Source organism: Ostrea edulis, chromosome 6, assembly GCF_947568905.1.
Source record: "Ostrea edulis chromosome 6, xbOstEdul1.1, whole genome shotgun sequence".
NCBI classification, from domain to species: Eukaryota; Metazoa; Mollusca; class Bivalvia; order Ostreida; family Ostreidae; genus Ostrea; species Ostrea edulis.
The window spans coordinates 81,709,220-81,781,308 of record NC_079169.1 but is presented as its reverse complement, the minus strand read 5'-3'; the positions used below and the strand labels follow the sequence as shown (position 1 = coordinate 81,781,308).

The 72,089-nt window shown below is 36.5% G+C and overlaps 1 protein-coding gene across 4 annotated transcripts; it reads left to right on the top strand.

Moving 5' to 3' along the window:
• The first annotated feature begins 47,923 nt into the window (after positions 1-47,923).
• On the top strand, positions 47,924-71,513 carry LOC125672534 (ETS-related transcription factor Elf-3-like). Of its 4 annotated transcripts, none has more exons than XM_048908728.2 (8): positions 48,068-48,685; positions 61,915-61,932; positions 65,512-65,557; positions 66,852-66,999; positions 68,647-68,847; positions 69,066-69,314; positions 69,708-69,906; positions 70,477-71,513. In XM_048908728.2, exons 1-8 carry the CDS (start codon positions 48,648-48,650, stop codon positions 70,583-70,585), a joined length of 1,008 nt encoding a protein of 335 aa, XP_048764685.1. In that variant the 5' UTR covers positions 48,068-48,647; the 3' UTR covers positions 70,586-71,513. The 4 variants fall into 4 exon arrangements, with proteins under 4 accessions (XP_048764686.1, XP_048764685.1, XP_055996928.1 ...); XM_056140953.1 differs by having other exon boundaries at positions 61,897-61,932; XM_048908729.2 differs by lacking the exon at positions 61,915-61,932 and having other exon boundaries at positions 47,924-48,685.
• The last annotated feature ends 576 nt before the right edge of the window (positions 71,514-72,089 follow it).

Here is a 72,089-nt window from a genome sequence, read left to right as displayed (position 1 = left end):
TATCTCAATCGTATCTCCAGATGGTCTGTAAATTCACCAAAGCAGACGGACGGCTCTCACGGGAGCGGGTTCTACTTCCACCCCGGTCAATAACATCTTACATTCCTTATTCAGTGAAATCGATGTGAGTCTCAATGGTAAAGTCATTACCCCCGGAACGGATACTTATCCGTACAAAGCCTACTTGTAAAAATTACTGTCTTATACCCCCAAAACTCTGAAAACTCAGATGAGAGCCTGTACCTTGTGGGAAAAAGATACCGCCGGTCAAATGGAAGATCGAGAGTATTCTGGTCTGGTTCAACCTCCAAAGGAATTTCCCGTAGCTAATGATAAAGTCACCATCAATGCAATGTTACCCACCCCAATATATCCCGAGGATTCTCAGAATGTGGGGTTGAGAAAACGTCACCACAAAATAAATAACAGTAAGGAAATTGTCTTGATTGATCGTTTACATCTGGATTTGTTTCAGCAAGAGAAATGTCTGCCGAACGGAGTAGACGTCCGTCTCCGATTCAATCGTGCCAGACCTCAATTCTACATGATGACCGATGCCGGAAGTAGTGGGAAAGTAGCCATTCAAAGTATGGTGTTGTGGGTGAGAAAAGTCAAACCGACTCCAACGATCATCAATCTGATCAATCAACAGCTGAGTACTCAAACAGCTAAATACCCATTGAGAAGAGTGGAAGTGAAAACGTTCACGATCCCCACTGGGACCCAATCGAAAATCACCGATCACCTATTCCAAGGCCAGATGCCCAAACTCATCCTCTTGGGGTTTGTGGAAAACGCCGCCTTTAACGGGGATGATGCTAAAAATCCGTTTAATTTCCAAAATCAGAAAATCAAAAAATTAGAAGTCAGTATCAATGGAGACATGATGGAAACTCGTCCCCTGGAACCGAATTTCACGGCCGATCAGTATCTGAGATCGTATTTAAGTCTGTATAAAGGATTGGGAAAATTAGGGCAAGATTGGGCTCCCGACATTACTCTGGAAGAGTATAAAAACGGTTACACCTTATGGTGTATGGATTTCACCAAAGATCAAGAAGCTCAGACGGATAAATTTCATCTCATACAGACGGGGAACCTGAGAGTAGAAGTACAATTTGCCGACAGCATAGCGACAACCTTAAACTGTGTGGTGTATGCCGTCTTTGACAATTTGCTAGAAATCAACAAACAACGAGAAGTCAGCATCGATTACTGATGGACACATATCAATTGAGAGACGTCTTATCTCGAGATTTAGGCCCTGCGTTTGGAGGTGTGTATCCTAGAGATGTATTACCGGAGATCTTACCCCACCAAAAAGCGATCGTGATCAATACAGACCCTCATCATCGCCCCGGAGCCCACTGGGTCTGTTTGTATTTGAACAGCCCATCATAGAATATTTTGATTCTTACGGATTACCCCCGATGCATCAAGAAATCAAAGCGTTTATGCGACGCCACGGCGACACTTGGATTCATAACACAAATTGTTATCAAGCGTTGAACACGGATGTCTGTGGACAATATTGTGTGTATTATCTACATCAACGCCATCGTAAAAGAAAAACGGTTCAAGATTGGTTACTTCCTTGGAAAGGCACGGCGTTACAACGAGATCGTTATGTAGCCCAATGGTTTAAAGAGACATTTCGTAAACCTAGAACCCATAAAGGACAAAGTTGTCAATGTCATGGTATTAATTTGTCACTGATGTAATTGTTCAAATGTTTAATTGTTTACAAAATAAAAATAAAAAAATTAAAAAAATCTGTGTTGTGTGTACCTATATAAGACAGGTTTACCACAATAAAAAAATCAGTCTGCCAAAAGATGGATTACGTGCCCGTTTATAGAAGAGTCAAAGGAGTGAGAGAAACTCCTCAAAGTATGGCATGGACTTTTATCTTAGACAATGCAGGACCGGAGGATATCGCTAAAATCGTACAGAGTGAATACCAGTATTTGATCATGACCCGTGATCAACAAACGTTAAAAGGATTGATTCAAATGAAACGCTGGAGAACGAAGCGTAACATGAGGTATTTCGTTCATCCCCTATGTTGTTGGAAAGCATATGAGAATAGTCTCGCATCCGAAAGACTACGTTACATGACGGGAGACTATGAAGAACACGGCAAGTTATTAACTATCAACACTGTGTAACTTTAGCGAGTTTCTTAATAAAAAATAAAAGTGCAACTGGTGTTAGTTTTTGTTTCTCTCAAGCATTGTCATATACACCTCTTTTCATAAGATGTGGGTGGCCCTGAAAAGGGCCGGGGGGACTATGAAAGCCCCCCACACTGTCTAGAGGTTGATTACCTCATTACTGTCTGGCCTTGTTTCGCTGGCGGCGGCGGCGTCTCTTGAGCGGCTTCTTGGGAGCATCTGGCACTCCTTCATAGAAGAAGTGCCACTCAAATGAGTCGTCGGGTTGGAACACAATGCGCCCCGGGGGCCACTGTACCAGTTCCAGCTCGGCATCCCAGTCCTCGCGCTGATCCTCCGGGACCACGTTGTGGTTCGTGATGGGTGGACTCGGTACTTGACTCATCTTCAATTCTTCTTCAAAAATCTTCTTTCTTCAAATTCTTCTTCAAAAATCTTCTTTCTTCAAATTCTTCTTAAAAGCAGTGCTGGATCACCAGTGAAGCGAACTGGCGAGCGCGCCGGTATATATCAGGAAAGCGCGGACCTCCTCGAAAACATCCCTCGCTTCGGAGACGAAGCCAAGATGGCGGCCGTCAAAATGGCGGATTTGTGCTTTCGAGCAGAGAGTTTTTTCTCATTTTCTTTTTCTAGACATTCGATATCTGTGCATGGTAGATTTAATCTGATAGATTCTAGGGCGCGGAATTCGTTAAACTTATTTTTATTTTGCTACGTCGCATAGTTTTCAAAGAAACAGAGGTCAAAGAGGTCGAGTCGAGGCTCGATGTTTCTTCTCTGCCTCTTTAAAACTTCATTTCTCACGTCTGTGAGGCAGTAGAAACCTCAATGATAGTTAGATCGATAGAGAAAAACCTATTTCATCCTATTTTAATGCCACTTTGAATGGGGTAGTGAACCTTTGACAAAGAAAGCCCATGATTGACACTCAACAAACACACCTCGTAAGTGTGACTTATAAAAACGAAAGCTGTAGCCTCGACACTCAACAAAAACACAGCATGAGTGTGACTTATGTGCAGGGAGATTTACTCACTATGAAAGTCGATGGTATTGTACAACAATGTAATTGTTTAACGGTGAAACCTCATGGATTAAGTCAAAGTATTGCCGACAAATATCCGTGGGGCAACTTGTATGCTACACGGAGACCCTTAGGCCGTAGAAATCTAGCTATAGAACCCGATCGAGGAATACCCGGCACGTTACGCATCTTATCAAATGCTACAGACCCTGATGTGATTTGTTTCTTAGCCCAGTGGGATTACGGAAAAGGAACTCAGCGTATTCCCCGCTATCGAGATACACCCGAACAGCGAGAACTATGGTTTCAACAATGTTTACGTGAATTGGCCACATTATCGTACAAGACTTTAGCCTTCCCTTATAAGATTGGGTGTGGGTTAGAGGGAGGAAATTGGACTCATTACAGACAATGTATTCATGATTTTGCTTATAGGTATGATCAACAAGTGTATATTGTCATTAAATCATGTATTTGTTAATAAAGTGCAACTGGTGTTAATTTGTTTCTCAATCATTGCCATAAAAGCATCTTTTCGTAACATGTGGGTGGCCCTAAAAAGGGCCGTTTGGTCCTAAGACCGACTTTTAATGCCTGGCTCCGGTAACCGGCATAACGGGCACCGTCCCCGGGTGTGTCGCCGCTCCTCTATCCGCTCCACGCACAGGCAGCAAGCTGGGCGCTGCCTACATCCCCTGCACGTAATACCGGAGTGTACCCTGTCTTGCCAGCAGACAGGGCACTTAAACCAGATAGGAACCGCCCTATCTGCCCAGCCAGGGACAGTCATAGGGTGGTTCCTCGGGGGATGACTTGCCACAGGTGCGTGGGCTGGCCTCGGTGGGGGAGTCCTCCCTGCAGACCGAATGGTAGGTGGTGGGGGTCTTGCCGGGGCTGCTGGTCTTGGTGGTGATGGTGGTGGCGTGTCTGCGACCAACAGCGACGGACTCTGGGCTGGGCTTGGAGGTGGTGCGGGGGACGGTGACCTCGGTGAATACTCCACCGGTGACGCTAGCGACTCGCTCATCGGCACCGGGCTGTATTCCTCCGGTGCCGATGGGATCGCTGGTGGTGGTGTAGGCGTCGCCGGGGAGTAAGGTGGTGGTGGTGGTGAGGGTGGCTGTGGGGCCCGTCGGCGCGGTCTCGTAGCCGTAGACATCCGAGCGGTGCGGCGGCGACTCCTCCCTTCATACTCTTGCCGCACCCGGTCGATGATCTCACGGGCCCCACTGCGGTCGAAAGGGGAGAAGGTACTCAGATCGTTCTGAGAACGGACGACCCAATTCTCCCTACCCGTTCCTCAGCCACCACTACCAGCCGGTACCGAAAGCCAGGCAAGGTCTGGAAGTTGTAAATAGGGTCTCTTCTTCCTTCAGCCATCTTAAATCTTCTATCTTCTTTCTTCTATAACTTCTTCAAAATCCTCAATTCGCTTGCTGGATTACCAGTGAAGCGAACTGGCGAGCGCGCCGGTATATAACGAGAAAGCGCGGACCTCCTCGAAAACATCCCTCGCTTCGGAGACGAAGCCAAGATGGCGGCCGTCAAAATGGCGGATTTGTGCTTTCGAGCAGAGTTTTTTCTCATTTTCTTTTTCTAGACATTCGATATCTGTGCATGGTAGATTTAATCTGATAGATTCTGAGACGGCGAATTCGTTAAACTTACTTTTATTTTGCTACGTCGCATAGTTTTCAAAGAAACAGAGGTCAAAGAGGTCGAGTCGAGGTTCAATGTTTCTTCACCGCCTCTTTAAAAATTTATTTCTCGACCATGTACATCCATAAAAACATCTCATAAGGTCTATTCGATAGAAAACAATTTATTTGATTCGATTTTCACTCTACCTTTAGGATTTTCTGGATTCCTCAACAAATAAACCCTTCTCTGAGAGACTCAACCAAACACAGCTTTCGTGTAAACAATTTTATTCATGTCACATATTTCAAATACATAACTCCCACACACGACACCAATACACATGTCTTTTTAAAATAGGGTCCAACATTTTTTCCATTTCTCGAATCCTGCGTTGAAATCGATATCGATCAGCGGCTACAGTCATCCAGATACTTTTCCGGTCTTCTTCGGGTAACAGATACACTTCATTATTGTCCAGATTAAAAGTTACACATTTTCTTGTATTTTGTTGTACATATGATGAAGATACCGCACTCGAAGGGTCTCGATCACGCCACTGATGTGCGCCTTTGTTCTCTTTAATTCCTCGGCGGCTACTAAATGAATCAACACCAATGACTCGGTGTTGATACGGTTCTCGAGCAAATGTCTGCATATCCACCAATATTCGTCTAAAGTGATTGGAAATAATACCGAACGAAGATAGGATTTCAATTTTTGAAAATCTGGCAAGTTTTCTATTTCCTCAATACACTGTAGGACAAATGTTTTTTCGATGTTATCCCTGGCAGTCATGATTTCATAAATGAAATGAATTAAGTTCTTCACACTTTATGTATACTTCTCGAAGCCAGTCCTTGGTGATACTTTCAATCTCGGCGGTTTTTTCTGGCATGCGTTTCTTGAATTCTTCCCCCACGACATAAATTAACATCAATCCCGCATCGTTATAGAGATTGATGTACACCTGGTTCCGTAGATCTGTATATTGGTCCAGAGTCAATGGAAACACTCCCGCTATCAGAATTTTTTTAGCAAATTGAAACACCACATCGTCTTGCATTTTCTCGACCCATTCTAATGCATGGTTATGCGCTTTTTCTGCGATGTTGTCACTTTCAGCCATGATTTGTAAATGACTAAAATGAATACAAGTATCCGCTTTTTCTACGATGTTGTCACTTTCACCCATGAATCGATGATGAAGGAAAACTAGTTAAAACGGATCATTTCCATGAATCCTTCTTGTAAACATTCCTGTAGAATGATCTCGGATTTGATCGGGGATGATTTTCTTCAGTTCCTCAGCATACAAATAGATCATGATCAATCGCCCGGGGTTTGTGTCTTTAACTAACGATCTACCAATCCTCTGAAAACTGTCAAGATTCCCCACCTCGTGTATCGCCGATTGTACATAGGCTTTAGCAGATTTATACCAAGACGAATTTTCAACAACCTTGACAAAATCTATAATACAAGTATGACCGTCTAACCTAGTGTTGGAAGTTCCACCCATAGTGAATAAATAAGTTAAGAAAACATTCGTATTTATAGGGAAAAGGTCGTGGAGTGCAGAGAATATTCTAGATTTGATACAATAGTTTTTCAAGTTCAATTAGTGCACTAGCACGCGCCGGTCGCGAGATGTTCTAGATGAAACCGGTTTTTCCGATGATGCAATAGCCTGTTGTACAGTAGCACGCGCTAACATTCTCGACCATTACACTGTTAGTCATGGACGACAACGTATGGGAAGAATTGAAAGAGATGCGTCGAATGAGAAATCGTAGGAGAAGATCTAAAAATTGGTGTTTCGAATATGTCTTACAAGAGAGGGAAACGGAACATGCCATTCTGATAGATTTGGAAGATTGCTACCGCGACAATACTGTAATACAGTTTATGATTGCCCAGTTTTACACGCTGTCTAACGGAACCAGAAAAGTGTCGGGATTCATGCGTTTGAAAAAACGTCGTAAAAGAGGCGGTGCATGGCGGCAGCTTTTTTGTGCAAACATTTATTGGCTGGAAACAATCAACGTGATGAATTTCCGAGGTAGCAGAGCTCAAAAAATAGAAAACGCCATTACCTCAGCAGATCACAGTTATAACTTTTATGATGTAGATTATCCCTACGAATTTGGCTTAAGAGATTATTAAAAACACACATACACAAAACAGCCCTTTTCAGGGCTATTTTAAACACCAATATAAGTTCCATTGCACTAAAGTCAATGTGTAGCAATGTGCACTAGCACGCGCTGGTCGCGAGATGTTCTAGATGAAACCGGTTTTTCAAGTTCAATTAGTGCACTAGCACGCGCTGGTCGCGAGATGTTCTAAATGAAACCGGTTTTTCCAGAAAAGATGCTGCAACCACGTGCTCCCCACGAGACAGAATAGTCTAGACATTTTGCTGGCTATAAAAGCGGAGCCCAAGTGTCAGTCCTCATTCGATCTTCAATCACCTTCCAGAAGACATGGCTCAGAAACAACTAGAATTTGTGGACAAAGCTCAGAAGAAAATAGATCAGCTGGTACAGAAGCAGATAGCGCCACAGAAAGACTACATTGAACTGAAGAAAGCTAAGACTGACGATCAGAAGACTGAAATGGGGAAGACCTCGAACTTCTATCTCACGTCTCCAGACTACGTTGGTCAACAAGTGAAGATGCCCCAGACCTCGAGCTTCAATCTCTCGCCGCCGAACCAGACCACGAGCTTCAATCTCACGCCTTCAGACTACATTGCTCAACAAGAGAAGATGGCCCAGACCTCGGATTACCTCCCTAGCCAGAATCCGACAGACCCGGGATTAGGCTTCTATTTTCCCGATTCACAGGATGCTACGGGACTGGAGATGGGCTTATACAATAAACCGCCCTTCGGTGGAGAAGATTCCCGCATGAGCAGGGCCGATTTCGCCATCATTACGACCACACTGGACGGTATTGTCAACCGGATCAACGTGATGGCTGATGAAATCAACAATCACACCGCGGTGCTGGTGAAAAAAATCGAGGAATTAGCAGCAACCCGTAAGGACATCACCAGTAGAAGAAGGAAGGACCCAGTCACTAACCCCTGTTTCACATGTGGAGAAACGGGACATTGGTCACCAGATTGCCCTCAGAAAGTCAAGAAAACTGTAGAAAAGGACCCTTGTTACAAGTGTGGGAAATTAGGCCACTGGATCAGCGACTGCCCGAGAGATGAAGACGAATTGATGACTATGATTGGCGAGGTACCCGGCACAAAACCTCCGGTCATAAGAGAGTACACCCCATCGGAGAAGTGGAACCCACCACCCCCTAAGAAAACGAGCAAAGAGATGAGTGAAGGAGAACCCCCTAAAAAGAAGAGAAAGCTGAGCCGAAAGAATAAAGAATGAACGTGTGATAAAACTGGTGTGAACTTTATTCTGACAATTTTAATGTTTAACTGTATAAAATTGTGTTCAATTGTTATTCAAATTGTTTATTTAATAAATGTGTAAACTTCACATCATGCGTTTATTATTCATAACACTGTGGATTTTAAAGGATTCACACACGGCTCAGACCTCGTCGTCATAGCGATCTCGACTTTAGTTAGTGTTATCGATTCTTCCCCATTGTTGCGTCATAGCGCTATCGACCCATTGTTGCGTCATAGCTCCGCACGCGCTCCTATCTCATACCGCTCTAGTTCATACCGGCCTAGCTCTGCACAGCACGCGCCGCCTTAGCAACGCGCTACCTCGCCCGCTCTCCAGTGCGTTCTAAAACTTGACCTTTTGACCTCAAAAGTGCACTCAGTTGAACCACCCATCGAGCCGCCTTATACTACTTTCAGCATTAATTTGGTATCATATACATGTACAAAAATGACATTGGTGTAATCGATGTTAAGTTTTTTCTATATCTTTTTCCTCTATGTTCAAGAGATGCCGTGGGAACCGGGTTATAGTAGGTCCCCAATACCCCTTGCTTGTCGTGGGAGGCGACTAAATGGGGCGGTCTTTCGGATGTAAGGGCCTAGGCCTAAATTTTGCAACCCTTCACTGGCAATGGTGACGTCTCCATATGAATGAAATATTCTCGATATTAAATGATATAGGAGAAATTCGGGTAATTCCGGACAGTCTTGATGTCATCACTATATACGTTGATCCGTGTACTAAATATAGATGACAACGTGACATACTGTTATGCAGGAGATCTCAGAAACTCTCCGGCAGAAAAATACAATGTTTTGGTTGAATTTAATGATGGGGTAAATCTGGACAAAGTGATGTAATTCCGGACAAAGGTCGGATAATTCCGGACAAGTCCCAGTCAGTTTATGTGACCTGCAAGTTTTAGGGTAAAGATTTTCAAACGGGTATATTTTTATTTGTTAACATTGTATAATCATACATTATAAATTTAGCCAAACATAGAGTACACCCCCCCCCCCCCCCCTCCTCCAGTACCGATGCCAAAGCTAGTCGCAAAAAATTTAAAGTGTCATACATCAAGAAACACTGTATCTGATTTGATGCCTCGACTGCACCCTAAGAAACATTTTCATGGTGGGTGGGGGTTACAATAAAGCATGGTTGTTGCTGTAAACATTGTAATTACAAGGGGTTTGAAAATAATTCAGTAGATGGGATAAGATCATACGTATTGATCTATACAAATCTTTTGAAATCTGATGCACTCAAGGTAATACAAATTGAAGTTTACGGTCAATTTTGAGATTTGAGAAAAGTGTAATATAAATCAATGTATTTGAATTAAAATGACACTTGTCAAAACCATGTTTGTTAAAAACAACAAAGTAACTAAGTTTTCTTTTTGTTACATTGTTCTTTCCTTGCTCTTATTTTCACTTCCGCCAATTCATTTTTCACTTGTATTTTCTGTTTCTCGATCATGATTTCCTGGGAAGTTAAGAGCCTTGATGGTCTCGACTTTGCTGAAACAGGTGTCTTGGAAGGTGGAGGGGGAGGTAAAATTTATCAGTTATCGCTGAATCCCATATGGAAGACGTGTGCTTCGGGTATGCTATCGGTGTCTTTTGTCTGACGGAAATACCTCAAGATTCCCAGTAGTGATAAGACCTAGAAGCAGTTCAGGATCATCGATGACTAGAGGAAGTTGGTGTAAAGGGAGCAAGGACAAACGATTCAGCCGACTGGGACCCAAAGGAAAATGATGGTGTTTCATTAAGATCTCCACTCTGAGTCGAAAATGGATTGTCAGCGTTGACAACAGATACGATACTGCAACAGATCTCGGGGGTGAATTATCGGCCACTGAAAGAAGCTCAGGACCAATAGCTGACACTAAGGGTTAGTTGGCAGATGTTTGAGATTCCAATGAAATAGGAACAGGTTCAATACGACGGTCAGTCGATCCAGACTCTGGAACCGAAACCATGCAAGTGTCAGACGGCTTTGATGGTTTTAGCAAATGTGGATCAACGGCATTTGGGTCAAAGGGATAAATGACCGGAAACCGTTGCAGACATTTTTTTCATTGACAGCATTATCCCAAGCAGTGGCAAAAAGGCCTGGGAAAGACCATTTGTTGAAAGAATGCAGAGTATTCTGGTTAAGAAAATCTGAACAAGTATTATTATATGCTTTGTTTAGAGGACCGATGACAGACCTATCGAGAGGTTGCAAGGCATGGGTGGTGCGTGGGGGAAGATTCAAAATGTGAATATTATTCTGAATGGCAAGTTCAAGAAAGGCTAAGCTTTTGTGAGAAGAATGGCCATCTAAAATGAGTAACTGTGGTCTTTGCTCACCGCACCCGTTTAAAAAAATGTCGGTAAACCACTTCTCCCCGATCTCGTCGTTCATCCATCCATTTGTCTGGAAATGCCATTTTGATCCAGCTGGTGCAGCACTAGTGTTGAAGTCATCACCTTGGCGTTTTCCCTTTGACAATTAATAAAGGTGACATACTTCTTCCTACGGCACTGACAGAGGCCATAATTGTAATATTCGACCTCCCCGGCGAGGTTCGACCAACCACAGATTTGGAACCCTTCTCCGCCAATACGCGGACAGGCTGGTGTTCAAACTGCTTTCCAGTTTCGTCGCAGTTCCATATGTTCCGTGTTTTGTCGTGCAGATGGAGGTGTGTCATAATTGTATTAAGGTCATCAAAATAACTCTTTAAAATTTGGGGGTTTAACATTCTAGCCCTATTGGTGGTACGTTTTTCCGCTTTTATAATTGTCAGATTGGGATGCCTCTTTTTAAAACCCTGAAAACAGTCTTTGCCGGGATTTTTTAGATGAAGTTTCATTTTCCTGCAAAGGGTACCCACCCTCCGCAAAAGCTGCCGCCTAGAGATGCCCATACCTTGGCGAGCTGTCTCTACCAGGGTCTGCAATTTTATTAATGGCTTTCTTGAATGGTTACTGATGCCAAGAGTTAGTGCAAGGTAACGAATCAATAACTCTTGACTTGTGAAGATGCCCTTCTTTCACCTGTGAAGATGGTGAAAAGGTTGGAGAGGGCAAAACTAAGTCTGGAGGAGATGAGGGCCCAGGGTCATTATTTGAATATTCTATTATCTACACTGTATAAAAATGCTTTTCATTCATGTTTTGTAAAATTTGGCTCTGTGGTTCTTTAGAAATTTTTCAAAATTACCTCGCCCTATAAACGCATATCTCCCTTTGCAAAGCCCGTCATCCAATAATGCTTTGAGCCAAGTGTGGTTGAAATTGGAACTGTGGTTCTTAAGAAAACGAGAATCTGCAAAATGCTTACAGATGGACCCCCAGACAAGAACTGATCAGATTTTTCAGGATGCGGACTACAAGTTAAGATTAGATTAGAGTTAGGATTAGATTTCTAAAACAAACACACCGCCACGGTAGCCGAGAGGTTAGAGCGTTCGCCCCACATGCGGAAGGCTGGGGTTCGAATCCCGGCCGCGACAGACCTAAATCGTTAAAGCAGGTAGAGACAATACCATCGCCAAACGCTCGGCATCAGGTTTGAATGTCACGGGTCCTCGGAGATTACCTTAAAAACGGATGCTCCGTGTCACAGTAGGTGTGGCACGCTAAAGAACCTTCACTGCTCAAATGCCGTAAGCGCCGAGCATAGGCCTTTACCGGTCTTGGTGGCGTTTCCATATGAGTTAAAAGTTCTCGAGCGAGACGTTAAGCAAGATACAATCAATCAATCAATCTAAAACAAATACATGTATACTTTTTGGCATGAATATATTCCCTAACAGTTCATTTATGTTATATAACCAAAATTACTTCCATTAAATACATTTTCAGTTTCTTATTGAATGAACTAGAGAATTGTTTCCTACATATACATAATTTTATATTTTCAGAATTTAAGGAAAAATTCATACATGTAATTCGTGACAACGGGCTAAACCCTTGTCTCGTTTAAGTTCAGTTCGTCAGAATGCATGCCATTACACGTACATATCATTAATAAATTAACATAGAATGTTGATTATAGTATTTGTCTCGCCTATATAGAACATAAGATACAAGGCAGCTCATATTAATAGAGATACAAGGTAGTTCTGGGGTGTTAATAAAAGTACTAGTAATCATGATTTCTTTTCTCCAGATTTCCAGGTACACAGTACATACATCAATACAAATATTGAGATACTCATGATATATACATTTATACTGTACATACAGTATGTAAGGGCTATACACGTTAGAGGGCAGGAATATTTCGGGGGACCTTCTTTCAAACCACATAATGGCGTGTTGGCAGTTTTTAAAACATAAATTCAAACTGAAAGGGTCATTATGTCTCTTCGTTTCTCTGCCCCTGAAACTATATCTCGCAATGCACACTCACATCTTCCATATCAACTTCACTTTCAACCAGACCTTCGTGCAGTAAAATGAAATTGTGCAGTGCACAGCAAGTGATTTTAGTGCTAAGGATATCCTCTACATTCCTCATGTCAAGAAACTTCAGCTTCCTGAACTTCCCCTAGAGAAGATCAAACGTTCTCTCAATGTCCACTCTTGTGGAGCTGTGAGCATTATTGAACCGTTTCTCCTCAAGGGTAAGGTGTCCTTTGTCCCTGTAAGGAGTCAGTAAGTTTGTTGACATAGGGTATGCCGTGTCTCCCAATAGATGAAAATTTGCTGGTAAATTCTGTATGACCTAAAAAAAAAAATTAAAAAAAAGCGGACTATTTCTGTATACCATGGAATCGTGAACCGATCCAGGATATGCACAAAATACATCGAGATTTTCTAATTCGGAGTCACAAACTCCTTGCAGCTGCATGAGAGAAAAGCCTTTCCTACATATATAGGAATCCCTATGTTCAGAGGGACCATTGATTGGTGCATCAATGGCACCCACTACATTAGGAAACCCAGCTCTCTGAGAAAATTTCTCTGCTATGTCCTTTAACTTTTCCTCTGTTGTTGGCCAACAAATAAGATTTTGCAAAAAAAAAAACATGCTGTTAACCTGCCTCAACAGAAAATGAAGAGTTCCTTTGCTGACAACGAAGCGGTCTGCAACACCTCAGAAGGTTTCTGTATTTCCAAAATACCAGATGCATTTAAGGGTACTTTTCTCCAAGGAAACACTTTTCATTGACCCAAATTTGGGCCCAATGAAATCAATAAGTTCCTGTAATTGCGAAAAATAACGTACATCATCTTTGATTTTGACAATAAAAAATGAACAGGAAATTTGCTCTTGCTTTTCAAGAAGAAGCTTTTTATAAAACGTATAACGATGAATTAAAGACTAGACTTTTTGACATCATAGGCACTTGCTTCAGTATAAATGGAATACGTAAATATCCATATCTAGTGATCAGTCATCCAAAAAATTACACAAGTACTCTGAAGTTGAAATTTTAAAAAAAATATGCTAGAGTTCCTCATTGATAGTATCTTCGTGGTCTTTGGTGATCAGTTCTTTCAACAGTCTGTTGGAATCCCCATGGGCACGAATTGTGCTCCTTTGTTAGCTGACCTGTTTTTATATTCATATGAATATTCTCGCAAATTCTATGGTCGTTATAACGATATAGTTTGCCAATACAACCTATCATTGAGTCAAATGCTGTCTGACGTGTTTCATACCGATTGTTAGACCGTTCTTGGCACACGAGTTTGACTACGGATAATTCCGTTTTCCTGATCAAGATATAGGGCTCACGGCGGGTGTGACCGGTCGACAAGGGGTGTTTACTCCTCCTAGGCACCTGATCACACCTCTGGTGTATCCAGGGGTCTGTGCTTGCCCAACTCTCTATTTAGTATTGCTTACAGGATTGATCACTGTTCGTTATCTTCACCTTTCATTGAAGCTGTGAGTTTTTAATGGATGACTGAAGGTATGTCTGAACACAAGTGTAGTTGGAAAATATGTTAGGAATTTTTTTTATACTAAACGTTTTATATATGGCAGGAAAAGATAAATGAATATACAATCATGTAGATATTAAGCAAAAGAAATACCATACGATGAAGGATGATTCCTGACCTAGATGATCTGGATTCAAATTCCGTGCATATACACGAGCCCAGTGAATAATTCATGAACCTAGTATCTAAATGGAATCTAAACATAAATTTGAAATAATAAGCAAGAATAAAATCAAAATATTTAATTCTCTCAGAAGCGCATATTCGAGCAGCAACTCAATAGAAACTTTTTTAAAATATTTTTTTGTAGCTGCTGACTGCCACCTTCACATTTCGTACATACGACCAGCGCTCAGCGCTTACGGTCTTTGAGTAGGAGCGGTCTTTATCGTACCACACCTGCTGTAACACCGGGTCTCGGTTTTTACAGTCTCGTCTGAAGGACCGCCCCATTTAGTCGCCTCTTACGACAAGCAAGGGATACATGTACTAAGGACCTACTATAACTCGGTAAGAACCTACTATAATCCGGATCCCCACGGTATTGTTAAAAAGGATTCCAAACAATCTCAAACGACTGAATCAAATGAACATATTGGAATGGCCTTGCAACTACGCTCTTTTGGCCCTGATATTTACAAATGTTGCATAATGGCAAAACAGTCTTATATTTCTTTTTGAGTTCCGGGTCATCTTCCGCATTGTCATTGGAACATAAACTACAGATGCCATTCCTTCCCAATCCACGACTATAATCAACTGGAAATGAGCATATAATAGCTCTGCACATTACAGTTTTACAAGGATTAAATTTTGATGGTATCAGAGGACAACCACATGTATATGCGTACTCAGAAGTGGCAAGAATCACAGACATTAATTGTCTATCTCTTCATTTATGTCGGCTATAAAAATCCCTTGTTTTACAGCATCCAATGCAAGTTAACAACAATTCAAACATCCTGTGTAGTACAGGGATCAGGTTTAGGCATATCGATCAACATAATCCCGTCTGAAGTTTCCACAGTGACTTCTACATGAGCTTCAGGGTTAACTATACGAACATTAGGGTCAACTTTACCAGTATTGGGGTCAACTCCTGAATATTGAGGTAGATCTGCTGAAGGAGAAAGACATAAAAATATTAATTCACCAAATGACAGCAACATTTCAATTCAATATTACAAACACATAGGCTATCCATATTAAATTAAAGGTTGTTTTTTTTTCAGTATAGATATTTATCTTACTGAACCTTATGATAAAATTTAAGACATTGGACCCCTAATATACATCTTAGTTTGTGTTTGAAGATTTCTACACATAACTAGACCCAAAAAATCATCCGAATTTTTCTGCTTGAGGAATTAAATATTCACCAAATATTTGAATAAAGGGAAGTGATAGGCTCACTCTGATACAATGAAACTATACCTTTAACTTCCTTCTTTTTCTTTTCTTTATTTCCTTTTTTGGACTATCTGTTTCATAAGTTTCATGCAATCTCATACCATTTAATTGAGCGTTTTAAAGGGGCATTAGCTATCATTATGTCACTAAAAATTTGATTCAATGAAAATTGTCTTATATATTCTATTAATAACACTAGTATTTAATTATTTAAAACACTTTTTACCCTCAAAACAGCCACTTGAATATGTGATTTTGGTGATTAAATAATTGTCTTGTAAGAATAATTCTTCCTTGTATATTTCTTTACATTGAAAGTGGATATCTAAAGTAGTTTTATTAAGTTTATCTTCTCTTTGTATATAATATATGTTTTTATTAGTCATTAATATACATCCCCATGCCATTGAGAGATTTTGAAGAAAAATGGTTGCCATCACTTTCACTTTAACTTCTGAGTATGGCAGAAAGAGATCACCGTTAGTACCTAGAATCGGATCAGGAAGCCATTTCAAATCCTGATAAGGCATCTGCTGAACAGCATGTCAAGTCTTCACATTTTCTTATCTGGAATATGTAACGACGCATCCTGCAATGTTTCTCAACCCAGTTAGTGTATGGTGGACCCTTGTATGTGCCTTTACTAGTTTATCTAAGTGAAGATCGGGGAAAAGTTCACGTAAATGACGCATGAAATTATCAATTTTCTCATCATTTAAGAGATCCATTACTGCAAATGATTCACCTTTGAGACCAAGTCTACGAAAACTATTTCTATGAGTGAATATACAGGTTTCACAGATTCTAACCATACTTGTTTCAATTCGGAGTGTTTTCGTACACTCTCTTAAGTTCAGCCATGCTTGCTGTTGCATCATCTGAAGTGAGCCTCATTTTAATCACTAGAAGCTTCTTTAGTAAGTGCCACATTTTGGAGACCAATATAGCTTATACTCATGATCCGCTCATCTGGATTTAAGAAACCATGCCAAGGGGCACATCTCCCCCAAATTACATATACTCATGATCCGCTCATCTGGATTTAAGAAACCATGCCAAGGGGCACATCTCCCCAAAATTACATATACTCATGATCCGCTCATCTGGATTTAAGAAACCATGCCAAGGGGCACATCTCCCCAAAATTACCATGTCAAAGTTCATTTCCCTAATGGGCGAGATCAAAAGCTCAATGTCTGACAAAAAACTAAAGTCACATGGTTTTCACCAAGACCCCACCCACCCCCTTCAAAACTAATTGTGATGAATGTTGAAATTAACCGATTAACAAGTAAAACATACGGTTATAAATAGTAATCTGTATACCTTAAAATTTCTACAAATGAAAGTGTACTTTAAAACTATGCATGAAAATGTAATACCATTATGTGGTTTTTAACGGTCGCATGTCTTCTTTTTTCCCTTTTCCATTATTAAACTGTAATCGATGTCTGATGACAGAAACTTACGAGATTTATCCCCCTCCCCTAACTATTTGAATTTAGATTTCTATCCGACATAGATCTTTTGATTTCGCCCCTAAATAGGCAAATTTTAGCGCATCTGACACTCTCAAAGGTGTTTCTATGATTTATCCCTTTATCTGTGAATTTCATTAAGATCGCTAGGACTGACTTTTGTGTGTCGGAAATCAATTTAGCTAGTGCTGCATTATGATGGAAAGGTTATGCCATCTGAAATACAGAGTCATTAATGATATTTGTGACCTTCCCACGAACAAAATATGTTTTATGTCTTTTGGAATTTCGCACTGCAGCAGTACAGATGAAGTAACGGAAGCACGAGTAATGTCATTGTCAAGAGCCTTTAAAGTTGGTGTTGTGGGCACAATTGACATCCTACCCCGAACACCAGTTGAAACAAAATGATCTGGATCGCCAATTGTCATCACAGAAATACAAGAGACAGTTGGTTTGTTATTCAGTTGTCATCAGGGTATTTCAGTTGAGCATTACAAAAGAGTTCATCTGGATGTGAAACGCGCAACTGTCTATGTATTTCATACTGAACGCTCAGTCAACTTCTACAATTGTGTGCTACTTTTATGTAGGGATGTCTTGGGGCAAACTGAATTGAAGACAAGAAGAGCGGAATAAACTACATCCGTAATGTGATTTGGTCGCGATCAGCAATGGGGAAACCGGGACTTTGGCCTACTTGAAGTTGAAAACGCAATTTTTTGAACATATATTTCGACAGAAATTCAGGGGATCTGCTAGAATTGATGGAGGATAGATGGATCAAGTTAACGTTAAGCTCTTGGTCAGGTTTTAGGAAGGGAACAACGACATGTTCATCGTTAGGCCTATAGGACTCGTGGTTGTAGCCATGTTGGACAGATTTAGACGAAGTGCAGGAAGGTTGCTTTTTTTTACCTCCAGGGTGTGTAAGAGAAAATAAATACGAATTGACAGTTTTTGTTCACTTGAGAAATTTCTGTTGTAGGATTTTAATGAAGACTCGCAGTGATGCCCTGTCATCGACAGAATTATTCGAGCCTTAAAACCAGCCTCGCTCATGTCGAGTCATGGCCGTTGTGGCTTTTGCCTAGAAACAACAGGTTATCATCATCAAGTCTTACAGATTTAATTGTCTCCAGTTCTTTGCTTACAATATCAAAGTCATCGCATGAATTCGCCATGTTGCAAGAGTTGCAGATTATGGCCTAGTTCTAGTAGTTGCAGACAGTATCTAAAATGAAACAACTGAACGGTTTGTTTAATGTTTCTGTTGTATCAATTGATGAAATTCTTGTCTGTTTACAAAATAAACAGAAAGATGAAGATAACGAACAGTGATCAATCTCTAAAGAAACCACGGTTGCATTTAGTGGTGCCTTCACCGTCCCCTTGGCATCAAAACACAGCCATTAACAGTGAGTTTTCCTTCAGCTCCAAAGAAAGCTTTGAAGTTCCTCATCACACCCTCCACCATTCCACGCATACTCCTCCTGCGAATGTTCGTCCCCTTTAGGTAAATGTTCCCGAATAGGCGTCATTGGAAACTCCACCCCAAATGGCAAATAGGGGCTATCAGTTTCGATCAGGAATTGCAATTGGTTGTCGTCCGTCGTTGTACGTTAACAATTGAACATTTTTAACTTCTTCATAACTGCCATTCCAATTCTTTTCAAATTTGGTATGGACTATATTTTGGATAAGGCGGACATAAATTGTAATTTTCAGGACCTTAGGGGCGGAGCAAAAACTGCTCAAAATTGACCATTTTTCAAAAATCTCTACAATCGCACACGTGCAAGAAAAACTAAATGCATAGTGACGTAGAGCAGGAAGGCCTCTACCAAAATTGTAAATATCATGATCCCTAGGGTAGGGGTTCTGACCCCAGGGCGGGGTCCAACTTAGTATATAGTGTTTATGTGTAAAACACTTTAATAACATCTTCTTTAGTGCTATTGATAGTAAATTGAAACTAAATGGATATTTAGAAAGAGCAGGTAGTCTTGTAGGGGTAGGGGTTTTGATATCAGGGGGGGGGGGGGTCGGCCCGGGTGCATAATTTGTCATCCCTCCCCCGGCATATGGACTCTTTGACTTTATGCGCGAAGCATACTTAAATTTCATTGGTAATAAATTAAGCGATGGCAATCAACTGAATCTTATTTAAAAAATTAATCATCTGCTCCGTTCGAATGTTGAAATGAAAAGGAATAATCTATATGACTAAGAATGAAAATACGACGAACCCGATGCATTTCTAACATAATAAGCACAAAATACGCTGCACGAAATAACCAGGTTTATCGATATTAGTTAAACCTCTGTATATTCAATATTTTTGCCCTTTGATATCTCTACTATTTGTAATGATAACCATTGTCTCATGAATGCGTTGCAGGTGTAAACTTTGCGCGTGTAAATACAGATTTTAATAGGCCTAGCACGTTTACATGTTAGCAGATGGTGTATCCAGCCTGCCTACCAGTGCCCTATTAGGAATGTAACGCGACTTTCTTTTCTTTAAACACCACCTTAATTATTCCTGCTCGTGTCTCTAAAAAAAAAAAAACATTTGTGCAAATAAAGATATCATTTCCAAAAAAGTTATGTGTGGGCGATATCTTTTTTATTTCGTGTATTTATCCTGTGTGGCAGTTAGCCTTCCTTTGACAAAAACTCGTAAATGTTTAGCAAAACTTCCATAATACTCACCTAAATTAATCGATGCATTTATGAAAGAAGGGACAATGGTTTCTCGCATAGAATTCTGAAATCAGTCGAAAATGCAATTATATGACAGTATGAATATTGAACTGGGTAGAATGTGGCTACTAACAGATGATTTTCATAATTTGTAATTAAGTGTTTGCAAAAAGTACCAAAGATTTATGAGATACTATCAGCATAATCTGACTTCCTACAACTTTGGTCATTAGAGGAGAAATATCATTTTATCATCAATGCAGTAGTTTGGGAGAAAACGTAGTAAACATAACTCGAAGTGCCACTAGAAAAAATGCCGCCGCTAACACTTCCGGTGACGTAGGTTGTACCCCTGATATAATCTCGATGAGAATTCTGGGAAGAATTCTTAAGTTGCTTACTCTTCAAGAAAGTTTTCGATAAAGTTATCGTCATATATTCCATTATCACCTGCATATGGTGTTTACATCTCTCAACTGATTCGATACACAAGAGCTTGTTCTGCGTATGGTCAGTTTTTAAATCGAGGCAGGCTACTGACGAACAAGTTGATGGTACAGGGGTTTCAACAGTCTCGTTTAAAGTCAGCAGTTCGCAAATTATATGGTCGTTATAACAATCTAGTTTGCCAATACAACCTTTCATTGGGTCAAATGCTGTCTGACGTGTTTCATACCGATTGTTAGGCCGTTCTTGGCACACTGATTTTGACTACGGACAACTCCGTTTACTTAATCAAGATACAGGTCTCACAGCGGGTATGACCGATCGACTGGGGATGCTTACTCCTCCTAGGCACCAGATCCCACCTCTGGTACATTTTGTATATCCAGGGATCTGTTTGTCCAACTCGCTACTTTGTGTTGCTTATAGGAGTTATGAGATTGATCACTGTTCGTAATCTTCACCTTTCATATAGAAGATAGTTAACTTTCCTTTCGATAATTCAATTAACAGGGCCTATGTGGCCGAGTGGTTAGAGCATCGCGCTCAAATTCACACGGCATCTCACCTCTGATCGGCGCTGGTTCGAATCCCGCTCGCGCCGGCCAGTTTTCTTTCGGAAGGTCGGTAGTCTTCCCAGGTACATTGTATCTGGGTTCTCTCTTCCACCAATAAAAACTAGGCGCCACCAAATAATTGAAAATTTGTTGAATATGGCGGAAAATAGCAAAACAATCAATCATAAACAATCAATATTTAATTAATAAAAAGTAAACAACAAATATAGGATATATATCGGGGTCATTTGATGTTGTATTGACCAATTTGAAGTAGGTCACGTCTGTATAGTTGATTTAAGTTATTTCAGTTGCATTATCTATTACGTAATGACATTGATTGTTCAAAGCGATGCTGTGCTGAGCCTGCTGTTACTTTTTAATTTTCAGCTTTAAAAAGAATATTAATAAAGAGTACCTTGGAAAAAATTATTGGCCCTCTAGGAAGTTTATTTTTTTAATGAAATAATGTTGTTGTTTTTTTTAATTTGAATGTCCTCTGGAGACAATGTAATGTTATTGTACACGTAGTTAGGCAAAAGAGTTGTGAAATGGTCGCGGTGTTTTTCTTTGATGTTTACTGTTCTGTATTAGCAATACAGTACAGGGCCACTGTGGGCGGAGCTACACGTATCTATGGTATCATTAGGGAGAGGGCTTAAATAGGCTATGCCTGCTGCCCGATCCCATTCACTTTGTGAATAAAATATAGTTTAAATTAGAGTCTATGGTACTGTGTTGGCTAAATATACCATGCTATATTAACCAACTGTTCTGTATCTAAAATAGAGAACGATTTGGAAAAAATGAGTCAAAACGGTAATCAATGCAAAGGATTTAATATTACTTGCACGATTTGGACAAATATGAAATAATATTCAAAACTACTGATTAAAATGCATGTAGTTTGCATTGAAAAAAAGGGGTTGTCCTACTTTGACAACTCAATGATAAAATGCCTTGAGAAATATAAAATTGTCACAATCTGAAAGACACTTCACAATCTGAAAAGATACTTCATTCTACAAACAATCAGTAAATACCCATACAACTACATACATGTAGATCGAAACTCAAATGAAAACTGACAGTTGTTAAAACCGATGCTGTATTGGATACCCCTCCTTTTTTTAAGGACCCCCCCCCCCCACCCTATACCTGATGCCCAGTCTCTATATGTTCACAGATCTGCGACAAGGTCACATCGTCCACCTCGTCTGTCAGAAAATCAAGGGAGCTCAAATATATGTCCATTCTTCCCCCAATCTAATTGAAATTAGATATTAGATCCGCTCACATACTCGCTACACAAACGGTTTTAATCGCTTCCATTTCTTCATCTGTCGCCATCTTTAATAAGTAACCAAATACAGTATATAATGAGGATTCTCATTGGATGCTGATGACACTTCCGCCTTTGTAGCGATTGGTTATTTTTTAAATGCAAATTTGACCTTTGACGTGACCCTTTATGGGATGTTGTTAGATGTTTGTGTAGCGAGATGTGAGCGGATCTAACATATAATTTTTATTAGATTTTTCTTCCCCCGTTGTCAAATCTAAACTGATTTTGAATCTCACGCTACAGTGGGAATGCACCTAGTTTTTCCGATTCAGGGAGAAGTGGAACTGACGTGACATTGCTGTTCACATGGAAGTGAAGATGCTTATTTTGATTGATTCGTGTCACAAATCATTTAGAGAACTCGACGGTTTCTCTATCATTGATTAACGATAGAGAACATGTCTCGTTCTCTAAATAATACTTAGATAGTAGAGCAGATATTGTAAAGATAAGAATTGTTCAGTTTATGGGGTATATACTTTGTATATAAAATTATACACTGTTTCAATTTGAGTCAAAATGTTAAGGTAAGGGAGTAATTATAATGCAATATCGTATTTCTAATTAATAATTATTAACGAACGGCCAGGGTCTTTTTTTTCTCCAGAATTAATATTTGAGAAAGTGTGAAATTTGGGTAACGAAAATATAGATTCTTAAAGTATATTTTTAATTATAAAGCAGTACACCTTCTTATATGGTATACGGCGAGACTGGGCGTTATCTTTTGTATATCAATATATAAAATTACTTACATGCCAGAAAATAATATTGAATTTGTTTTGTACAAGTGTTTATCCATGTACCACAACAGTGGTCCTATGTATTAAGAAAATATTAGACATGTGTGGGTTTTCTAATCCTTGGTCTGAACAAAATATTGTAAATGTAAAATGGATTTCAGCTGTTGTGAAACAAATGTTACAAGACCAATTTATTCAGAAATGGTTTAGTGATATTAACGACTCATCAAAAGGCCAGAGATGCAGAATATTTATGATCAGCTTTAGTTATGAAAATTACATTAACATATTGCCACAATTAGAAAGATTGTTATGAAATTCCGAACATCAAATCATCATCTCTCAGTGGATGATATGATAACAATATCCCTCTTAATGAAAGAGTTTGTAAATTATGTAACTCGGGACATACTGCTGATGAATTCCATTATATTCTTGAATGTTAAGAACTAACGGACGTCAGAAAGAATTATCTAAATGCTACATATTGCACATCGCCAAATGTCATCAAGTTTTAACTTATGTCGACTACTAATTTTACAACATTAAAAAATCTATGTATGTTTATTTTAAAGATATATGATATAGCCGGATAGTCTGTCCTCCGTGCCTTCCATGTCTCTTTCCATTGTAACATACTTTGTAATGATATGCATGTTCCCGATCGTTCCGCATGTACCATTATATGGTTTGAGTGAATAAACTGAACTTGAAGAGGTGTACACATACATTATCATGGAGAAAGTGGATTAAAAATATTAGTGAATTCAAGAGATGAAACGTCACGTCATTTACAAGAGGGGAAAAATTCAAGAGATAAAACATTAAAATGATTTGTGAGATGATTTGTGAGATGATTTGCATTTCTTGATAACTACCCTTCCAATTATTTTTGAAATTTAGTTTGAGGCATCTTTGGGACAAGGGTGACATAAATGATAAATGGCAGGACTCAAGGTCATAGGGTGGGCAAAAATTTACCAATTTCTTTTTCTTTTCTTTTTTTAAATCTCTACAAACTTACATCTTTAAGAAAAACTGACCGCATATTGATGTAGGGCAGGAAAGTCTCTACCAAAATTGTAAATTTCCTGATCCCCAGGTCAGATGTTCTAACCCCTGGACGGGACTAAAACTTGGCAAATTGTGTTTATGTGTAAAATATTTGAATAACATCTTCTTTGATACTAAATTGAAACTAATTGGATATTTTAAGGAAGGGGTGGTCATTTATGAAAATTGTGAATACCATTATTCCAGGGGTAAGGCCGGGATGTTGGTACCAGGATGGGGCCAGAATGATCATATTATTTAAAAGTATTTAGCATTTGAAGATTTCTTTAATTTTGCTGATACTTTAAAAACTGCAATATGTTTTTCACACCAATCTAATCTTAGAAACAAGCATGATAAACTTAAGTTCATGTAGGAGTTAGAACTACATCCGATTGTAAAAAACGTTTTGTTTCTTCAGTGGTGAATTCCCGCTTTTAAAATTTCCTCTAAAGAAGTATTTTGGTAGTAAAAGCAGTGTTGTATCGTCATGGAGAACGAGATTTGTTTTTTTACAGACCATATCATTATTACAGCAAATTGAAAATTCGGTAATGACTAACTTGTGAATACATATATGTATTATTTCCTTCTTGAACACTGTAAATATGTAAAATGTAGATATGAGGTTTCTAGAATATTCAAACTAGAACTCCTACATGTACATCAGTTGATGTTTTACTGTGTGGTAGTCTTGAACCGAAATGGAGTTGAATAGGGGGATTTTCAATATACCGTATATATGTTCATTAATCTACTATGATATTCGTATGCTACTAAATTTTTTTCTGTATGCTTAAATATAAGGTTGGTTGGTATAAATAATGTATTTTGTCATATAAAATGGTATTCACATGCATATCATTGGATATGAATTTTCATGCAATAACTAACATACTATATTCATTCGTACGTCGTCGTGCAGTATCACGATAGGCGTTAGCGTATAGAAAAGGCTAAAGATCACAAAATCACCCAGACTAACAATAAATCAGTGTCACCCAAAGAGACATGCAGGTAAATGTAACCAATCACATTTTATACTACTCACGTGAACTAATTGCTTTTTTTTTTTAAATATTCATCTTATATTAGAATGTGTTTATATATCTCTTCCTCTTTTAAGGGAAATACCCCCAAGAAATTTAAATGAGAGCTAAACAGCCTTCCTAGATGCCCAACTTCGAGATGAATATTTTACATGTGATGATTGATGATTATATCACTTTGTATCTGATATTGAATATTGGTTAAATGTAAATTTGAGGGTGGGGGAGGAGGTATTTTGATTAAATAAAGAAAATCAACAGGGCCTTTTCTTTTCCTTTTCCTTTGGCAAGTTTCTTAGGTGTCCGTCTTGTTTTATGCATAGAATGAAATCCTAAATAACGCCAAATAATACACACAACTCTTGACTCCAGAATCAAAATATGTGATAAAAAGATTGACGAATTTGCCAATATGTCTTATTATTTACAAAATTATATGAAATGTAATAAAAACGAAAACCAGATTGAATGGAAGGCAGAAGGCTGGATGGAATATGGACTTGACCAGCCCTATAAGCTTTTGTTCGTACTACATGGATATGCATAGGAGAATCCAAAAACATAGATTTCATTAATAACTACACAATGTTAATGCAAAACATCAATTTGGTTGCTAAAATGTTAAGCATTCTAAACTATTTCCGAAGAAACACGTAGACATCATATCTTTTGTTTAAAACTGGAAACAGAAGAAACAGTTTTAAAGCGTTAAAGGGACTGATTCACGATTTCCCCCCAAATTTTGTTTTTCACTTTTAATGATCAAAATCTATTGTCTAATGTGTTTAAAGGGTTTCACAAAAAATTAAGGTTTTAGATTATGACAGAAGCTCATTATAGAGAGTTTATTTTTATTGCGTAAACAAAGATTGAGGTAGTACATGTTATTGTTTACAAAGTTTTAAAAATGAGTGATTGCCGATCTAACTTTATGATATATAGTGTACATATATCGCATTTCAAGTATGATTTAGATAAAACATGCCATTTAAAAGTTAAATTGGTGTATGTTTAAAATAACATGTAGGATGTTCTGAATTACAAAATTAACATTTCACTAGTTTGTAAAGTAAAAAAAAAGACTCGAGTCTTATTTACACAACACCTAGATAGGGTATGATATTGTTCTTATCCTTGCATTACGAAGGTCCAAGCTTAAACAAGAGGTACTATGAGCAATGCTCACTAAGAATACCCGCTTACCCCAATCTCCCAAAGGGTGTTGTTAATAGGTATAAATTACCTCTTTCCTGAGTGTAAAAATATGGTATGCCTTTGTTGAAGAAAATGGAAGATATAGTTCGAACACAAATAGGTATAAACCTATAATTTTGACTTTGAGATCAAAGGTTAAGGTCATAAGAGGTCATGAATGTACATGACACATAGTCTCATGGTGATACACCCATGTCTTATGGTATGACTATGTCAAAACCCTATAATCAATTTTGACCTTGAGGTCAAAGTTCAAGGTCATATAGAGGTCATGAAGGTACCCGACACATCGACTCATGGTGATACACTCATGTGTCAAATATGGTATGCCTATGTCAAAGAACAAAGAAGTCATGGCCCTGACACAAATCCATTGTAAAAACCTTTAATTTTGACCTTGAGGTCAAGGTCATATGAAGGTACATGACACATCGTCACATGGTTATACACTCATGTGTCAAATATGGTATGCCTATGTCAACGAACAAAGAGGTTATGGCCCGGACACGAATCCATTGTAAAAAAAACTTTAATTTTGACCTTGAGGTCAAGATCATGAAGGTACCCGACACATCGTCTCATGGTGATCCACCTGTGTGCCAAATATGATATGCCTAAGTCAAAGAACAAAAAAGTTATGGCCTGGACACGAATCTGCACAGACAGACAGACAGAGTGATTCCTATATACCCCCCTGAACTTCCTTCGGGGGGTATAATGAGTTATATTTTTAATGGTATACATCAGATGGCTGAATATTGCCAAAACGGCGTAAAACCGTAATCAATTAATCAAAAATGAAAAATATTTTTCTAATTTAAAAAATGAGAACCAGTCCCTTTATTACTATCATAAAGAACAGTTGAAAGTGGTTTTCAAACTTATAAATGAAAGAAATATTCAAACATGTATATTCATTATATGCAAAGTGCGTTTTGATTATATAAACACACATTTCATGAAGAAATATTTCAAAAGGACACTTCTAAAGACAGTGCTTTCAAAATTTTGAAAAATTCAAGCGTGATAAATATATATGTTTGCACATTGACTGAAAGCGAAATTTTGTATGTGCTTTTGATAGGTTTTTATTCAAGTCTCGGATCAGTTTGGGGTGTATATTTGGTAATTTGCATTAAAAAGGCTGAATTGATTTATAAAATGTTAAGTGCAATGGTATGCAAATATATTGTTAGATTGAATTTCAGTGATTTGTAGAAATCAGGCGTGTTTTTGAAATGTTGCTAATGTTCCATATCAGGCATCATTTTTCAAAGTGAAGGGGGGGGGGGGGGGGCGGAGGAGAAAAATTGACTTCACAATAGTCTAGAATTCTTGTTGCAAGAAAAAAGCCTCTATTACATCTGCTTTTTTCGGTCCTCAAATCCTAATTCGGCGGGGGAAGGGGGTGGGGGAAGCACATAGAAGACCTAATTCAAATAAACACTTTTTTTTTAAATCGCCCAAACTTCGAATTCTTTTATCATGTGGGGAAAGCATTCGTCTATCAACATGGGTTGAATTCAAACGTTAGAGCAATACTACATGTACTATAAAAATATAGGGGGGATGGGGTCATCCAGTATATCTAACGTTGTCAAAAAGGGGACGTTCCTCCCCACATGACAGTTGTGTTGATACCCTGGATCTATGTCACGTGATGATGACGATCATTTGCTAAATTGGCTATACGGTGCATGTCCACAACTCCGACTTGCACGTCGTGGATTTTGAATATTACAATCACCATTATATACACTTAGGCCTATACTTGCAGCCGTTGTACATTCAAACCAAAATAACTTTTCTTTTTATAAATTTATTTATTCCATTAATACCCGGGAAGTCATAACGAGTTGCCTTTCTATCTTACATGCTGTCATTAAGGGGAGTACAAATATACTTCTTGCAAAAATCGTAAATAATATTATTTCATCAATAATAAAAAAAATTAAAGTATTGATAACCTTTATTTAAGTATATTTGAAAAATCTTTTATTCATAACTTTTATAATGTTATTAATAAGGAATTATTTTACGGAAACAATGAAAAATAATTTCTCATTTCCCCATACGCACTTTCTCACACAATAACACGTACGGTAGATCCGCCGCTCGTGCGGCCGGTCATTTTGGATATTTTATTACTCATTCCGTTTTACATGTAGAACAATTCACGATGAACGTTTTGCTGTAAAATAGGACTTTCAATTAGTAAATGAATCCTGAAAACTCGTCAGTCGGTCATTTCATTTTGCTTTCCGTAGTGCGCTTTCTAGTGAGAATGAAAGCTATAGTTATATAAAGGCAGAGAAAAGTTGATGAAAATGTAATACTAGTTAATCGTAGAAATGAGATAGATCTACAGACCAGATAGTCGGACTTCTTACCCAATTTAAAGTTTGAGTATAGGTGGAGGTCCAGTGGAGGATCCGGGGGTTGCCCCCCACCCACCCCCACCCCCCATCTTTCGTAAGCAAAGTTAGCTTACAAAGGGTAAAAATAACGCATTTTGAGGGTGAAACCCCCCTTTATAAAGCAAAATTAATGGTAGAACCTGCCCTTTTCAAAACTTCCTGGATCCGCCCCAGAGATCGTCTCTAATCAATCGCTGTACCTAATATTATTGAGTGACCTGAGTGCCAGCTATCCTAAGGGAAACTTATCTCATGAAGTAGTCTCTCCTTGTTTATTTATAACCTGAGTAACCAGCACACATAAACCCTTCGTTTTAATCAGCGTACAAGTCATGCAGACACAGGAATGAGGACAGGTAGTTACGATTTACCTATACATATAAACCACCTATCTGATTAAAAGGAAAGGTTCGTGGGATTTGGTTAGATCAGGTTTCATAAAGAAAAGGAAATTCCAACTATCACATGATTTACAAGATCACGTGAGAATTATCCTGCTTAATTACATTTCTATGGTAGAATTCTCGGGGGAAACTTTTAATTACAACCAAAATTTTCACATGTTAAAGTATAATATTTATTATGCAATTGTTGTTCATGGATCCATAGAGCACATAACTTAAGAGTGCATCTTACTGAACGCGTTTACCGCCATTACAATCACAATAGATAGTAACCACGACTGGAAGCGTAAAAATAATTTATTTTCCGTCTCTCAAATGTATAATTTTATAATCTTTTTTTTTCAGGCTGCAAATGTACAATGTATCAGGATAAATAAACCAAATTTTAAATCAATTTGAAAGATTTTCCATTCATACAGATTTGCGTAACGCCTCTAATTTTGACAAAGGTGTAGCTGTGTGGGATCATAAAAATTCGTGACTTACATGTAATTGTACATCCACGATTAATTTGCGATTCTCTTTGATGTTTATTATGTTCATGTATTTCGGTTTAGTTCGTTTTAGATTACAAAATTCAATGTATTCTTACGTTTTGTTCTAACTTTGATTGAAAAATAAATCCAGTAAAACAGGTTTGAGAGAGAGAAGGGGGAGTGAGAGAGGGGGAGGAGAGAGAAATTCAAATACTATGATCTTTGCGAAACGCTTTAATAGTATGTTAGATCTAGTAAATGAAGTACAGAATAACTTCCGAGGTGGAGGACTGTTTATAAAAATAAATTAAAGCATTTTGAGCATAAAAGTATACGAAAACAATATATAACTACCTATACAACCACGTGATGTCATGACCGCTTCCGAATCGGAATAGATACATGATATTGGTGAGATTTTAGGGGGTCTGTATTCCTGTAGTTTAATGTTGACGGATTGCATAGGCGTAGCTTGGGTTCGAATATTACCGAGGCAGGGGGTAACAAACGTAAAAGGTGTTTTTTTTTTTTTTTTTACCTCAATGGAAGCTACGCCACTGGATTGTATCCACGCCATGTAATTATCTGATCTGCTCTGAGTACACAGATCAGCAAAACTACACACACATGGAAATAGCAATTTGTTCGGACGAATTTGCAAATTGTTCGTACAAATTAGTAATTTGTTCGGACGAGTTAACAACCTTTAAGGGACATTTTCGTCGTATCTCTACATAGTTCTCTAGATACATGTAGGTATATAAATATAGGCCTATAGGGAGAGTTGTCAGCGGACAATCGCCAGGGACGTCGCAATAGATAGGGGTGCCAGGGAGAATCTGGTCTGATATGTATAAGAATGTGGACAACCCCGGTAATTCGCTGATGACTGTTGATATGTTGTTAAATTATAGCATGTTTAGTTTGAGTATGCATTTGCTCCCAATACTTTTCAGGTTAAGGATTTTTTTTCTGAGTATATCAATAAAAATTCAGCTGGTTACCCGCATGAACCTGAATTTTTGTTCACAAGTAGGGCCTCTTGCTGTTATTCAACTGACGTCACGGGAAATTACCATGAGGGGAATTTACGGTAGCTCAGTCATAGTCAACATATGGGTAGTATCGTTTCGGTGTTTAACCGTAACAAGTGTAATGATACCTGTGAATTTAAGGTGCAATTTCACCCCGTAATTATTGTGCATTTTACTATGGAAGGCCTTAACCTAGCTGCGTACATGTAGCTAAAAACAAATTCGTTCGAACGAATTTTTATTTCGTCCGAACAAATTGATAATTTGTCCGAACGAATTTCTATTTCGTCTGACCGAATTTGTTAATTCGTCCGAACGAATTTCTATTTCTTCCGAACAAATTGGTAATTCGTCCGAAAGAATTGCTAATTTGTCTAAATAAATTATTAATTCGCTCGAACAAATTGTGAATTTGTCCGAACGAATTACCTATTTGTCGGAACAAATTGCTTATTCGTCCGAATAAATTGCTAATTCGTCCGAACGAATTCCTAATTCATCCGAACGAGTTACTAATTTGTCCGAACAATTTGCTAATTCGTACGAACGAATGGTATGTTTTTTTATTTGACCTTTCTACGCCGCCGTACAAAATAAAGGTGCTATAATTAACATATTAAACATTGGATTTTATAGCGCGCTACGATTACGCCATACTTTTCTAACTTTGCACTAAATACAGTTGTAATTGTGTATAAATACAGACATGTAGATATAGCAACAATATGACAACAAAATTACAAAACAGGTCAATCCTTTATCAATATGAATTAAAAAAAACGTCATTTCCTTTTGCATTGAGTAGACTAGTATTTCTTAAATACAAATTGATACTAAAATCAGTGTGCCAAGAACGGTCTAACAATCGGTATGAAACGCCAGACAGCATTTGACCTAATGATAAGTTGTATTGGCAAACTAGAGAATTATAACGAACGTAGAGAGATATAAACACCATAAGCAGGTGATAATGGAATATTGTTACATAAATATGGGTAGTTGACGATGGAGAAGCTGAAATCATCATCCCGTTTATCATACAGTTGAGTTGTTAGTTTGCCGTTAATATCTACTTTCAATAAAATATCTAAGTATGAAGGAGAAGTGGATGCTTCTGTGATGTCTTTTATTTCGAGTTCACTGGGATATATCGAATCAACATATGAATGAAAATTGTTATTGTTAATAGATAATACGTCGTCGATATATCGAAATGTCGAATTGAAGGCCGCAGCAAGAGATTTTTTTCTTCTCACGTAGGAGATTTTGAATAAATTCTGCTTCGTGGCAATTTAAAAACAGGTCAGCTTACAAAGGAGCACAATTCGTGCCCATTGGAATTCCAACAGACTGTTGGAAGAACTGATCACCAAAGACTACGAATACGTTGTTAATGAGGAACTCCAGCATATTTCTATTTCAACTTTAGAGTATTTGTGCGTGGAATCAGAGTGGTGTTTAACAAAGTAATTTTTTGGATGACTGATCACGAGATATGAATATTTCCAATTTTGTTGGAGAAGCAGGTATCTATGATGTCAAGAAGTCTCTAGTCTTTAATTTATCGTGAGGAATGGTCGTATAAAGTGTTGAAATGTCATATGTTTTGATGTTGATTTAAGAAAAGTTTTGCGATTTCAAAACTAAAAGTTCTTTAGATTATATTTTTTGAATCCACATTTGATTTACACCACTTCTGGCATAAGTAGTCGCGCAGTACGTTTGAAGATTCCCTTTTACAGCTGTTAATATTTTCGTGAGAAGCAAAGATAGGGGCTTGGTAGAACACTTACTGGATTCAGTAATGTATCTTTGTTTGTAATGGTGTTTATGATGTTTAGGAATCCAGTATAGGTACGGTAACTCATATTCCCGACCCATGGACTGGGATATTAAATTCGTGTAAAACTGACGCATGGTTTCGAAGTATTTCAACCTTTGAAAGGGCAGTTTGAGTATAAGTACGATTACCAAACGTGGAATTAATGCCAAGTTCGTTTAAAATACAGTTGTAATAATGAGCCTTACAAACAAAGACAATGTTGTTACAAGCTTTGTTAGCTGGAACCAAAACATATTCCTCATGTAACCTATCTAAAAACATTTTATCACTTCTGGTTTACTAAACACATGTATAACGCATATAGAACATTGTTAAATGAAGTATGTCCACACTGACTCCAAAATCCTTTGTGTGTTATGTACTAAAGTCCACCACCCTAAATATATAATACGCTGCCAAGCAATTCTACCGCCACCAAGTATACATGCATACAGATGATATAATTAATGAATTTCAAACACGGCGCGTCAGAAACTTACGGTGAAGTCCCAACTTTACACCGAATTATAAAATTATCAAAATACAATGAAATAAAATATCCAACTAGATCTATCAATAAACAACTCCTATCTATCTGTCTGTCTGTCTGTCTATGATATGTATATCTACCTACCTATCTTACTACCTATCTATCCATTCCACCCTTACATCCCAAAAACATGTGCTATACAATTTTGTAAAACTAGTTGTAAATGCTTGAATTGGCTAAAAATCCATATTTACCACAACTATGAAACCAACCTTATTTTAGTGTTATTAAAAAGTCTTTACTTGACAATTCCATGGAAAACTATGAATCCTTCAAAAACGTCTTTTATTGGTGCATTTGATATGTTGATTACTGATTTTACATTGTTGTTTGATAAAATAATAGAAAATCCCACGTAAACACAGCCCAATCCTACTTCATTACTTGATTTGAACGCATTTTATTGTATATAGTATATACAAAAGGACCAGAAGTAAGTTCGTACAACTTACGAGTTCTTCTACTTATACCGGGTAATCTAATACATGTAACAACACACAATTGTCATTAAAAATGATATACAGAAAATGCATAAATGGTAAGTGTTCTATAGATGAACAATGGGATATGATATGATCATTAGCCAAATCTTTTAGTTTCATGAATATATGTTTGAACATAAGAGAAAATACATTGTACAATTGTTCAATTCAGCAGATAAGAAATTATCACCTCAAAGAAGATGTGTATCAAAGCAATCTATCCATTAATTTGTATCTAGCAATTGAATATTTCTTACAAATAAAGAAAAAGTGATATGCGTCTTGACGCATGCCACAGGAATAAACGAGAACCAACAATATTGCGTCTATAAAGATCATAATTCAAAGTACATATGCGTCTCATTTGGTATGAAGTATATTCAATAAACGAGAACCATATGAAAAGTATACAGGGGGTTTGGGATTGCTGATGTTAGAGCCAACACTTTTACGAAACTGTTTAATTGAAGAAGCCTGTCTTGATTCGATACTAAGAGAATTCCACTTTGATACAGCGTCTGGAACAAATGATTTTTTGTAAACTTCAAGTCTACATTTTAGTATTATATGTGGACATATTGTTAGCTCACCTGAGCAGAAGGCTCAAGTGAGCTTTTCTGATCGAAATTTGTCCGTTGTCCGTCGTCGTTGTCATTGTAAACTTTTCACATTTTCACCTTCTTCTCCAGAACCACTGCACCAATTTCAACCACACTTGGCACAAAGCATTCTTAAGTAAAGGGAATGCAGGTGTGTTCAAATGAAGGCCCATGCCCCCTCAAAGGGGAGATAATCACAAAAAATACGGTGGGGTCATTTAAAAATCTTCTCAAGAACCACTGGGCCTGAAGAGCTGAAATTCATATGAAAGCTTCCTGACATAGTGTACATTCAAGTTTATTAAAAACATGACCCCAGGGGGTATGATGGGGCCATAACTAGGGGATAAAAGATTTACATGCAATTATATAGGGAAAATCTTTAAAAATCTTCTTCTCAAGAACCTCTGGGTCAGGAAAGCACAAATTTACAAGAAAGCTTCCTGACATAGTGCAAATTCAAGTTTGTTAAAACCATGGCCCCTTGGGATAGAATGGGACCACGATAGGGGATAAAAGTTTTACATACAAATATATAAGGAAAATCTTCTTCTCAAGAAGCACTGAGCCAGAAAAGTGTACATGAAAGCTTCCAGATATAATGCCAATTCAATTTTGTTAAAACCATGGCTCCCGGGGGTAGGTTGGGGCCACTATAGGGGGTTCAAATGTTTACATACAAAAAGATAGTGGAATTATTTTAAAATCGTCTTCTCAAGAACTACTAGGCCAGAAAAGTTTATATTTACATGAAAACTTCCTGATATAGTACAGATTCAAGTTTGTAAAAATCATGGCCCGTGGGGTAGGGTGGGGCTACTATAAGGGTTCAAAGTTTTACATACAAATTTATAGGGAAAACCTTTAAAAATCGTCTTCTTAAGAACCACTGGGCCAGAGAAGTTTTCATGTACATAAAGTCCTCTTGACATAGTGCAGATTCAAGTTTGTTCACATCACGGCCCCCGGGGGTAGGGTGGGGCCATAACAGGAGATCAAAGTTTTACATACAAATATATATTGAAAATCTTTATTTACATGAAAGCTTTCTGACATAGTACAAATTCAAGTTTGTAAAAAGCATCCCCCCCCCAGGGTAGGTTGGGGCCACAATAGGGACCAAAGTTTTACATGCGAATGTGTAATGGAAATCTTTAGATATAGGCCAAGATGACTCAGGTGAGCGATATGGCCCATGGGCCTCTTGTTTATTTTACTAGGTATTGTTTCTTTTAGATATTGTGGAACCTCGTATTATGAATCTTGTACATGGTAACTAATTTAGCATTTATTCGTCCAGAAAATATAGATTCTAAACCAGTTTCTAAATATAGAGAATCTCTAGAGGCTAGTAAAGGAAGGCCAGTAATAATTCGTGCTGCACGTGCTTGGACCTTTTCTAACAGATCACTGTCATATGAGCTACATCCATCCCAAACAATAGAGGCATATTCTGAAGCTGGTCTTATGAAAGTAGTGTTCATTTTTGAAAGAGTGTTTCTTCCTAAAGTGAATTTTAATTTTTTAAGAAGACCTAGTTTATTGTAAGCCGTACTTGTTATTTTGTTTATATACTGGGACCAGCCCAAATCGCATGAAACAATCCTAAATGCCTGTGCACTGACAGTCTTGAAAAAATAATTTTGGAGGATCAATGTTCTTATTCAATGAAATAAGTACAGCTTTAGTTTTAGAGGGATTTAAACTTTAACAACCATTTTTTTTTTACCATTCATCTAGGACGCTAAGGTCATGATTCAAAGTAAATTCAATTTCATTTAAATGTTTAGATGCATGTTGAATTGAGCTATCATCAGCATATAATCAACAGAAAGACATCATATTTTCAGCAACATCATTAACATAGATTAAAAATAATAGGGGTCCAAGGACAGATCCTTGGGGTACCCCTGCATTTAAACTTGCACTTGGAGACAATTGGTCTTTGTACATAAGTCTTTGGACCCGAGAAGAAAGATAACTAGTAAACCACTGAAAAATACAGCCTTTGATCCCATAAGTATGCAGTTTAAATAAAAGACCCCTGTGCCAAACTCTATCAAATGCTTTAGATAAATCGCAGAAGACCATACAACAAGATTTCCCATCATCAATACTTTTTACAATGTTATGGTAAGTCTCTAATAATTGGAAAACTGTAGAATGACCAGGCAAAAATCCTGCTTGATATTTGTAAATAGATTATTTTTGTGAAAATAATTGTATACATGGTTAAAAATTATTCTTTCAATAATTTTGCTAACACAGCCTAAGAGGGACACTGGTCTATAATTGCATGACAAAGACTGGTCTTCCTTTTTAAAAAGAGGTAAAACATGATCCACTTTCCAGTATCTTGGAAAGGATTTTTCACGCAGAGATTTATTGAAAAGCATACAGAGTGGTATAGAAATAGTGTGCTTTGTTAACTTCAGCATTCTATGACCTATACTATGACTATATATACTTCACTACTTCAGTTGATGCGTCCAAAATCTTGGGTATCCTATGACTTTAAAGTACCCAACCATGAGCCAAGACACACGTAAAGGTAGAACGCTGTAGGAGCTATGGCGACACATGTTAATCTTTATTGCTTACGTTTATATATTGTAAAATGGGGATTATTATGAAGTAAAGTTTGTTTGAAACTAGGGCAACACAAAATGCATTACTCCCTCGCATGTCACAGAAACTTATTTTAAATTAATTAAATTTGCTTTCAAAACCTGTGCCGTACATCACGTCGAAAGCGCACCGATTTCTAAAAATAATTTTTGATCTCTGGTTTTTCCTGATCGGTCACGCTATTGTTCGTTGGGTCTTAATACGGTAAAGTTTGTGTATGCTATCATACATATGCATATTTTTAAAACTGTAATGTAGGATGCCTGCATCATTTACGTGTATTCATGTTTTTTGTCAACTCTTTAACGATCAAATGTTCAATAAACCTTCAGCTCCCTATAATCACGATTCATGGGATAAGCAGCAAAGTCATGATTCTTGTTGGTTAGTAGAATAAATAAAACTGTTGTTTATGGCATATCTCTCTCTCTCTCTCTCTCACATTTTCAGAATTAAAATGATCCAGAAAAATACACTTCATTCAAACATGCTTGTTAAATTTCAAATCAGGTAATTAATGTACTGTTTGCTTGGTTATTCCTCAAAGATCACAAGGTTTCAAGAAGACATATTTACTTTCGATTGTTGGGGGAAAACCCTCGAAGACAGACGTGAAAATTCATAAAACAATCACATGCACACATCCTATTTGTTCTAGTTTTGTGTAACGATGCGAGACCGTTGCTATATAAAGATAAACATAGCTAGCCACTGCTTATTCCACTGTCAAATAGATGTACCTGATTCCCCTGCAATTTTCAAAATGCTCTTCGATCTTGACGAGTTGCCAGACTGGCTGGAGTAAGTATTTCTTTATATACCTTATTTTCTAACTTATTAAGCATTGACACGGGAAGCATTGTACAAAAGCTGCCCTCTGGATTCTAGTAACATTTTTGCCGTACACTTCAGGTATAGAACAATGTTTGAAATATTTGAGCATTACATTTATGATGCATTATCACCCTTCGTCATGTATTTGCAATTCTTTTAATAATTTCTCGTAAAACGTGGACCAAATACTGAAATTAAAGGGTGGTTTTTTTTTCCAAAGCACTCGTATTGCAGAAAGGATGTACGGCAATTCATACATCAGTAGCCAGTTGTACTAAATTTAATTTCATATTCTCACAAACCATATAATTTACATCAAATTCTTTCCAAAATGAAAAAAAGAATGCGTAAAAGTTCGCTCAACAAGCTGAATATTGTTTTATTCCGTGCTTTTTATATAAATCTTCCAGTTGGCTACATTTTATTTTAGCCAAATATTTTACTTGAATACATGAATACGAAACAAATATTTTCTGGTACATGTACCGTTGCATGTACATGTACATAAAAAACGATGTGCTTTGAAACTTTTCTATTTTCACACGCAATGGAAGCGCTTCTGTTGTTATTTGTGTGGTAAATGATAAATACAATTCCGAAAAATAGGTACATATATGTACCATATCTTCTATAAAGCATTTCGTTATGATGAAAGGTGAAGTTAACGAACATTTAATTTTGCATTGTACCATGTACATATACGTTAAAGAATATTCTCGAGAAGCAGCTGCAGAGGATGTAATCCACATTCAGTGCCAATACAATATTCTAGTGGCATAATTTTGCAGTGTTGGATTGGTGTTACCAACCCACACCGTAAACTGCTGGGTCGGTAGGTAGGAATATTTTTCGATGGAGATGGAGGGACAATACAAAAAATCACCCTGAAATAAAACTCTGCCAAAGGCATGCTAAAACCCTAATTTAAAAAAAAGCAACAGTCGCGGTATTTCAGTGGTAGAGCGTTCGGGAGGTTAATGCATGTAGCCTACCAGAAAATACAATAATTTGCAGTCTAGATCTTTAATTTTATAAAGTTTCAAACTACGCCACAATTTCACATAGCATGCAACATGGTCGCATATGAAATGCGACATAGTGAAATATAATCAAGTGAATGATCCTCAATTTGACATGAAGTCATCTGGTAAAATGTGATGCATTTTGTACTTCGATAGACGGATCAAGCAATTTTCTCCCAAGTGACAATGTATTTTAATTCTAAAGATGAAACAGGTCAAAATACTTGATATCCTATTATTTCACATATGATACCGTTGTTATCCGCTATTATTTGAATAAATACCTGTATCATACATTGTAGATAATTGTATTGAATGTTTACCACATAGTTTAGTGTACAGGTAAATCAACGTCGTCTTTGATATCGAGAAAAAATGTGCACGTTCAATATTTCGTTGATTGAATATTTCATAGTAGTCGTACAATTCAACAGTGCTGTGTTGTGGATTAAAACAAAAAATAGTGTCGTCTTGGGTTTTCAGGGGGCGTATCCCCGTACCATGTTAGGTCATACAATATCAACTAAATTTTTTCCAGTGTGCTCAGCCAATCGAATTGCGTGTTACAAGTAAAATTATATCGATATAGCTGCAATATTGAAGTTTGATTAAACCTCTCTTAACTCTTATGATTTGAAATTATTTAAAAAATCCGTCATCAATGTAACAATGTAACTGAGACACCACAGACCCTAACCTTTTGATATCCGTGTATCGATACCATATTTACGTGAATGTACTTAAGATGTGTTTGTTGATGCATCGTATTGACATAATTGAATAATAACAACTTGTTTTGTGTTATGATTTTTTTTATACTTTAAGAAATGAAGCTAATTTTTACCTATTATATAGCGGCTTATAAAAAAGCGTAAAAGTTAGGTTATATCGTATAACATGCATATAGGTCAAAATTAGCTTCATTCCTTATAATTTAATGCAAAACGAAGAAAAACCTACAAGCCTTAGATAAAATGGGTTTGTTACAACTGATGCATCTAATAATAATAATAATAAAACCTTTATTTATCCAGGATTACATATTTAGCGATAACGCTAGTTTTCAATATGGTCCTGCATATAACATACATACAGACAGATATTAGTAAAATAAACACAGATTAAAAGAAGTACAATACATATAAACTTAAGAAATAATTATGAATGTAAGATAAATAGGAACAAAATGAAGCTTAAAAAGTATGGTGATAAGCTCTAAGATAATTTCTCTTAAAACACACAACACTTGTTGAGTTTCTTATATTTTCACTCAAGGCGTTCCACACTGTATATACAATATATTTGAATTAGAATTTCTAGTTTGCCTCTGACTGACTTCTGATACATATTTAAAAACATTTAAATAATCTGGCATTAAACCATGTAAAACTTTATACACTAAAACGACTTTTCTATAGACAAAGTAATCTGATAGAGGCAACCAGTTAAGTTCTGTAAACATGACATTAGATGGTGTTTCAAAATTTCTTATGTTAAGAATTACCCTTGCAGCTCGTTTTTGCAATATAAAAAGCTTATTCACATTTTCAGCATTTCTTGGATTCCTCCATATAGTACAACAATATGTAAAATGTGGAAAAACCATAGTATTAAAAATCTTCAGCAGCGCATCGTTTGACATAAAATATCTTATTCTTCTTAAAATGCCAATTCTCTTGGAAATCTTGTTCATAAGTGATTCTATATGACTTTTCCAGGACAAAGTTTCATCAATAACAATACCAAGTAATTTTGACCCCTGAACACATTCTATGACATGGTTATTTATCACTAAATTTAATTTTCGATACTTTGCTAATTTTTGTGCCGATCCAATAAGCATACATTGAAGTTTAGACAGGTTTAAGCTTAATTTATTTTCCTTAATCCACATTATACTGCACTGAAGATCTTCACACATCCTTGACTCAATGTTTTCCACTGACTTATCTGTTACATCTTGTGAAGTATCATCTGCATACATATTTACATGAGAATGTTTCAGTGCTTGTGGATAGTCATTAATATACAGGATAAAAAACAATGGGCCTAAAATAGAGCCTTGCGGAACTCTAATGGTTACATTTTTTTCATCCGATAAATTGCCTTTCCAAATAACTCTCTGTGTACGATTTGTTAGATATGATTTAAACCATTCAAAAGTATCATTGCATATGCCAAATGACTCGAGTTTGTGTAATAAAACCTTGTGATTGACAGTGTCAAATGCTTTCCGTAAGTCTATAAAAAGTACACCAGTAAGTTTACCCTCATCAATATTTTTAAGCCATCTATCTACTTGAGAAATAAGAGTACTTTCACATGAGTGTTTTGGCCTAAAACCAGACTGACAATCTGTAGTTAGAGAATTTACTGACAAATACTCATAAAATGAATTAAAAACATGCCTTTCTAAAATTTTGCTAACACACCAATACAATACAACACCAAACTCCTGAATTAGGTTCATCCATTTATTTACCGATATAAAACACAGGCACCGGAATTGCGGATAGCGTGTATAGATCTTACGTATCCCCCTCCATTTACCAATGAAAAAAGAAATATAGAACCAATAAGTTATCCAAAAACATGCGATTTTCCAGCTGCGCACCTTCAAAAGTCGTTCTGCATATTTAGTTTCTACTTTTTATAAGTTTTTGAGATGACCACATGTGAGATACTAATACATGTATATGTAAAGGTGCTCAACAAAATGTTGTAAACAAGCAGGGGGCTACCCGCATTGAGACCGATTCACAGGGCATAAACATCTGCACCAAAGGAATTTCTGTAAATATACAGTTCTATTTGTGTTTTTCATCCAAATCCCATGCCATCAGTTGTATTTGTCGCATTCTGCCATTTATTTCACCAGACCCGAGATTTTACATGTACAACCATTGGCAACCCTAAAGGAGATACACGTACATAACATCACATTTTGTGTTGCGTTATCTGATTGGCTCTTCGATCTTCCGACGAACTTGGCCCTTTTCTCAGCAATGTACGAAATTTTTAAAAAGTCAAAGACGCGTGTTTTTCAGAAATAAATGTCAACCCAGATTATTTCATAGTAAAAAGCTAGTTTTTATATTTACACAATTTCATAGAATTAATTATTTGAGAGTGATAATCAATCGAAATTAATTAAGCTAAAATGCGTATTTGAAGTATGCAAGCTTTTTTTTTTTTTTTTTTTTTTATAGAAAGATGACGCGAGCCAATCACATAACGTAACGCCAAAAGTGGCGGTCTATTCCAAAAGTTCCATTTTCTCATGTTGTTTACAGCGACACACGAAAGTATGAACTGAGCATGAGCAACCTAAACGAAAGTTCGTAGTCAAAGAAACTTTATTCTCGTAAGTGAAATCTGAAGTCCGCTCATGGACGGTAGTCTAAATTTTTGTCGCACGATTATTTTTGCACTTATGAGTGCTTCGTGAAACGTCTTAAAGGCATAGGGTCTATCTTTTATCTCAAAAATGACATCACAATATTTTGCAAGAAGAACTCCAAAAAGCAAATTTGTAGTATTAATTATGAGTTATCTATAGCTGTAGCGCTTTGAAATTGAAGTCATTTTGACGTTTTAACCCTTTATAAAATGTTTGTCTGGAGGAAAATATATTAAAAGTGGTACCCCGCTGATTTGTGGCTACACACAAACATAAGAGATGAGAAGTCAACAGGGTACCAGTTTAGGCAATTGAGAACAGGGAATTATTTTGTAATTACTATCGTATCCAATGTGTTTGTAAACATTCTGCAGAACTTTTTGTGATTTTCTAGTTATGATCTTTAATTTCGCCACCTTTTTGGAACATGCAAAATTTTACCAATATCTTAGACCCTATGCCTTTAAGAAAATCGTCACCTAAAATTTTAAGATTTTTGTGAAAAGGGGTATAGGTGATTAACATTAGCGGTAATCAGCTGATCAGATTTATGAATACGATCATCATTAGCTTACGTGATTGAAGTCTCAGTTTTTGATTATGATTAACATTAGCGGTAATCAGCTGATCAGATTTATGAATACGATCATCATTAGCTTACGTGATTGAAGTCTCAGTTTTTGATTATGATTAACATTAGTGGTAATCAGCTGATCAGATTTATGAATACGATCATCATTAGCTTACGTGATTGAAGTCTCAGTTTTTGATTATGATTAACATTAGTGGTAATCAGCTGATCAGATTTATGAATACGATCATCATTAGCTTACGTGATTGAAGTCTCAGTTTTTGATTATGATTAACATTAGCGGTAATCAGCTGATCAGATTTATGAATACGATCATCATTAGCTTACGTGATTGAAGTCTCAGTTTTTGATTATGATTAACATTAGTGGTAATCAGCTGATCAGATTTATGAATACGATCATCATTAGCTTACGTGATTGAAGTCTCAGTTTTTGATTATGATTAACATTAGTGGTAATCAGCTGATCAGATTTATGAATACGATCATCATTAGCTTACGTGATTGAAGTCTCAGTTTTTGATTATGATTAACATTAGTGGTAATCAGCTGATCAGATTTATGAATACGATCATCATTAGCTTACGTGATTGAAGTCTCAGTTTTTGATTATGATTAACATTAGTGGTAATCAGCTGATCAGATTTATGAATACGATCATCATTAGCTTACGTGATTGAAGTCTCAGTTTTTGATTATGATTTACATTAGTGGTAATCAGCTGATCAGATTTATGAATACGATCATCATTAGCTTACGTGATTGAAGTCTCAGTTTTTGATTATGATTAACATTAGCGGTAATCAGCTGATCAGATTTATGAATACGATCATCATTAGCTTACGTGATTGAAGTCTCAGTTTTTGATTATGATTAACATTAGTGGTAATCAGCTGATCAGATTTATGAATACGATCATCATTAGCTTACGTGATTGAAGTCTCAGTTTTTGATTATGATTAACATTAGCGGTAATCAGCTGATCAGATTTATGAATACGATCATCATTAGCTTACGTGATTGAAGTCTCAGTTTTTGATTATGATTAACATTAGTGGTAATCAGCTGATCAGATTTATGAATACGATCATCATTAGCTTACGTGATTGAAGTCTCAGTTTTTGATTATGATTAACATTAGTGGTAATCAGCTGATCAGATTTATGAATACGATCATCATTAGCTTACGTGATTGAAGTCTCAGTTTTTGATTATGATTAACATTAGTGGTAATCAGCTGATCAGATTTATGAATACGATCATCATTAGCTTACGTGATTGAAGTCTCAGTTTTTGATTATGATTAACATTAGCGGTAATCAGCTGATCAGATTTATGAATACGATCATCATTAGCTTACGTGATTGAAGTCTCAGTTTTTGATTATGATTAACATTAGCGGTAATCAGCTGATCAGATTTATGAATACGATCATCATTAGCTTACGTGATTGAAGTCTCAGTTTTTGATTATGATTAACATTAGTGGTAATCAGCTGATCAGATTTATGAATACGATCATCATTAGCTTACGTGATTGAAGTCTCAGTTTTTGATTATGATTAACATTAGTGGTAATCAGCTGATCAGATTTATGAATACGATCATCATTAGCTTACGTGATTGAAGTCTCAGTTTTTGATTATGATTAACATTAGTGGTAATCAGCTGATCAGATTTATGAATACGATCATCATTAGCTTACGTGATTGAAGTCTCAGTTTTTGATTATGATTTATGATTTTCCACCATCCCAAATTTAAACTTTTTAGAGGAAATTCTAGTTATATGCATGCATTTTGTTGTGCATACAATTGGTGCATTTTTACGGACAACAGTCGCGGTACCTTAGTGGTAGAGCGTTCGCTTCTTAACCGGGAGATCGTGAGTTCAAGCCCCGCTTGTGTCATGGCAGCGTCAAATTAAGACGTAAACACACATGGAGGTAGGGACTGCACCTTCGCCAAACACTCGACATTTAGAAACGAGAATCACGAATTTTTCGAATATGACCCTACGATGGAGCTCCAGTGTCGCGAAAGGCGTTGGCACATTAAAGAACTCTCACTGCTATGGCTCTGAGCGCCAAGCATAGGTAAAAATTTGTGGTACTTCATCTACAGCTGGTGACGTCTCAATATGAGTGAACATTCTCACTAACTAACAAACAACGGACACTCGGTGATAAATATAATAAGAAAATAAAAATTACTTTTATTTGTATTTACCTTTATCCAAAATTGCAGTCGCTCGGTTTTGATAAATATAATAATATAATAAAAATTACTTTTATTTGTATTTACCTTTATCCAAAATTGCAGTCGCTCGGTTTTGATAAATATAATAATATAATAAAAATTACTTTTATTTGTATTTACCTTTATCCAAAATTGCAGTCGCTCGGTTTTGATAAATATAATAATAAAATAAAAATTACTTTTATTTGTATTTACCTTTATCCAAAATTGCAGTCGCTCGGTCTTGATAGATATAATAATAAGATAAAAATTACTTTTATTTTTATTTACCTTTATCCAAAATTGCAGTCGCTCGGTCTTGATAAATATAATAAAAATTACTTTTATCTGTATTTACCTTTATCCAAAATTGCAGTCGCTCGGTCTTGTAAAACACTTTATATAAAAAGGTGGCCTTAAAAAGGTGGTGCCAACTTGAATTGTCAAGGGGGCGTGTCCCCGCTCCTCACCGAGTTAGTTTATACAATAGAGGCCTGAGCTAATTTTTTTCAGTGTGCTCAGGCAATTTTTCCTGTTACAGGTAAAAATAAATTAATAGGTATATCTCAGAGAAAATGTTATCGTATGTAAAGAATACTACTATATAATAATTATGGACTCGAATTTTTTGTCCTTTCATGCCAACTAATCGGGAGTTGTTTTTTTTTTTTTTTTTCGTTTTTTTTTCTTTTTCTTATCTCTTACGGTTAATAAATTCATAAATCGGCTATAATGGCAAAATAATTCGGAACTTTAAACCGAGATAACTTGAATTTTATAATCAACGCGTGCGCATTAGGAAGAGAGATCAGCGGATCTCAAACGGAAGAAACCATACAAAGAAAACGTAGTTCACATTATAATATGTTAAGAGTAAGAAATGAAAATTAATCTCATCGTCTGAGGACTACAATTTCACTACTAGCAAACTATTACTGAAGGCTTTTATTTAAAAAAAATTAATGACAGACACTTCGGAAGATCGAATTTTAACACATCCTTGAGAAATGATCTTTGGAGTAATTATCACATCTATTTTCATTTCGCGTGGGTAGGAATAGGTCTATCTTTAATTCACATGGGCGGGATGCCGGGATAGGTCTATTTTTAATTCACATGGATTGGGGTGGGTGGGTAATATTTATATGCGATCCAAAGTGTATCTTTAAGGCAATTCTCATCTCATTATATAGTTCAATACATTAATTGAAATGCTAATGTCAGAAGCTTCTGAAGATGAGAAGCATGTGTCGGCTTTGTGAAATTTTTCAGTACATAATACGTAAAAATACATACAGTATATGTTTTCAGATAAAATTCTCATCTCATTTGTACATGTATGTCTATGTGTGTATTACTGTATGTCTATGTGTGTATTACTGTATGTCTATGGATGTATTACTGTACGTCTATGTGTGTATTACTGTACGTCTATGTGTGTATTACTGTATGTCTATGGATGTATTACTGTACGTCTATGTGTGTATTACTGTATGTCTATGTGTGTATTACTGTATGTCTATGGATGTATTACTGTACGTCTATGTGTGTATTACTGTACGTCTATGTGTGTATTACTGTATGTCTATGGATGTATTACTGTACGTCTATGTGTGTATTACTGTATGTCTATGTGTGTATTACTGTATGTCTATGGATGTGTTACTGTATGTCTATGGATGTATTACTGTACGTCTATGTGTGTATTACTGTACGTCTATGTGTGTATTACTGTATGTCTATGTGTGTATTACTGTATGTCTATGTGTGTATTACTGTACGTCTATGTGTGTATTACTGTATGTCTGTGTGTATTACTGTACATCTATGTGTGTATTACTGTATGTCTATGTGTGTATTACTGTACGTCTATGTGTGTATTACTGTATGTCTATGTGTGTATTACTGTACGTCTATGTGTGTATTACTGTATGTCTGTGTGTATTACTGTATGTCTATGTGTGTATTACTGTACGTCTATGTGTGTATTACTGTATGTCTGTGTGTGTATTACTGTACGTCTATGTGTGTATTACTGTATGTCTGTGTGTATTACTGTATGTCTATGTGTGTATTACTGTACGTCTATGTGTGTATTACTGTACGTCTATGTGTGTATTACTGTATGTCTATGGATGTATTACTGTACGTCTATGTGTGTATTACTGTATGTCTATGTGTGTATTACTGTATGTCTATGGATGTGTTACTGTATGTCTATGGATGTATTACTGTACGTCTATGTGTGTATTACTGTACGTCTATGTGTGTATTACTGTATGTCTATGTGTGTATTACTGTATGTCTATGTGTGTATTACTGTACGTCTATGTGTGTATTACTGTATGTCTGTGTGTATTACTGTACGTCTATGTGTGTATTACTGTATGTCTATGTGTGTATTACTGTACGTCTATGTGTGTATTACTGTATGTCTATGTGTGTATTACTGTACGTCTATGTGTGTATTACTGTATGTCTGTGTGTATTACTGTATGTCTATGTGTGTATTACTGTACGTCTATGTGTGTATTACTGTATGTCTGTGTGTATTACTGTATGTCTATGTGTGTATTACTGTACGTCTATGTGTGTATTACTGTATGTCTATGTGTGTATTACTGTACGTCTATGGATGTGTTACTGTATGTCTATGTGTGTATTACTGTATGTCTATGTGTGTATTACTGTATGTCTATGGATGTGTTACTGTATGTCTATGGATGTGTTACTGTATGTCTATGTGTGTATTACTGTATGTCTATGGATGTATTAATGTACGTCTATGTCAGTTTGGACCAGAATAGTGTAAACAGAAAGTAGAAGCAACAAAAGCCATTATCTATTTTGCAGAATTTGTAAACTCTGTTAAAAACGCATTTATTAGTTTTGACAGTATTACCACAGAATATCTACTTAAGTTATTTTTTTGTGTGCTTCATCAACCATTCATCTATGAACAACATAAACTGCATATACATGTATCCACTATTCTTCAATAAATTTTAAGGAACATATAGAAATGATTCACTTGATATATTATGCAATAATGCATCATACAAAAAATAATTTTTTGATTACAGCCAACCAACAATTTTGACGGAAAAACCCCGTTCATGGTAATTCCCCGGGATTATTTGGGTCATTATATATATATGAAAATAGAGATATATATATATATATATATATATATATATATATATGACACTTTGAATTGCTTTCTAAAAGAATACACTGCAGTTTCGTTTTCAGAAAATGAAAACGTATGCAAAATACCATCCCTGTGATTGATGGCGACAATGAATAATTAGAGCAACCACTACGTGATAACGATGTTTGTTTTGAATTTTGACTTAATTGTCCCTGCGCGGTTTAATCACTACGTATATCAATTGAACGATGGTTATACATTATGTTCCATTTTAAATCGCAAGTAAGTATGCATACACTTTTACATGTGTATATACTTTAAAAATGAAAAGAAAATTTGCTATTCTAGGAAAGATCGGATAAAATATATTTATTATCAGTCGCACATTACTTTGAGTGGGAAAGACAAAAAAGCTAATAAAAAAGAAACAACTAAGAAATGTGGACTTTTTGTGACATAATACTGTATGCAAATAAGTAAGGAAAACAATGACTCATGTATGCTGAACCTCCTTTGAAAACCGTCAAGGGTCACGAAGAGAAAATCTAAGTGTGAATTTCCCGTTAATCCGGATGCTCTTATGTTTTTCCCTATCTGTTCATGCGACGCACGGCGGAAAATAATATTTCGTCAAACAGAGTCGATTTGCCGGTTTAAGAAGAAAACACCACTCTCTCTCTTCAGTATGTGACTTTCAATTTGTGTCATTTTCACCCCGGATACTCTAAGATATATTTCTTGAATTCGAAACCTTCCTGGAGGTGTATTTCATTTACGGAATCCTGCAAAATGTTCCATCCTTATGGACCCAGATATACTAGCAGTCGGTAAGTTATTTTTAGACTATCTTCCTGGTTCAGTAATATGTGTACACAGTCAATTCATATTTTCATTGTATATTTCCCTAAAACAACAAAGTAATATCAACTAATCCTACCCCTTTCAAAACGTCTGTACACGGAATATTTGATAAGTATTTTTTATTCTGCTGTCCATGACGTCTAGATGTAGTAAATCAGAAGTACGTAGAAGTAGTTCCCACAGTGCATTGCAATGAAAGTTTACAAACTTAGAATTTAAGAAAAATATCAAACATTATAACTTAATTATTATTTTGTATTAATCAATACATATAATTCCCAATAAATGAGCGATGTTTTTTGTCTATCTGTCCATTAGCATGGTTATACAAATATTTTACCGTGACTGATAATTAAAACATCGGGTTACTGGAAAGATCTTTCTGTAAATCAAGCAATCCTTAACCCTGGTGTAAGAATTTTGCCTCCAAACTACCCGGTATGTGCTATACGTTTTCAACACAGCACATTGCATCTGTGAAACACAGATAAGAAAGCGGGCTTTCTATTTCAAGTCGTAGTCTCTCGCAAATGCATAGACAATCTGAAGTACTGGGATATACATACTTAGAGTATTTATAAACAACAGACTATTGTCACAATGTCAGACCTCGTCATCAAGTACAGCTTTGTAAATGTGTGTTGTATTCGTCGGTCTGTTTAATCATATGGTACACCCTTCTCAAGGCGCTGTTACTGAGTGGACATTATAAGTTGATACTCAAAAATGTTGCAAATAATCACGAAAAGGATAACTCATATCTTTACAACCTGCATTGTATACATGAAGTATCTCTATACCGGCCCGTGAGTGGCGCAATCAGCACGCTGGCCATTGAAAATAATCATTAAACTCTTTAATACAATTTTATACATGCGCAGAGGTGGTCCATCTCAGAATATTTTTACCAGAGGGGGCGGGGTGTTTAATGAACATGCATTCAATTGGGGCGATTTTTAGTTTTAAATCAATATAATCATAAATAAAAGGGTTTGTTAAATATCAGTTGATATGCATGGTTACGTAATATGAGGAATGACTGTTCTAGTTTTGTTTGGTTTATGATTTTAATAAGTTGATTTGATCAAGTGATAATTTGTATAAAATAACCGCGTGTTCAAATCAATTAGTTTGCTTCATAAAAAAGAGTTATTACTTATATTTGCATTATCACTGATTTATAAATTCCTATGATTTTAAATATGATTAGAAACGGTAACGTATTAATATAATTATTGCAATTTTCATAGATAATAAGAATTATGTGCATGCAATCCCCGCCCTGTACCCGATGACATATGTATACGTCATTTGACACATACTGGAATATGTGGTAAATAAAACAGACAAATGGGTATTTACATCTCAAATTGATAAATTTATCATCTAAGCAAATTATAGATTGACAAAAAACAAAAAACAAAACAACAACAACAAAACATTTGTGTAACAAAACAAACGCAATTCTGAACTAGGTTGTTTCATCACGTATATTTGCTAAGTTTTTCTCACGCCCATTTCCCCACGAGTTAAAGGTGTGTGATACGTAAGACATATAGACTGAATACCTTTTACGTAGTGTTATCACTATGGAAAACCAATGATGATTCATTTTGGAGTATATAATGGCGATCAAATTAAAACTTATCATATGGGTCTATCGTAGCTTGGAGATTCAAGCCTCCTCCAGCTTAAAATCCTGTGTCTATACGTACATATACTTCCCGAACTTAGTAAGGAAAAGCAAACGCGCAAGACACCGTTCAGATCATAACTAGAGAATTGGTAAATGCTTGCGATGAGCAAAACTCTCCTTATCCACTGAGGTAAAATGATGTTCCTGACATCACAGCATCAGACCGTGATCAAAATTGAATTTTCGTAGATGAAATAGAATTGATAATAAAATAAGTACATTGTATCTTAGGGGTTTCAACAGTCCCGTGTAAAGTCAGCATTTCGGAAAGTCTATGGTCATTATAATGATCTAATTTGCAAATACAAGCTATCACTTGATCGAATGCTGTCTGACGCGTATTATATAAATTGTTTGGCCGTTTTTACAAACTGATTTTGAATACGAATTGCTCCGTTTACCTGATCAAGCTATAGGACTCACGGCGGATGTGACTGGTCGACAGGGGATACTTACTCCTCCTAGGCACCTGATTCCACCTCTGGTATATCCAGGGGTCCGTGTTTGGCCAACTCTCTATTTTGTATTCCTTATAGGAGTTATGAGATTGATCATTGTTCACTATCTTCACCTTTTTAATGTGGTTGCAGGCAATTGATCTGATTTCATACAACCTTCTAAAATAGATCAGTCCACAGAAAAACAACACATGCTCGTAGACTATATAATAGTGGTTGTAGTCAGGGGAATCTTTTAGACAGCTGTTACTTGTTTAGATACAGATGCTGATCTAGGAGAGGCCAAAGTAGGCCATGGTTCTCGAGACAGCTTATTTCCCCTAATGGGATTCTGTTGTAGGATCAAGGGAACTTCATAAGCTTTTTGTTCGAAGCATTAAGTATTGCACCCAATTCTTACTTTTCATTCTGATTAAGAAACCAAATCTGGAAATGGAATGTTGGATGTGTCTGCTAAAAGTAGCATATAGTAAGGACATGCAACATAGGAACTAGGAATTCAGTGAATTGTATCCTTCCCTTCAACATGAGGTCATTTAATTAACGAAGGTTCAAGGAAACCAAACATTGTAGCATCAAATTAAGAAAAAAATCGACATATTCCAACATATAGTGATGTAGACATTGAAGTTCACGCTAAATTCAAGGACTATATATCGATTTACGATAACAGTAGAAGCTGTGAATTACATCAGATTCATGGTAACACCGAGATGTTTCTTTTTTTAAATTTTGTTTGTTTGATTTTGTTTCTTTACGATGGAAACCAGCATTTTGAAAATTTCCATCAGGTGTGTTACATATATTGTACCTGTGTTTCTGTGGTAGTCATATGACCTTCAGTCACCCCCCCCCCCCCCAAAAAAAACCCCACGCCATTGAGACAGAGTTGTCATTCACTAATTTTACATGAATGGCAGTAGTAATATAAATCCTGTGTTATGATGATAGAAGATTGCAATGGAATATTATAACTCATTCTCGAGGTCATTTAATCCAAATCTATGCGTTTTTGTATTGTTCTACACCCCATTCGAGAATTTTTCACCAGTGTAGAGACATCACCAGTGTAGAGACATCACCAGTGTAGAGACATCACCAGCTGTAAATGAAGTGCCACAGACTTTGAATTATATGCCGTGGCAGTGAGGGGGCTTTTACTAGTGTGCCAGCTCTTTGTATTCGATTCACTGATTCTGCTAGTTTGGTAAAAATCAGGTGCAACTTACTTATATTAATAACTGCCATTGTGCAACGTTGTAATCGACATCCAAGAGCAACTTAATACAAAGAGACTTCTTAAATAAGACTGATTGATTGATTGTATATTGTTTAACGTCCCTCTCGAGATATTTCACTCATATGGAGACGTCACCACTGCCGGTGAAGGGCTGCAAAATGTCGACCGAAATTCGGCGCTTATGGCCTTTTAGCAGGGAGGGATCTTTATCGTGCCACACCTGCTGTGACACGGGACCTCGGTTTTTGCGGTCTCATCCGAAGGACCGCCCCATTTAGTCGCCTCTTACGACAAGCAAGCGGTACTGAGAACCTATTCTAATCCGGATCCCCACGGGAATCTTAAGTAAGAAAGACAAGTCATACGCGCGCATTTATGTATAAATCTACTTTGATTGGCGTGGATCCGTATACATATTAGAGATGGGTAGAGGTGATTGGGAGATACTTTGGTGAAGTCGGGTGAAGGGATAGAACCTAGGGAGAAAATAGAGATGCAGTGGCGGATCCAAGATTTTACGATACGGGGGGTATTAAATATCTTGACAAGCAAATATTATTTTTTCGTAAATAGAAATTTGATGAAAACTCTTTGGAATCATTATGCTAGATGCTGGGAGCCGGTGATCCCCCCCCCCCCGCCCCTAATGGGAAGCTAGCGGATTTTGCAAGATTTGTACTGTTAAAGCTAGGTTAAGGAAAGCTCAAGTTAACGGAAACGGTCCCCCTTTCTCTTTAAATCTGTCGGGGGGGGGGGGATTAGCCCCCTAATTCCCCCCTATGTAGAGATGGGTTGAGGGGGGTAGAATGGAGCACATACCCTTCATGACACCATGATTGACACAATTCACCGGCCACAGTCGATGTCAAACAAATGAAATGTACTTCAGATTAAAACGGGACTATCGTGTAAATTCAATTTCGCCTGTATTGTAGGGTTTAAGCTAGGTACTAATTCATTTAGTGAAATTATTTCAATACAAACCTCGCTTCATGACGGGCAGGTCTTGAGTTCGAGTCATGCTCGTGCCAAACCGTGGGTAGTGATTACTCCTTCATCAAACGCTCGGCATCACGGGTCTTTTGGATATGACCTTAAAAACGGAAGTATCGTGTCGCGACAGGCGTTTACACATTAAAAGAGTCTTCACTTCTACGGCCCATAGGCCTACATTTGTGGTACTTCTCAATATGAGTGAAACATTCTCGAAGAGACTTAAAACAACCAAAACAATGCAAACCTTTGAACCTTTCTCCCTTTACTATCTTGATTTGATATAAATGCCCACAATCTTTGAAAGAAAATCATTCCAAGAGTCCCATTGTCTTTGTAGGTTATACTTCTATTTATTTACAATGTACATGCAGCGATCCGCAGTGAATTTCAAATGTATCCCTATATGTCATTATTTCGTGTTCCATAATTTCTCATCCCGACGAACAATTCAAATAAAAATAATTTTGGCCAATCACGTAATATCTAGACATTACCTCTATTCTACCTTGGGTAAACACCGGGGAGGTTATTTATTTAGTTCAATTTGAAATTGAAATTTTTTTTTGGATAAAAACCAAACTATTTTATGACTAAAAAGCAAATTTTCCTCAGCTGTCATTTTGTCACCAAAAATTTAATTCAATGACAATTGTCCCATATTATATATGTCAGTAATAACACCAGTATTTAATCATTTCAAACACTTTTTACTCTCAAAGCAGATACATAAATATGTAATTTTGGTGATTAAATTATCATTGTCTTGCTAGACATTAATTCTTCCTTATACATGTATATTTCTTTACACTAAAAGTGGTTATCTAACATAGTTTCATTAGGTTTCTCTTCTTGTACATAATAAATGTTTTTATTATGCCAATGAGATATTTTGAAGAAAATGGTTGCCATCACTTTCACAGCTAATACCCCTTTAACCATCCGATTAATATTAATTGTATATCGGTTTGAATTATTCTATGGATTGATTTTTTGTAAAAGTAAGAAACGTGTTTTTCCCCATCTATCGGTGATATTGCAAAATAATAAGGTGTAACTGAATAAAATGTTGTATACTGTTATCAAAGTACATGGTTTTTTTATGTACACACCTTGGCATTCCTTGTTAAGAGCATGAAATGGCATCTGTGTGAAAAGCAGCATGTTTTTCAAAACAATTTCATTAGTTGTAGTATTTTTTTTTCAATCGCAATATATAAGTTTTTACTTGTAAACATCCTGTATAAATGACAAAGTCTGGGTGATTGAAATAAAATTTGTCCTCGAAGTTAATGGAAACCGAAAGCTTATGAAAACCATTTCAAAAAATAGATTTCAATATGAGGATTCCACATCACATAGCACAACCTTTTTCATGAATAGGGGTGGTCTCGGCGCTTATATTTTTTTCTCAAGCGGGAGATCTTTGTTCTGGGTGTATTGTTTATTGAAATCGTGTTTTAGCAAACAGAAAAAAGTTGAAAATAGCTCTGTAATGACGTGCACCGTGAATAGATTAAAACTAGTAAATTAGAAAGGCACTTCTTTTTACGAAATATTTCATCATATTTCATTTAGATGAAAGGTATAAGTGAATATTTATTTTCAATCACTATCACTGCATTTTCTGAAGAAAATTGTTTTGAGAATGGGTTCGAATTCATATCGGAACGAAAATCATGATGTTGAAAAATGGGAGCTAGGAAACATGAAAACCAAATCAATTAATGAAAATTCACACATGCAGTTCAGAAGAGAAAGGAACTTGTTCCTGATATCGATTCATTTGTAATTTGATACAAAGAAATAGTTATGTTTAAACTATCCGTAAATATTTTCAAAAAGAATCAAAGTAGTATTTTTGCTCCAGTGAAAACATTGTTTTTAGAATACTAAAAGCTTAAGATCAGCCACCATATAAGTCTTGTATTGTTAGGCAAAATAGCGTTGGTAACACACCACAGGGAGATTATTTTTTAGATCCACCTATCGCCCTACGTAGATAGATCACCTGATCCGTGTAGTTTTGTTTACATGTGTCAGTATTTTCCCCGACTACAAATTATGTATATACACACACAACTTCAGGAATTGAATATTGTAATTCAAATTGTATCCTGCAATGGTTTTTAAAAACATTTTTTATTTTGATATAGGTCACTTTTACATAAGCAGAGGTGTTATATCGTTAAAATGACCTCGGTTTCGACCTTAACCACAGCAAGAGTATCGAACGTGTAAATGTTAAATGCCGAACAGTACATGCATGTATGTTGTTATACAAATCTCGGATAAGGAGAAAGATACGGTATGAACATGTTTTAGTGAAATGACTCGACTTGACAAGGCTAAAACATCTGTCAAGAATCCTGCCTGTATGGTGTTACATTGTATGTTATGAGGATGTTTAATTGTGGTCGCCATTGACAATCTGAGCATGGATTCCCAAAGAAGGCATAGACGTGAATTTCCTAATGCATATCATTTGAGTTCTCTCTGAGTGTATATTTATATACTACTTTGCGGAGACAAGGAAGTAGAATCCGGGCGATAAAAAGGCGCGAATCCAGTAAGCGCTGTGTGTAACTTAAATGACTTGATCGACGAAGGAGGAAGTAGAATAGCTGGGGGATTATGCTATGGGTGGCCATCGTAGACGGCAGGTAATACTCAGCGTTTCATGATTCCAGCCATTGAAAAAAGTATACATGTTCACCTCAGTTTCACAATCGAAGTGCATGTAAATTTCATAACAATCTGTTATATACAGGGCTTAATTCATTTCCTGTTTATGTTTCTAGGACAGCTTTAATACATGTATGTTGTTGAGAGCTAGTCATGTTGAAATATTTCGTATCGATTTTTGCCAGTGATGGATTATTCGTAACGAGTTTAGATCTGTAAACCCCTGGTTGTAGTGGTCATTTAAACCTTTTCATTATACATCAACAGTGGCACTTCACTCATACTGTGTTGTAAGAATATGCTTATGTATCTATATACGATCTATATACAACACATCTGGCTATAGTACATCACTTACAGTGTACACGCCAGGGGCGATATATGACTGTGTTTTATGGAGGAAGTGTGGCTCGGCACGATAGCGCTATTATATTCTGCTATTCCCTTTGCAGTGCCTTAGTCTCTAAGTACTGTACATTATCTCTTGTTCATCTTGTTTTCACCACGAGCATCCTGAATTGAGAAGTGTGTCAACAGCCTCGAGCTCGTTTTAGTTGTTGTCTATGTGTACACAAATTCTTAAAACAAATTCTTTACAATGTTATGTGGACGCCATTAAGTTTTCATTTCCGTGTTATGTGTACATGTGCATTACACAGTTTTGTTTGATTTAGAACTTCCTCCACGTCTCGTAACGGATTGACAATACAAAGTCAAGAAATACAAGAGGATAAAAATCACGAAAATCATGTCTTTGACCCTAAAACATATTTTACACCGCATCTTATTTACATATTATTTAAAATATTTCTTATGAAACAAATGTAAATAAAGACAACGGAGTGTATGAGAATTCCTAAATTAATATATAGCAACGATATATTTATGTGCCACTGTGGAAAAATAATTAATAAAACCTCACCGGTCTTCAGTGACACGCCTTCTACTTTAGAAAGAGTTGTCTTTCGTGGACTACAGATCTTTAATACAACCATATGAACCATGTGTTGAGAGAGAAAGATCGAGAGATATTGTTCTTGATAAAAATAAAGAATTGGATCAAATGAATAGATATATAAAACCTAAGAAAAATGGAACTTGCACGTGCCTTCGAGGTGAATATAACATTCGATTTCTCTAACATCGGGCCAAAAATGAATTGGGAATTCTAAAATTGATACGATTAATTATTTTTGGTCACTCAATGAAATATCGCGTCTGTTCTCACTTTCAACATTGAAAGAAATGATGACTTCTTTTACGGACTAGAGTAACAATTGTTGAATCATCGAACCCGATCTTTTTATAGATATATAGATAGATGACCTATCAAGTATCTAGTTTGAAAGTTCTACATGTTCTAGCAGGGCCGTAAATTAACCTTCAATTTGGAGGAGGCAGGAAATTAGGCGGGGGTCTGGGGGCCACCCAGGCCCCCAGACGCTGAGCACATTTTGTGCACACTGAACACGTTTCGTGCAAAATCCTTGATTCTAGGGCCTTCTAAGATGTTACTTGACTAACTCATTCTAAAAGAAAGATTTGGAATGCTTTTTAAGGGAGGTATCATGTTCTTAGTTATTGGAAACAACATAAATTCTAATGAACTTTAAATTTTAATTTTTTTGGCTCAAAAGTTGGAGGAGGCAGCTGCCTCCTCCGCCTCCATGTAATTTACGGCCCTGTCTAGCAGCCGGTTTCGATATTTAAGATCACATGTATTTAGCCATATAATAAACAAAATCTCGCGTCTCTAATAACTTTCTACTACGTTGTACAGCATGCATTAATAAATTAATTATAATGGTTTGAAATTGATCTGTGGCGTATTCATTTACGTGATTGAGATAAGTTCAAGGTCATTCTCTAACTTTTAATCAATGAAAGATGTGGACTTGTTACTATTGACAGAAATAAAGATTTAATCAATAATTTTCCATTATTTTCTTCCATTAGAACAACACTCTAAATGGGCTCAGAATTTTTCTTTTTAATAATGAACAAGTGAAGATAACGAACAGTAATCAATCTTATATAAATCCTATAAGAATGCAAAATTACGAGAATAGCAATACGAACCCCTGGGTATACCAGAGGTGGGATCAGGTGCTGCCTAGGAGGAGTAAGATTCCTCCTGTTGACCGGTCACACTCGCTTTGAGCCCTATATCTTGATCAGGTAAACGGGGTTATCCGTAGTCTAAATCAGTTTGTAAAAAACAACAACAATACAACAGCCAAACAATTGGTATGAAAGACGCCAGACAGCATAGCTTATATTTGCAAATTAGATCATTATAACGACCATAGAATTTGTATAATGCTGACTATATTATATTGCTGAAAACCCTATAACATCAACATATTTATCAGTAGTCCTCCCCAATTTAAACATTGATCATACACAGATCACGCTCTTACGTATCGAATGAGTTGAGACATAAACAACATATGCAAGTGATTATGGAAACTATGGGAAGTTGACGATGAAGAAGTCATCTCGTTTGTCTTAAAGTTGTGTTGTTAGTTCGTCATTGACATCTATTTTCAATAACGTATTTAAACAGGAAACAAATATTGAAGACTTTGTAGTGTCTTAGTTCGAGTTTACTGGGGTACAGTTGTATATCGAATCGACGCACGAATGAAAATGAGTAAGAAATTCATAGATAAAACGCCGTCGATGTATCTAAATGTCGAGTCAAAGGAAGCAAGAGATTTGCATTAATTTCATATTCGTCTTTATTTCTATATGATAAACGTGTATGTTTTAGGTAATGTAATTCATACACAAACTAATCATTTCCTCCATAAATCGAGACTTCACACTTTGCATAGTGAGAATTTGGGTAACCCCTGGTTATATCGTCCTTGCCTTATACAGAATGCAACATAGTACATACACCTTTGATACCAAGAGAGAGAATATATTCAAATAATATTGTGTATATAGGACAATATAGTAATTATATTGTAAAATCGCATATATTTATGGATTAAAGGGGAAGGCAACCCAAAACATTTCTACACGATAAATGATAGGATTAATTAAAACTTTGTCATACTATTCTGTTACATACGACCTAGATAAGCTTCAGTACTAATTTGAAAACGTTAATTTCTCAATTTCTTGTTGCGAAAGAACGGACTCAAATCTATACGGCTCCAAACTTTGTTCGTGACCTGTCATGTTTACAGTGCTGCTGATGAAATCCGGAACCGACGGTGTAACGTCATAAATTAAACTTCAATAGCCGCTCTCTTAGCGGCGAGTAATTTAAAATATATGACAGATTAATATTGATTTAATCGTTAAGCAAGGATTTTTGTTGTTAAAGACTGTCATTTATGATATCAGTAAGTTATACTTCATTCATAAAAACAACAATGTGGTCAGGATTGTCTTTCCTTTTAAGGTATTGAAATTGTGTAGCACAATTTGGCTAAAGTAAAGGTCATGCAAAAATACCAGGTACTAAATGACGTCATTAAAGATGACACATAACGTCAGGCAGTTCGGCATTTCCTGTTAGTGAAATAATTCATTATTATGTGTGTGTGATACATGTAAACTGAAAACTGCATATAATTGGCTTTCTGTTTCACTGGGCATCGGATGACATCCAATCTTTTATTGTTGAAACATTATTCGTGTGCATGTGGAATATAGGAACGGCCAGGAGAATGCGTTACTTGTGTCTTGCAATCGTTTAACTCTGTTGTCCAATAGAATTTCCTAAGCACGGGAATACATTTTTTATGCATGCGAAATCATTTTGTTTGAGATATCATCAATAAGGATCCTCTTTGCACTAATCAGAGAAAAAAGTTTATGGACAACAATAGAATTATGTATCCTATAAAGCTATGTATAAAACAGTCACTTATAATGTCCTCTTCACGCGCCTGGGCCTTCGTGTTCCGATATCACAGGGAACGCAACTGGGCCTTCTTGTCCCGATATCACAGGGAACGCGCCCGGGCCTTCTTGTCCCGATATCACAGGGAACGCGCCCGGGCCTTCTTGTCTTGATATCACAGGGAACGCCCCTGGGCCTTCTTGTCCCGATATACCCCAAGATGAAGTCGGAAAAGCACGTAATATTTCTATAAATGACTAGAGCAGCAAAAAAAAAAAATTGCATTAAAAGAATCCATTTACATATCAAATGACCCATAGCAAACTTAAAACAAATCATCTTATAGTACTATGTATGGGCAAATAACTCAAAGCACAAAAAGAACACAACCGAAAATCCATCCATCTTTGTTTTGGGAAATAATCTTAGCCTCAGCTCTTCCAAGTATTTATCAAGTTAAGTAAAATATGTCAACCTTTTATTCTTATACCATTTAATAGATTTATCAGTAGTAGATTTATCAGTAAAGTACGTCCCGTGGGGATCCGGGTTAGAATAGGTCCTCAGTACCCCTTGCGTGTCGTAAGAGGCGACTAAATGGGGCGGTCCTTCGGATGAGACCACAGAAGCCGAGTTCCCGTGTCACAGCAGGTGTGGCACGATAAAGATCTCTCCCTGCTCAAAGGCCTTTACCGGCATTGGTGACGTCTCCATATGAGTGAAATATTCTCGAGAGGGACGTTAAACAATATTCATTCAATCAATCAATCAATCAGTAAATACAATTATTTCTTAATTACTAGAGTAGCTTATAATGGAGCTCTTTGATATGGAATATTTAAAGGTTACCTAGGGTAGGCAGGGTACTAATCACGTGACTGAAATATCGTTCGCTTTACTAAACTGGTTCCCTGTTGATGTCGCTTCTCTACGGGTTTGTGTGTAGCATCAATCAGCGGGGAACCAGTTTATCGCTTTACTAGCAATGACACTATAGCTTACTAAACTGCGCCACTGTACGTCATAGACAGTGACGTTGGAACACATTGTGATGTTATAGTGATGCTCTCAAACCCGAGCGAGTTAGATAATCACCGGGGTGTGATTATTTTCCGATAATTTATCCGCCAATTCTCTCTCAATTTTGATGAAATAATCAGAGTAAATCGATTTGTATATTTCTTTGGAATTTTCAACTATTGACAAAGATTGTATGTAACGTTCATATATTATATATAATGATAAAAACAGTTATAGTCGTGAAAGTGCACACAGTTCAATTTTGCCTTAATTCAACATTAAGGTTAGTTTGAGTACTTTGCTAAAAATATTTTATTTAAATTAACAAAACATATGATATGGAATGGATATGCAGAGAAGTCGGGTTTCACCTTGTTATTATTATACGTCTTCGATTACCTTTTATTTGTGTTACCTGTATTACGCCCTCCACGTACGTATTATTACACTTTAAATACGTTATCACACCTTTAATGCGTTATTACGATTTTGATTCGCGTTATTACACCTTTGATTCGCGTTATTACATTTTTGATTCGCGTTATTACGCTTTTTGTTCGTCTTAGTACGCATTTCTTTCACGCTACTGCTCCTTCAAGAATAGGCTTTCGTAGTACATGTAATAGAAGCTCTCAGCATATAATTTGATAGGCACTTCTGGTAAAAAACATACCGAACTTCATATATCTATAGATAAAAACTCCTGTGTGTATAAATAAATCCATTTCATCTTTTGTACAAACCAAAAAATCGCTTGTCCACAAATGTTTTGGAGACTCGAGGTCTTCAAAAGAACACATATATTGCATACCTGCAGTGTGATATTCCATGATCCCATTCTGATCAAAACGTGATTTTTTAATTCTTCTATTTTCGGTTTTGCGATAAGAAAAAAAAAAAGCACTTTGAATGATAAACATAACATGCAAGGTAGATATATATTATCCAAACACTGGTATTTAACTTCTCAGGTAAGTTGGTCGCATGCATTGGTCCAAAAATAATTCGTGTCAGCAACAAAAGGTAGAGTGACAAATAGTCGCTTCCTAGATCCCTGTGAATGGGCGAATTTTCTCGATTTGGTAAAGGATAACTAGTTAAAAAATAGTTCAACTGGAAATAATTTCACGTGGTGTTAACCCGGAAGATTTCTTTTATCACTATTTGTTTTAACTTCTTAAATGTAGAAGTTACTGGAGGTGTTTTGGATGTTTATTTTTTCAAAGTTTACGTACATTACAAAGCACAGCAATGCAGTACAGGTCAGTGGTTTACTTTCTGTTTTGCTTTCTGTCTGTCTGCCTCGGTAAACGTTCTTAAGTTAATGCTATCTCTCTCTCTGTGGAGACTGTTATCCTTAATGCTGTGCATTTGTTTTGCAGAATTAGTTTGATTTCGAAAGATCTCACAAAGTGTATTAAGATATAGCTACAAACAAACAAACGTGCAATGTAGTTACTGAAAAAGACAATCTGTTGCATTATAATTTGCATGCTTTTGCAACAAATATCACGTTTCCCATCTTGTCTTTGTTCATTAGTAGTTAGGGGAAAATCTCCAGGTGGTTACGTAATGCGTCTATGTATAACCAATCACGCGTGTCACAATTGGGTTTTGAGGGCCGTTAAGCTTTAACGTGTTTCTTTTTTTCGTTGAAAAATACGTAGTGTTGTGACTTTGAAATACACATGTCAGTAGTTCTAAAAATAGATCGACCAGGAAGAATTCTTAAAGGAAACAAATGTGGTTATCGCACTACGACGTATACCAGCTACGTATACCGACGTATGAAAATATAGCAAACTATGACGTACGTTGTCTACGTTAGAATTAAGTCTTAACAAGTTACGAGGGTGATTTAAGTGGCTGTGCGCGGAATGCGAACCAAAATCATTTGCATGCATGCACGCGTTCCACATGAGTTAAACACGTTAGTGCTACAATGTACGTTGTGTACAGACTGTCATAAGCTTACAGACGTAATATATACGTAATAGGAATATCATTAGGTTGCTCATGCTTTAACAATAGGTTATATATTCATTATGTGCTTTAGTATAATGCTATATATTCATTCTGATTTCGGTTTCCCTTAGATTTTTGATTGAACGTCAGCGTTTACCAGCGTGTTGGGTGAAGTTTTTATACGTCAGTATATGATGTCTAAAACGTGTAGTGTGGCAGGGTCTTTGTCGACCACTTTTATAGCAAATAACTGTGAATGCACACCATAATCATTTACCTCTTTAAATCGTTTCATAAAGTTCAAGGCAAGGTGCATGGAAATATTCTTTACAGACTTTGTTTAGACCAAATATAGCGTGTCTGGGTATGCATGCACTCGACATGTCTTTTGTAATGGGACATGGGTTTACCTCAGCAGTAGAGAGTAAACAGCGCTTCTAATATTACATTTTGTACCTCAGAAACCCAATAGGTATACAGCGGGGAATTCCCATCTATAGATATATTTTATAAACAAGCAGAACGTTCGTTGAGGTGAGGAAATTTTACATAGAGTCCTTTTAATTATATTGATCTGAATTGAAGAAAAAAATGAAGAATTTTCTTGTGATCACGACAATGTTCATTGTGCTGTATTCGATCAACTGTGATTTGAAATGAGTTTTTGTGTGTGTGTGTGTGTATATAAATATATATATATATATATTATGTAATAGCAAAAGCCTTTTATTACACACTTGTTTGTGGTTATGATAGAAGTCTTCAAGATTTTGATTAAATGCTTCGGTCCCAATTTTTAATTGCTGGATCCAAATTTTTAATTTCTGATGATTTAAAAAGATTTAAAAAGAAATATACAACAATTCTCTGAAATAACAAGGAACACTTATGATTGTAAGTCAAGGAATTCCACACGTATACACTGTCACGTGATTGGCATACTTTTTCGGGGGCAGGCATCAACTAGCTTAAAATCCCCCATAAACCCTTGCAGTCTTATCGAATCTTTGTCATAAAATTTGACAGTCGTATTGTCATTTTTTATTACACGTGTACATCGGTAACAGGTCGAAAATGTTATTCCAAGAAAATCAATATTTCAAAATGCTATAATCCGGTCACGTAGAATTATTTGATTTTTTTTAGACATTGAGAATTTATTACTTTTAAAGGTAGGTTAATTTGATGTCGTAAATTATGAATATATCAAACTCCCTATAGCAGAATAAATGCCTGCAACCATATTTTTGTGATTGTGATAGAGATATCGGATGGTAGTAAATACAAAAAACAAAAGTTAGAAATTGACAACAGAGTAATTTAGATCTAATACATTGTACATGTTGTGCAGACGCACAGTCTTTTATTTGATATTTTTACAGGTAATTTGTAGTCATCCTGAAGTATTAAGAAAACAAATTTAAAAACTTAACTTAATTGTAGGTGAATATTTTTCATTCCTAAAAAGAAATGTTACACCATGACATGGGTCAAATGGTTTGGTTATTTAAGAAAGTGCATGAATTATAGATACACCCTGTCGAACCCCAACAAGAATTTTTAGTTACTAGTATTCAAAATGTTTTCTGTTCTTTACTTATATTGTAATGTACCTCATTGAAAATAACCTTTATGTTAACTTCACTACATAATTTTGTTACTATGTTTATCTATGCCACACAAGTATCTATATTTATGTTTGATATATAGTACCACAATGGACAGTGCTAGCATTATTTTCAATGTAAATTTTAATCACTGTTGGTTTCATAAGTATAGCACTTTTTAATGGTCAACTTGCTATGTGCTTTTATGCTGTGAACAATGATAATATGCAATGAGAGAAATCGTTTACATACTTGACCTTCTCAAGAGGCTCGAGGGCATTCGGATGTATTGTCCTGTTTATTCTGACATGTACTGTCCTACTTATTCTGACATGTACTGCCCTGCTCATTCTGACATGTACTGTCCTACTTATTCTGACATGTATTGTCCTACTTATTGTGACATGTACTGTCCTGTTTATTGTGACATGTACTGTCCTGTTTATTGTGACATGTACTGTCCTGCTTATTGTGACATGTATTGTCCTGCTTATTGTGACATGTATTGTCCTGCTCATTCTGACATGTATTGTCCTGCTCATTCTGACATGTATTGTCCTGCTCATTCTGACATGTATTGTCCTACTTATTCTGACATGTACTGTCCTACTTATTCTGACATGTACTGCCCTGCTCATTCTGACATGTACTGTCCTGTTTATTGTGACATGTATTGTCCTACTTATTGTGACATGTACTGTCCTGCTTATTGTGACATGTATTGTCCTGCTTATTGTGCCATGTATTGTCCTACTTATTCTGACATGTACTGTCCTACTTATTCTGACATGTATTGTCCTACTTATTCTGACATGTACTGTCCTACTTATTCTGACATGTATTGTCCTACTTATTCTGACATACAGGTACCCTGTCTAATTATATGAACAGTGTATATAAAATCTAAAAAGCGGCTCTGCATACTGTAGAATTTATCCGTCAGCCGGAAAACAACACGTACCACCAAAAATCACAACCTTTGATAAACCCCCACGTCTGCCCAAGATATCATTCAGTAGATTTTCCTAAAAATTCGCTATACCAGTGCTTTATCCTGCTAACAGGCAAACATTGGACAAACTGAACAAAACACACCATCCCTGGCGTAGATAAGGTTTGCTAATGCATGGACTCTTACAGAGAACGATGGACAGGCAGCTTGGCAATGAAACTTACGGTTGTTCGTGGAAAATTTCATCAACTGCATACACATACATATTATCCAATACACATGTACGTATGTTTATTTTTATTTTTTCTCTTTGACAGGGCCGATGTTTTCAACGGGATCATGGCAGCCCATATTTTCCCGTCGGTAAGTGAAAATAACACTTTTCTGTCTCCATTTGGAAAAAAAAAGGAATTGAATACCATCTTACTTAACCATTGTAGACAAATAAAACTATTCTAGTAGATACAGCACTACCTTCCTAACAGCAGCGGCCTTCCTTTCTAATGCGATCAATATGAGAACATGTGGGCTACATCGATTTCCTACAATATTTATTTTAAAATAGAGTAAACTAAGGAAAGGAAAATGATGCACATGTTTTTGTAGCATTGTGGCCTTATCCAATCTCAAATTCAACCTGTTACATGTACCTCTCCATTATTTTGTCAACATGACATTTGAAGGTTTAAAGATAATGGTCAAATAACTAGAGCTGTGAAGATTGTTTATTCTTTTACTAAAGACTACAGTGTCAGCTACTTTCATCGTCAAACACGATCATGATTTGTATGTCCCCTTTTGAAAAAGGGGCATGTTGTTTTGCACCTGTCAGTCGGTCTGTAGACCAAGTCTTGTTAGCTCAATATCTAAAGAACCCTTTGCTTGAAGACATCAAATTTGGTACACTGGTACATCTTAAGGCGTTGACGCATCCTATTGATGTTTAGGTCATGTGGTCAATCCACTTTGGACATGAGATGTTGTCCGCTCCATATCGTAAGAACCCTATCCCTGACATAAATCAAACTTAGTACACTGGTACATCCTAAGAATTAGATAACCCCATCCTATTGATTTTGAGGTCACAGGGTCAAGGGTCAAACAGGATATAGTAAGATTATGTTTGCTCAATATCTTGAGAACCCTTTCATTGACAGACATCAAACTTAATTGATTCTGCTTAATGTGTAGGTGATCCCTATTGCTTACAAGGTCACAAGGTCACGATTCAAATTCATATTTAATATTCATTGTTTAAAAAATATTTACGCTTTTCTCGAGCTGATTTGGAAGAAATTTTTATGAAGATAAAGGGAAATACTATCACTTAAATGATACGTGTGTATAAACCTTTTCAATTCTGCACCACGGGGACATGCATATTTCTGAAACTTTTCTTGTTCGAATATATTTTTATTATAGCAAACTGTCATATTATTTCTCGGGGAAACGCTTTCTGGAAATACCACTGCTTTAATTTACATCTATTTTTATGTCGTGTTTTGTTACGGACGCGTAATCTCTATAGATCGGACCATTTAAATATTTTGTTTGAGCCTAACAGACTTTAGCTGAGGTGTATTGTATTGATATTGTGACCCAGATTGTCAACAAAACTTAGCAGGTAAATTCACTTCCTGGTCCCGTCTCTTTGCAGCTCGCCGATGTATTAACGGAATCCTTGAGTGCCGACGACTTCGGACCTTTAGACCTTTCCTTAAGCAGCATGACCGGGGCTACCGCTGACTCTCGGGGTTTGGATGAAAGCGATTTCTTGAATCCTACAGCGCTCTCAGATCCAGAAGGTAAGACAGTGATAAACAAATCGAAAGTAGAAACTACCTTGATAAATATTTCCTTATTTGCATAAAATCCTCCAGTTTTTGTTTTTATACCTTTACAATAAACACGTACATGCAACAGGAGGACTTATTTTCACCCTAAATTGCAACGACATTGACCAGGGAAAAAAATCACCACGAATTGCTTGTGGTCATTTTTAATGTAAGCATAACAATAATGGACATTGATTGCAATCTAGATGACATGGTTAAGATAGCATTTGCTTAGAGCCATTAAGGGTTACAATTATGTAATGATGCTATGTCTCTCTCAAACACATTTATTGGACTGTACATGCACACGTCCTATTACAAAAACTTGATAACAATCTTGTCGTTGGGGTTATCAAAACCCGGTAGTAAATAGCTGGGTATTTTAGGAGACCGTGTTATACATGTCACAATGTGACTCGTCTCACTTCCTTGGTCAACATTGAATACTTTAAACAGTAGGTATTGTTGAATTAGTAAGCCTTATTTTTCACTTTGGCGTGAGTTTTTAATCATTTAACAGTCTTTGCGTTGTACACGTAGATCCTACAGGTACTTGCTGTGTGTTAACGTTATGCACTTGTGGTTCACGCGATATTTATTGATTTACTTCATTCATATTCGAATATTTATTATGTTTCCATTTTTCCTGTCTTTTATCTGTTTCAAATGAGGTTTTGTGAAAAAAATTCAATTTCTAATTAAGGCTTCATAGAAACTAATTGTCTCATGCATGCTCAGAGGAATAAAAGACTTGAACTCCAGGTTTTATTTGCATGTCACACTCGGCTTGTAAATCTCTAAGTACTGGGGATTTCCCCGAAACCGTTAGCAAGTAGCCTTCCACGAAAATAGCCCAAGCGTTATCATTTTCCATATCGGGTATTTAAAGACCCAACTTTAAGTTGTAATACTGCTGAGAAAGAATTGTGCGGTGGATTTGATTTTGAACATTGATTTAAGCAACATAAACGCGCGCGTGTCTGTGTGTGTGTTTTAACGTTTCAAATACAACGAAATAAGATTTGACCATTACATATAATGTTATCATGTTTCCCAATACAGTATTTCTTGTAGAAGATGCAATTGATGTATTTATCTGACAGGATATTATATTGCAAATTGTATTTTTACCGGTACTGCATCCGTCCCTTATACAAACAGGTGACAACGGAACAAATTATTTACAAAATTATCCATTTCTCTTCGTTGCAAAATAGGATTATACGGAAGTATTTGATAATTAATCGATAAAGAATAAAGAACATTTTAATGAGCACATGTTCTGTATGTGCGTGTGTATTTCTGTACTTGTAATAATTGTAAAAGTCCTCTTCAGTTAACTTGGTGAGTACTTAAAATATTTTTAAGCCAGGTTTCCTTTAGACCAGGAACTCTCACGAAAGTGCTTAGAGACCCTTTCTTTTTTCCCTTGAGTCAAGTGTTTTTGTCAACTGTTTATCACTATCTTGAGAAAGCGCTTCAGATAACGCACATCTTTTTATGCATTGTAAGGAATATTTGGTCTTCCTTCATGGGTTGCACATAAATGCACACATTTTTTATGTGTAGGTCAGCTCTACTTACGTTTTGTCATTAGAACCAACTTTTCGTTTTCAGATTCAAATATTTACGAGCTGTCACAGCCACAAGATCTTCTGGTGCATTTTCCTATGTGGTCAGTATCACAGCCAGTTGGAAACGTTGATGACTCCAGCGAACTTGGACAAGTGCAATACGAAGTTGAGGTACCCACAGACGGTTCTCTGACGTATCCCCACAGCCCGGGATCAACGGGAGATAACTCGGACTATAGTTCTGGTATAAGTTTATTTTTGTTGTTGACATTTTTACATTAAAAAAAACTGTCAAATCCATCGTTCGAAAATGATTTTTGAAGTATTGGTTTGTAAAATTATTGATAACGACCATTACTGACAAATCTTCGCAAATTTTGCAACAAAATAAAAAATCTGATCAGATATTCTTGTAGATGAAGATTTTCTGTGTATTATATTAATTCGTACATTCACTTTCAGATTCTTCAGGCGAATTAAATCATCCAGGTAAAGGAATGATTGCTCTCCAGAGAGTAAGCCTTGCCCACCGAGACCCTGCGCTCTCAGAAGCAGAGGTAAAAAAGGAACCCAATTTGGGTTTACCAGATCCGTCAATTTTACCGTCCAAATTCTATGACGATGAGGACGATGTCATGAGTGAAACAGACAGCGATGGACACTCAAGCAGTTCTGAGAAAAAGAAGCGCCCCGGCAGAAAGAAGGGACAGAGTAGGTGTTTTTTTCTGGAGGTTATGGTTTTGTTGTTCACTGATATGTATAGGAGCACATTTTCCTTGGCCATCATTCCATAACCCTGCTGATATTAGAGAGCAAGTCACCATGCACATTATACAGTACTAGGACGTGTATTATCTTTAATATATACAATACACTAACTACTCGTGGTATAGGTTTAGATCTGTTAGTTTTAAAGTACCATAATTTACAGGATCTCGGAATTTACAGGAAACTGTCAGTCAATAATTTTACAGAACTGATATCATTCATAATTATTTCATACTATATGCATATTGATATATATCTTTCATTTACATAGAATTTATTTTTCAAAGAAAATTGTTTTTAATCTAAAATAATATAATGTATGTTTCTGTGATACAGCGTCCAGTGTGTACCATTTGTGGGAGTTCATTCGCGACCTTCTACACGATGAGAGGTTCTGCCCGAAGATTATAAAATGGGAATCGGAGGTGGAAGGAATATTCCGAGTAGTGAAGTCAGATGAGGTAGCCAAACAATGGGGCAGCAAGAAAAACAATAGATCAAAGATGACATATGAGAAACTCAGTCGCTCTCTCAGGTAAGAAGGAAAGCATTTGATAAGAGAGGTAACTCCTTACAATAGTTTTTATGATCATGCGAAATAATGTGGAATGAGTTATCTGCCTGTGAAATACATTTGATCTTATTTTTTGAATTTCTTTATTTCCATACACACATTGGTCGAGTTAAATAGTTCATCATTCGCTTCATTTATACATTTTTTTTTTAAATATATTTTCTTATTTTTGCGGTATTGTAAAGAAACCGTAAGCCTATTTTCAGATTAAGATAGATTTACGAAAACACGTTGCTTCCCTATAAAAAAAAATGACTGCAATATACGTGGACCATAGGCACATGTTTCTAATGGAAACTTAATATTATTGGTTGAAATAGAAATGAGTTACAACATTTTTTGAAATCCTGAAACATGCAAGTATTTCATGATAAGTCTTACTGCAAAAGCTGTAATGATATATATAGGCCTAATGGGTATGTAATAGTTGTAGCTTTGATCTTTATAATTAGACTCAGAATTAAGAAAGTCATCCTTGTATTTGATTTGGACCTTAAAGGTCTTAATTTTGTGTAATTTTTATATTTGTAGATATTCAAGAAAAGAGGGATACTTTGCAGATATTCCAAAAGATCGAGGGCTTCCAAAGAAATTGTGTTTTAAATTCGGACCAAAAGCACATGGGTGGCGGAAAATGTAGACCCTGGCTAAACAAAACTGATACAGATCTGCCCGCCTTATAGTTATATGATCTGTCCGCCTTTTGGTAATTTCAATGGGAAAATCAAAGAACTGTCACGCCGTGAGTGTGACCTATGGCAGCAATTCAACCGTGAGAAAGCATATAGGTGCCGTTAATATGTGTGATGTCCGACTCGTATAATCTCATGTTTCACAGCTGACCTTTTGTTATATACAAACGTGTACAGATGAAGTAGATATTTACGTACATTTGTATGTCTATGATTTGCCACCGGTGTCCGACATCTTGCATTCCATTTTGGCTAGAAATCCGAGAGACCGAGAGAGAGAGAGAGAGAGAGAGAGAGAGAGAGATATTTTGTATTTTTTGTAAATTATAAAATTATATCAATATATATATATGCATATTGTCTGAGGTGAAAGACATTAAACTTCGAGCTTTTAAAACCTTTTTCTCTGAATTGAAATTCAGATTTCAAGAAGTGTTTGTACATGTAGAGAGACAAACGTTTTAGAGATGTAAGAAATTAGCTAGACACAATACCGATATGTTGCAGAAATAATTAAATACCTATAGAGTTCCTTTGTGAACAGAATGTGGTACTACATATTGTATGTACTGTACATACTGACACAATGTACACGTAATCTACGTGTACAAGTGATTAGATAAAATATGAATATGATATAAGTATATTTAGAATCATAGACTTTGAAATGACTAGATACCAATATAATTTGTATTTTTACAAATTATAGGTAATTTTATTTTTATGTCATATCAATTATTCGTTAATTTCACCAGTTTGAATGTATAATTTCACTGTTTAAGTTGTTACCTATTTAGTTATGTATAAATTTGTCGACAGAAAACTTTAAACTTTGTATAAAATGCAAATTTTGAAATAAAAAAGATTTTAATGTTACTGTGTTTATTACACTTACATATAGCAAATAAGGAGTCCACACTCGCCTTTCTTTGTTTCCTGTCAGAAGCCCAGTCTTCGTCCACATTCGCCTTTCTTTGTCTCCTGTCAGAAGCTGCAGTCTTCATCCACACTCGTCTTTCTTTGTCTCCTGATCCCGTGTCATCAGTACCCCTTGCTTGTCGTAAGAGGCGACTAAATGGGGTGGTCCTTCAGATGAGATCGCAAAACCCCGAAATCTCGCGTCACAGCAGCTCTGGCCCGATAAAGCTCCCTCCCTGCTCAAAGGCCGTAAGCGCCGAGCATAGATCTAAATTTTGCAGCCTTTCACCGGCAATGTTGACGTCTCCATATGAGTGAAAAATTCTCGAGAGGGACATTAAACAATATACAATCAATTATTTGTCTCCTGTCAGAAGCCCAGTCTTCGTCCACACTCCCCTTTCTTTGTCTCCTTTCAGAAGCTGCAATCTTCGTCTCATACAGACCTTGCCATAGGTAGACCTTTCTCTCATTTGATTTTAATCTTATTGACGATCTTTGCGTGTCATTTAAGAAAACTCCTGGTCGTTTTAC

What these genes read in the sequence shown, in the direction of transcription:
- LOC125672534 (XM_056140953.1), top strand. Translation starts at nt 48,648, where the DNA reads ATGTTCCATCCTTATGGACCCAGATATACTAGCAGTCG. An exon ending in AGCGCTCTCAGATCCAGAAG is followed by an intron (nt 67,000 to 68,646) that starts GTAAGACAGTGA and finishes TTTCGTTTTCAG; the next exon opens with ATTCAAATATTTACGAGCTG. An exon ending in AAACTCAGTCGCTCTCTCAG is followed by an intron (nt 69,907 to 70,476) that starts GTAAGAAGGAAA and finishes TTATATTTGTAG; the next exon opens with ATATTCAAGAAAAGAGGGAT.